The sequence below is a fragment of the Primulina huaijiensis genome, chromosome 1, assembly GCF_012295235.1.
Source record: "Primulina huaijiensis isolate GDHJ02 chromosome 1, ASM1229523v2, whole genome shotgun sequence".
Lineage (NCBI taxonomy): Eukaryota > Viridiplantae > Streptophyta > Magnoliopsida > Lamiales > Gesneriaceae > Primulina > Primulina huaijiensis.
In genome coordinates, this window is record NC_133306.1 from 26,311,019 (window position 1) to 26,380,169 (window position 69,151).

The 69,151-nt window shown below is 34.0% G+C and overlaps 11 protein-coding genes and 1 long non-coding RNA gene across 28 annotated transcripts in view; 7 read left to right on the forward strand and 5 right to left on the reverse strand.

The window, feature by feature from the left end:
• Positions 1-1,501: 1,501 nt before the first annotated feature.
• On the forward strand, positions 1,502-5,098 carry LOC140989946 (uncharacterized). The gene is made up of 4 exons (XM_073459502.1): positions 1,502-1,982; positions 2,064-3,401; positions 3,470-3,662; positions 4,410-5,098. Exons 1-4 carry the CDS (start codon positions 1,851-1,853, stop codon positions 4,991-4,993), a joined length of 2,247 nt encoding a protein of 748 aa, XP_073315603.1. The 5' UTR covers positions 1,502-1,850; the 3' UTR covers positions 4,994-5,098.
• Positions 5,099-9,467: 4,369 nt separating this feature from the next.
• On the reverse strand, positions 9,468-12,566 carry LOC140970227 (beta-carotene isomerase D27, chloroplastic). Its single transcript, XM_073431912.1, has 7 exons — positions 12,162-12,566; positions 11,799-11,938; positions 11,029-11,121; positions 10,882-10,943; positions 10,689-10,795; positions 9,892-9,984; positions 9,468-9,722 (listed from the first exon to the last, which is right to left on the reverse strand). Exons 1-7 carry the CDS (start codon positions 12,391-12,393, stop codon positions 9,682-9,684), a joined length of 768 nt encoding a protein of 255 aa, XP_073288013.1. The 5' UTR covers positions 12,394-12,566; the 3' UTR covers positions 9,468-9,681.
• Positions 12,567-13,817: 1,251 nt separating this feature from the next.
• LOC140989965 (uncharacterized) lies at positions 13,818-21,294 on the reverse strand. Its single transcript, XR_012177603.1, has 4 exons — positions 21,092-21,294; positions 15,610-15,745; positions 15,067-15,471; positions 13,818-14,744 (listed from the first exon to the last, which is right to left on the reverse strand). It is a non-coding gene; the product is annotated as an uncharacterized lncRNA (long non-coding RNA).
• A 446-nt stretch (positions 21,295-21,740) lies between these two features.
• On the forward strand, positions 21,741-24,347 carry LOC140989968 (V-type proton ATPase subunit F-like). 3 transcript variants are annotated; one of them, XM_073459562.1, is made up of 5 exons: positions 21,741-21,849; positions 22,079-22,180; positions 22,653-22,734; positions 23,373-23,455; positions 23,834-24,347. In XM_073459562.1, the coding sequence occupies exons 2-5, from the start codon at positions 22,118-22,120 to the stop codon at positions 23,996-23,998; spliced, it is 393 nt and encodes a 130-aa protein (XP_073315663.1). In that variant the 5' UTR covers positions 21,741-21,849; positions 22,079-22,117; the 3' UTR covers positions 23,999-24,347. The 3 variants fall into 3 exon arrangements, with proteins under 3 accessions (XP_073315663.1, XP_073315647.1, XP_073315655.1); XM_073459546.1 differs by having other exon boundaries at positions 21,798-21,849; positions 22,051-22,180; XM_073459554.1 differs by lacking the exon at positions 21,741-21,849 and having other exon boundaries at positions 22,005-22,180.
• Positions 24,348-26,207: 1,860 nt separating this feature from the next.
• On the reverse strand, positions 26,208-27,380 carry LOC140989984 (auxin-induced protein 22D-like). The gene is made up of 3 exons (XM_073459574.1): positions 26,988-27,380; positions 26,693-26,889; positions 26,208-26,558 (listed from the first exon to the last, which is right to left on the reverse strand). Exons 1-3 carry the CDS (start codon positions 27,218-27,220, stop codon positions 26,386-26,388), a joined length of 603 nt encoding a protein of 200 aa, XP_073315675.1. The 5' UTR covers positions 27,221-27,380; the 3' UTR covers positions 26,208-26,385.
• A 7,568-nt stretch (positions 27,381-34,948) lies between these two features.
• Positions 34,949-37,724, forward strand: LOC140989994 (auxin-responsive protein IAA14-like). Of its 3 annotated transcripts, none has more exons than XM_073459602.1 (5): positions 34,949-35,490; positions 35,846-36,078; positions 36,489-36,624; positions 36,727-36,792; positions 37,475-37,724. In XM_073459602.1, coding segments are annotated over exons 1-5 (675 nt in total). In that variant the 5' UTR covers positions 34,949-35,251; the 3' UTR covers positions 37,476-37,724. The 3 variants fall into 3 exon arrangements, with proteins under 3 accessions (XP_073315703.1, XP_073315695.1, XP_073315686.1); XM_073459594.1 differs by having other exon boundaries at positions 34,951-35,490; positions 36,507-36,624; positions 36,727-36,788; positions 37,373-37,724; XM_073459585.1 differs by having other exon boundaries at positions 34,977-35,490; positions 36,727-36,788; positions 37,373-37,724.
• A 1,698-nt stretch (positions 37,725-39,422) lies between these two features.
• On the forward strand, positions 39,423-41,849 carry LOC140990016 (U3 small nucleolar RNA-associated protein 18 homolog). 2 transcript variants are annotated; one of them, XM_073459608.1, is made up of 2 exons: positions 39,423-39,569; positions 39,912-41,849. In XM_073459608.1, exon 2 carries the CDS (start codon positions 39,940-39,942, stop codon positions 41,647-41,649), a length of 1,710 nt encoding a protein of 569 aa, XP_073315709.1. In that variant the 5' UTR covers positions 39,423-39,569; positions 39,912-39,939; the 3' UTR covers positions 41,650-41,849. The 2 variants fall into 2 exon arrangements, with proteins under 2 accessions (XP_073315709.1, XP_073315714.1); XM_073459613.1 differs by having other exon boundaries at positions 39,444-39,581.
• An 826-nt stretch (positions 41,850-42,675) lies between these two features.
• On the reverse strand, positions 42,676-48,686 carry LOC140990031 (probable galacturonosyltransferase 6). 3 transcript variants are annotated; one of them, XM_073459627.1, is made up of 10 exons: positions 48,321-48,686; positions 48,192-48,226; positions 47,687-47,728; positions 47,450-47,597; positions 47,291-47,355; positions 46,462-46,694; positions 45,453-45,810; positions 44,160-44,681; positions 43,636-43,915; positions 42,676-42,914 (listed from the first exon to the last, which is right to left on the reverse strand). In XM_073459627.1, the coding sequence occupies exons 1-9, from the start codon at positions 48,430-48,432 to the stop codon at positions 43,640-43,642; spliced, it is 1,791 nt and encodes a 596-aa protein (XP_073315728.1). In that variant the 5' UTR covers positions 48,433-48,686; the 3' UTR covers positions 42,676-42,914; positions 43,636-43,639. The 3 variants fall into 3 exon arrangements, with proteins under 3 accessions (XP_073315728.1, XP_073315735.1, XP_073315721.1); XM_073459634.1 differs by having other exon boundaries at positions 43,615-43,915; XM_073459620.1 differs by lacking the exon at positions 42,676-42,914 and having other exon boundaries at positions 43,491-43,915.
• A 5,626-nt stretch (positions 48,687-54,312) lies between these two features.
• On the forward strand, positions 54,313-60,016 carry LOC140990055 (E3 ubiquitin protein ligase DRIP2-like). 2 transcript variants are annotated; one of them, XM_073459642.1, is made up of 8 exons: positions 54,313-54,516; positions 54,658-54,905; positions 55,722-55,821; positions 56,526-56,853; positions 56,975-57,414; positions 57,519-57,572; positions 59,073-59,145; positions 59,616-60,016. In XM_073459642.1, the coding sequence occupies exons 2-8, from the start codon at positions 54,791-54,793 to the stop codon at positions 59,784-59,786; spliced, it is 1,281 nt and encodes a 426-aa protein (XP_073315743.1). In that variant the 5' UTR covers positions 54,313-54,516; positions 54,658-54,790; the 3' UTR covers positions 59,787-60,016. The 2 variants fall into 2 exon arrangements, with proteins under 2 accessions (XP_073315743.1, XP_073315748.1); XM_073459647.1 differs by having other exon boundaries at positions 54,327-54,516; positions 54,664-54,905.
• On the reverse strand, positions 59,769-61,246 carry LOC140990072 (PRA1 family protein F2-like). Its single transcript, XM_073459657.1, has one exon. It carries the CDS (start codon positions 60,930-60,932, stop codon positions 60,384-60,386), a length of 549 nt encoding a protein of 182 aa, XP_073315758.1. The 5' UTR covers positions 60,933-61,246; the 3' UTR covers positions 59,769-60,383.
• A 1,767-nt stretch (positions 61,247-63,013) lies between these two features.
• LOC140990082 (uncharacterized) lies at positions 63,014-67,120 on the forward strand. Of its 2 annotated transcripts, none has more exons than XM_073459669.1 (3): positions 63,014-65,763; positions 65,829-65,883; positions 66,435-67,120. In XM_073459669.1, exon 1 carries the CDS (start codon positions 63,102-63,104, stop codon positions 65,685-65,687), a length of 2,586 nt encoding a protein of 861 aa, XP_073315770.1. In that variant the 5' UTR covers positions 63,014-63,101; the 3' UTR covers positions 65,688-65,763; positions 65,829-65,883; positions 66,435-67,120. The 2 variants fall into 2 exon arrangements, with proteins under 2 accessions (XP_073315770.1, XP_073315763.1); XM_073459662.1 differs by having other exon boundaries at positions 66,482-67,119.
• Positions 67,121-67,428: 308 nt separating this feature from the next.
• The window catches only part of LOC140990098 (uncharacterized), a 4,675-nt gene continuing 2,952 nt past the window's right edge, over positions 67,429-69,151 (forward strand). For all 8 annotated transcript variants that reach the window (XM_073459690.1, XM_073459721.1, XM_073459697.1 and 5 more), the window contains exons 1-2: positions 67,429-67,610; positions 68,301-68,780. In XM_073459690.1, the coding sequence (XP_073315791.1) occupies positions 68,331-68,780 (450 nt within the window). In that variant the 5' untranslated portion in view covers positions 67,429-67,610; positions 68,301-68,330. The remainder of the gene's footprint in view (positions 67,611-68,300; positions 68,781-69,151) is intronic.

Below are 69,151 nucleotides of genomic sequence, written 5' to 3' on the forward strand. Positions count from 1 at the left end.
GGAGAAATATGTGAATGAAATTTGGAATTGAATTGTAAATGTAACATATATGGAAAGACTATATTTATACATAGCAATAATTAATTCGTTCATACGTAGATTATATGTTGCAAACTTCAATTGACACAACGTTTCAAAGTCCGAGAGCTCATTTCCAGATACCAAGTTTAGGGAAATATGGTGTTCAATAACTTGGCATTTATTACTCTTTCTTTCACTCAAATAGGAAAAAAACATTGTGTGGTTTTACGAGAAAGCTTTGGGTTGAATCAAACGATATTTGACATTGTTACTCTCATTTTTTATTGTGATTAAAGTCGCATGCTTTATTTGTCACGTCTATGTAATAAATATAGATAATAAAACATATTAATAAGTGGCTTTAGAAAGAGGAGAAAATTTCAATTCGAAGAAAATCAGTGTTACAAAATTAGAAGTGAAAGCATGATATTATTGTCGTTCCTAGTGAACAACTAAAGTTGCTTCGAGGTTCCAATTAGTGTATCAACATTTCTGAAAAGAACGGGGATTTAAAAAATAGTCAATGTGACCACAAATTAAGGAAAGTACGGTCACATTTTAACTATACAAAGCTTGCCAGTTGTTTGAGTTGATAATTAAAATATTATCTTGGAATAGAAATCTGAGGCTAGTTGTAAATGTGGGTAGCTGCAAGCCACGGCTATAGAAGGAAGCTGTCAATTTGAGCAATTAAGTTATCATTTAAAACCAATAAATAATTTGTCAAAAACTAAGGTAAAAGTTTCTATAATATGGTGTGATTTTGACACTCATAATATTCATACGACAGGTACATGTCGTTTTATCGGACAAATACTCGAACCTAAAACTATATCAGTACAATTTTTTTAAATTATGTGATATTCGATTGAAACAGATGTTCTCTCAGTTGTTCAAGCGATTAAATGCTTTTATATATTTGTAGATTAACCTTTTTACGGAAGACACAAGGCGAATGAGCTCAAGTGCGAAAATACCTTTTTTTCTAAGATTTCCCTTTCGGCTCAATTTATATATGTTCAAAATAGCAAAAACTATATGTTTTCTTGGTCAAATTTGGTTCAATCAAAGTTCGAGTTCGAGTTTGACTCTAAATATTCAAACATATTAATGAGCTATTTGAGTTATTACTCGAAAATAATTACTTGAAATGTTCAAAATATATTTATTCAATATATAATTAAATCATTTTAATGAAATAGTAAGCTCGTAAATTATCGAATAAAATAATTTGGATTCATGATTTTGAATACAAATCAAACGTTTTTTTCGAGCCGGCACGCGAGCGCGTCCGCACCCCTAACTGAATGAAATGTGAGAGTATATATGATAAACAATACGCACATATATACATACATATAATACACGTGCTTAGACCATTTTTATTTTAACATGTGTAGCACATATCATATGATATGTATAATTTCATGTGACCGTACATCATTGGGTGATATTATTTTTATTTATACGTGATATTTGATTAAAGACAATGTAATTAAAATACGTAGAGTTTAGTGCCCACAAACGGGGACCTGCAGGTGACAACGCTTTATTCAGGAGGAGAACAAACGTCAATTGAACCGAGGGTGACAATAGTAAAACCCTTCCACACCCATTACTCAGTCACACCTTTAAAAGAGCAGAAAGCGGGAGTTAGTTCTCAACAGATGAAAAAATAAGAAAGAAAAAAAAAAAAGCAAAAGTAGAAGAAGATAGAGAAGGAACTGAATCTGAATCCAAATTGGTGACGTTAACTTCACTTGATAAAGAGTGTGTGTGAGAGTTGGGAGACTCAAGGGTCGCCTGGAAGTGACGTCATTCATCGGCGAATGATGATGGGCTCCGGGAATGAGCAGAATCTGGAGATACATGTGCAGAAGCAAATGGGTTGCATGGCTGGCTTCTTCCACCTCTTTGATCGCCACCGCGTCTCTTCCACCAAGCGCCTCCCTTTTTCTGCTGTATGATTTTGTTCTCTGTCAAAGTTTGTCTTTAATGAAGTTTCCTTGTATGTATAGTAATATTTCGCCATTAATTTCTAGGCTTTTGGTACGATTTCGGATCCGGATTTGCCAGTTCCCGTGTCACCGGCCGTTTCTAGGGAGTTCACAATGCCAAGCCTGGAACTGGCGGAGCAGGTGGTGGCGCCGGAGGTGGTTGAGTTTCCCCCTAAATCACCTCTTTTTCTGCCTATATTCAATTTGAAAGAAGGCAATAAGTCCTCGTGGAAGTTCAACAAAGAAGCCCCGAGGCTGTCGCTCGACAGTAGAGCTACCACGGACGCGAAGGGAGGCCTCCACCCCAAAAAGATCCGAACTTCCGCCTCAATTCTGTCCACTGCGAGTCGATGCGACAGCATCGGAAGTGACATGTCCGATGGCTGCCAGAACAGGTCTCCAAGTGTCATAGCGAGGCTCATGGGTCTGGAGCCATTGCCCAATTCATCCGACTCTGAAACCGAAAAGAAGCCTGAGCTGAGGAGATCCGCCTCCGAATCGAGAGCCTCAAGATATCTGTTTCACTCTCGATTCATCACAGAGCAGCCAAGTGAATCCCTTCTCCACAATGCGCCAATGGCTGCCCATTGTGCAGATCCAAGGGACCATTTATTAAAGAATACTTGCAAGGCCGAACTGTCTAAAGCATCAAACAGGGCCAACTTCAATTCTCCATCTTCATGGAAAGCTCCGCAGCAGCAACGCAGAAGCTTCTTTGATTCACGGGACATTTTCCCAGAACCTAAACAGACTGTATCAGTCTACGGGGAGATTGAGAAGAGATTGAAGGTGAGGGGTATGGACGAGCCGTCGAAAGATTTAGAGAATTTGAAACAGATCCTCGAAGCTTTGCAACTGAAAGGGCTTCTGCACTCCAAGAATCCGAATAAAATCAGCCACCGAATCTTTGTTTACGACGAGTCACCAATCGTGGTAATGCAACCTTCGAACAGAAGAAACGTCAGTGACTATGCACGGCCAAACGGTAGAAGTCAAGCCCGTAGCAATCCCCGTAATCACGGTGTCTCCGGTGAAAATCCTCAGTCAATAAGCCCTCGCCGGAACCGCAGCGTTTGGAGCCCAACTCGAGCCGGTGAAAGCCCCAGTCCAGCGACTCGAAATGAATGCAATGCGGGTCCCCGACGGTCAAACTCCATAGTCAAACCGAAACCGTTGAGCGTTGAAACCCATAGGAAACTGAAGAATCCAGCGGACAATCGCAGAGTCTCACCCCTTAACTCCCCGAAGCTCAACACCAGAAGAACCAGACCAGATCCAATGGCCAAGATCAACAAGAAAGAGAAGATCACGACCGTTACCACTGACGAAGGCGAATCTTCATCCATCTCTGGAAGCAGCATCACTACATCAACCGATACCGAGGTAATGCACCATTAAAATCATTAATTACCGTCTGTATGGCTGTAGAATAAATTATTGATTTAATACAGAGGCCGAAGACTGTGGAATACAAAGAAGGAAGGAATTTATTGGAGAGATGTGATAAGCTGCTCCAGAGCATTGCGGAGATGAATGGAACTGATGCGCAGCCGAGTCCCGTGTCAGTTCTTGACTCGTCTCTCTACAAGGACGAACCATTCACCCCTTCACCTGTTACAGCCAGACGTAATCTTGATTTCAAAGGTTGAATTTTTATTCCCATACATATTTTTTTATCAAATTTATTTGGTCTTACTAGTTATCCGTGTTGTTAATCTAATCAAGATTTTGCAGAATATTTCTTATCGGAGTAATAATATACAAAAAAATCAGATTTAATTCATGATGCACTAAAAAAAATCTAAGATGGTTTTGTGCTTCATTAATTTATAGATAGATGTATGTAAAATAATTGCTTACGCATTCTTGATTCTTGGAATTGGGAATAAATTAGTGAAAGTCGAAGCTCGAGCCAGTGGGTATCCTAACTGTCTAGTACTTGAATATTATGGCATTACTGGATTGTGCAAGAACTTGGGTAAGTGTAGTGCTACATTTTAGCCACACTTGAATCAATTTTTGTGGATGACTTCTAAATGCTGGCGTGAATAATTGAAATATTTCTGTCCTGAAACTTTACACTATCTGATTTGGATTGTGTTTCTTGGATGTCGTAGCAAATCTGATCTCAATAAATATAATATAGTCCAATTATTTATGAATGGAGGGACACTGGTGCCCACACTTTCTTCATGTGGTCCTTGCATACTGAGGGTATGTATGTAGTTGGTTTATCATTGAACTTCAAGAGACATATTATAATATATGAAGGAAATGGATCGTCTGAATTGGAATTTGTGAACACACTTTCCAGCTATTGGAAATGACAAAGTGCCTCCTAATTCTCGTTTAACCGTCATGTTTTTATTTATGTCAAATTCATGCATGCAGACGAATCGGGCGAATTGGAGGAAGAAATATGGAGCCCAATCGCATCATCAACTCGATTGAAATGGCAAAAAGAAACACGGGGTGACTGCGATTTTATGTACATTGCAGATATCTTAAGGGCATCGGATTCCCTCTTAGAAAACTCGGACATCTTTCTGTTATTAGAAAACCAGCAATATCTTAAAGGAGAGGACACGTCCAAGGCCACCAGGCTCAAGAGAAAGCTAATCTTCGATACTACAAACGAAATTATCGAAAGAAACAGACGACTGCCTCCATGGAAGACTGTTTCTTGGACAAATTACAATGTGACAACACCTTTCCTTGACGATGTTTGGTCCGAATTTCAAAGAATTCGCAACCGCAATGCTGCTGAAGATTTGTTTGAGGTCATCTGTGGTGTGTTGAGGAAGGACTTAGCCGGGGACGAGTCAACCGGATGGGGGAGAGATCATCCGATGGAGATGTCCGAGGCTGTGTTGGACATCGAACGGCTGATATTCAAAGATTTGGTCAATGGGATGATCCAAGATCTTGCTGCATTGGCATCTTACACAAGCTCAAGGAGGAAGTTGATTTTCTGAAAAAATCCTTAATGAAATAAGTAGGGAAAATGGTATTTCTGGGTCTTTTTGCTTTATATAGTTGTTGTGTACTTTTGTTTACCTTCTTATTAATTATTATTTTTTATTTTGTCTTTTTAATTATTGAGATTCATTTCTAACGGTTAATTTCTATGCTACACCGAGAGATCTACTCTCGAGTTTTATTTTGTATAACATGATCAGCCGATCATCTTATATAAACAAGTCGAAAATGCTATTTCCATTATAGCATAAACTCACTCCTTTCACTCTTGCTAGCTGTAAGAAACTAAAAGTTGAAGATTAGTGAAGCTTTTTCTAGTGAACATCGTATAGACTGTCATGTGACTCTCTTTATCAGATACATGTCTACAAACCAACCAAGGTAAAAAGGAAAGTGGGGAAAAGTTACAAAATAAAAAATCGAAAAAAGAATATAGTAGTATGTTTGGTTATATTTTTTGAAATAAATATACTATCATCATGTGAATCGGTAGATTTAATTTCTTAATTTATATAATAATAATATTAATACTTAAAAAATATTATTTTTTATTATATGTGATGAGATGTTTTTTTTAAGCTATCGTCTGAAATTAGGGGTGAATACCGTACCGAACTACGGTACCGTATACCGTATCGTAAGATACCGGAAATTCGGTATACCGCACATTCGGTATACCGAATTTTCGATATAAAAAAGTTCATACCGGATACCGTACCGACACTGAAAATTTTGTCGGTATACCGAAAAAATGTCAGGTATACCGAAAATATTTTCGATATACCGACATTTTTTCGGTATATCGAACTTAAATTTAAAAATAATAATAAAAAAATTATTTTCGTTATATACAGAAATACCGAAAAAAAATAATTACGTACCGATACCGATACCGAAATTTTCGATACGGTATCATTATGTTCCGAAATTTTCGGTATATCGATTTTTTCGGTAATTTCGATATTTTTTCGGTACAGTATTTCGGTATTTCGATATTTCGGTAAATTTTCCTACCCCTAATCTGAATGGAGGCAAAATCTCTTCCAAATTGAGAGAAATTTATGCTAATATATTATATATTTGGAGGTGAATTAAAACAAATTTAGTCTTTTAATGGAAGTAGTAAAACTACTAAAAACAAAATAATCAAAAGAACGAGTATAGAATAAACACTAATAATGGAATTACAAATGTACTATTAGTTAAATAATTCAAAAATGATTTTTTTTCATGTTTTGAAGAACAAAAATATTCCCAAAAAGAATAAAAAAAGAGATACTATGAGATTATAAGATTCGATCATAAGCTTATACATTAGAAATAAATTAGGAGATGTTTTACGAACAAAAATATTCCCAATTTTTTTTTATTAAAGAAAAAACACATGATTTTCGGACATATCGAACCAACGGACCTTGCCAAGTTTGGAGAAGGGTTACAAATTCCAAGTGGCTCTGAAAAGTATGAGTGGTCAAACTGTAGTTTTGACCAAACGGTTGTCCGGAATGATGAACCTTATCGAGATTTTTGTAATCATTGATTCTCAGATAACAAAAGCTTCTGACTACAGTATCCAAAAGACCATCATCTACCTCAATATTCTATATTTCTCCCCCAAAAAAATGTTATATTTTTCTCAAGATATTGCCTCTAAATCCTAATTGCTTGCGAATGCTAACCAAAAAAGATTCTATGTTTCGATGTTTTTAATTTTTTAGTTGGGACTATTATTAATTGGCTAACAAAAATTTAATTTGTTATACTTTGAAAGACTTTTAAACTTTTTTCCACCATATATAATAAAATATCTATTTCTCTCTCGTAGTGTTCAAGTTGTGATTAGTGAGATCTTGATGATTGATTGAAAATAGTTCGATTTTTCATACTAACACTTTTTCGGATGAGTCTGTAGCATAGGGTTTTGTACAATATGATTTATCTGACTAATATGATTTACAGACTATTATATTAGCTTTGTGGATTTTAGCTAAGACACATCTGCGAGTTCCATTATCATAAAAAAAAATATATATGTGTGTTTCTCGGTTTCATGCGTGATGAAATAATTATATAGCAATTCTTTTTCTCAACTCTTTGAATTAGTGTTTGAGTTATCGATGTCAGTATTCAACAAAAAAATTCCACTCGAAAAATATGCAAAACTCGATTAACTTTTATTACTGAATGGTATGTTCGTACAATTTAAAGAAGATAAAAATAGTTGTGTGGATCCGCAAGATTTAAACTGGTTAATTTGGCGTGTAAACCAACTTAAATTTTAATTCCTAATTATGATTTTCTCAATTTTTAAAATAATATTGTTTTATATGATCTAAGATAAAAAAAAAAATAAAATAAAAATAAAAAATAAAATGATAATGAAAGAAAGCAGTGATCCCAAGTAGCTAGTACAATATATATCACTTATTAGAGCTGTCACAATCTTTTCTTTTGAATGCTTCTGATTTTATGTTATGGATCGCAATTAATTTCGTTTACAGATTTGTACTCAAATCACTTCGCGCGCAGTATGTTTCTCTCTATCGTGTATTCATATGTATATATATCATTCGTACGCACAACCACTGCCCTCAGATCGGGGTGAAATGAATTATTTTTTATGTCCCACATAGGGTTAAATAATGTTCTTTTTTTAAATAATATAAAATTTTCATATTTTTAATATTTAACTTGGTTTAAATAATTCTAAAATTTTATTCAGAAAAAAAGATCACATTTTAAGTAACTATAATATAATAATTATCCAGGTATAAATGGGCGACCTATAACATCAACTAGTGGCACCACCAAAATGGGACTACCATGTGAAGGAAAAACAGTACTTAGAATGGTGGGGGAAGCCATGCACCGGCGCTTTTCAGTTTAATTAATGGTGTTCCGAAATGGGACACAAGCAAGGGTTACTAATTAGCTTACTATATATCTCATTTATTCACATTATTTCTATTGCGATCGACTATGAATCGATGTCTTTTCTAATATTCATGTCAGCGTATTTAGCCGAGTCGAGTATGTTTTCAAAACTGATATCTCCACGTTAATTTGGAGTCAGACAATTAATTCCAAATTTCTACTAAATTGGATTTCTCCTATGTCAAAAATAAGCACAAAGCACCTTGAGTTTCTGTAACAAGGTGAGGCATGGCATGGGGTGCCCTTGTCATTCTTTGAGGGCGCAAGCTTATCTGTGTGTTTAGGTACTCTTTGCATTGGCACATGCATGTTTGTGCTTTTACTTTCATTCAAGGCTTCACATTTAAAACTCGAATAATTCTATTATATCTCGTGAAAGGATCTTAAAATAATTACTTTAATTTATTAACATATTCAATTATATTTAATTTTTAATTAAAAAAAAGTATATGCATATCATTTCTTATATTTTTTAAAATATAATAATGGGAGCTAAGTTTTGTACTATTTTTAATGGGAAATTTATCTGAGGTAATTTCAATTTTCACCTATTTGGCGTGAATGCTATTTATTTGTACATGCACATGGAAGAATCGAATGCCTTGGGAAAGGAAATTTAACATGAGTGAAAAATCTTCATTGGGGTATTATTATTATTACTACTACTTTGTCCCTAAAAAGGAAAAAAAAACACCTAGATTTAAAGTCATAATTTTACTAGTGTAGAATTTGTTAGATTTACAGGTCGCAGGTTTTTTTTTTTTTTAAATGGATACAAAGGGGGGTTGGGGGGGGGGGGGGTTATTTTACGTAAACTTAGTTACTACACATTTCACGCAGCCGATGAAATTTAAATGCAAAATATTAGGATCTTGGATTTTTGCCGCTGGGACAGAGGATCTGTCAAGTGCCAAGTTTGTTAAATTCGTAAGCCTATGCCTATTTCTTTTAGCTAGTACGAAATGGGCCTGGCTTTAATTGGTCATCTGACTTTTCCAAGAAACCCAAATTTACTGGGCTGACTAAAATGTCCCTCTTCTCTAATCCGACAAAAGTATACAAGTCAAATTTCAGAAATAATTAAATTCCATATTATTTGTTCTTTATTGATTAAACTCAATCAAAAAGTCCACTAAATTCTGAACACTAATTTCCCAATGTGCCTCAATAAGATAGAAGAAATTTTAATTTGGTTACTCGTAGTATAATATCTATCACTTGAAGTGGGAGGCATTACTGTGCGTGTCCAATCTTGCTGTCCTTAAACACGACAAACTAATCATGAGTCAAACCACTTCAACAGCCAAGGAATATGGCCAATTTGGTTTAAAAACAAAGGATAATGTCTATTTTGTGTTTCGGTTCGTGTAAGTATTAAGATTTGAGTTTTGATCTTGGATATGTTTGTATTTTTTGGTAACACATTCATATTTTCTGACACGTTAGTACTTCGGCAAAAAAAGACTAAAAGCGACACACAAAATAAGTAAACTCAATAACAATTTTGGCTATTTCCCTAAAAATAACGAATGCCAATTGTATTTGCTATGCTAGCTCATGGCTAATGGAAAATTTCTAACTTAATTTCAAACCCTTCAAATTCTCTCAACAAATGTTTCATTGAACATAATTGTCATATGAAGAATGAATGATTCAAAAACAATGCGAACAACAAATGTCGATCACACGAATATTTATGTTTTGTGATGGTTAATTTGGTTCGGATTACATGGCGATCGCCCCCACATTACTAGCTTGTGCAGTTCCTGTGATGTTTTCTCACTTCCTTGCCTGGATGAACACCATCACATATAAGAACAATGAGCATCACAATCCCATAAATTATAAGCTAAGATATTACGGTTTAGAAACAGTACTACTGCGCTCTTATGGAACATTTTTCGTCATTTTATATACTTTGAGTGGACAAATCTAACATTTTTAGAATAAAAAACATTACACTGCTTGAAGCACGGCTGTGTGAAAGCTGGATCACTGGACTGTGACGGAGGTTCTTGACCAAATATCATTTCACAGCTCATATCTTCAAAATCTGCCAAATTTAGTGTTTAAGTGAATATGATTTGAATCACATAAAGAAGATGGATGCAAAATTGAAGATTAAATAACTTTTGCCATAATAACTTCAACTCTCTTGATTTCGTTGCCATCGACACGTGTATATATAATACTTATATGAATACAAGACCGCAAGTTATAAGTTGCATACATGATATGTTGTTGGTATACATTAGATGATGGAGCTTTCAAATTGGCAATATTGGGTGGGTCTACTTGAAGCTTTGAGTGGCTAGTAAATGGGGGTCCTCCATTGATTTAATTTGGTAGGTCTCTGAGTTTTAGTGCATACACTGTTTATCCTCTATGGGTGTGATTCCCCTTTTCTCTGTTGTCCTCTAATGTGCTTACACAAAAAAGATCCTTTTTTCGTCACGGGCTTCTTGTCCTAGTGGCAGTCTTAGAAATGAGAGAGGTCTCGAATTCGAGACCCTGTAGACCCTAGCTCGTCCCCAATATCAAGAAAATTCTATTTTCTTGAGCACAAGCATTAACTACCCCAAATGAAAAATAAATAAATTTCATGTATAGATATTTTTCTGAAATTTTATGTTTACTGCAACAGATTAAAATGATGGGATACGATCAAACACCTATGGGAAACTGATGTGTGCGTGTGTGTGTGTGTGTGTGTGTAACGTGGAAAATAAGCACCACTAGTTATTTTAAACTGCTTACTGGGGACCATGTTGATGGGCATTCCCAGTGATTCTTTAATGAATGCTTGGGATGGCATCTTGCAAAGGTTGGTACACATTCCTACACAATTTGTCCCCTCCAAAAACCTGAGGAAAAATGGCATCACAATGAGAGCTTTATTTCAAATAATAATCCATTAGTTACACAACACAAATTATGTAACAAAAGACACCTGCATTTCGGTACATACACCACATTTCGCTCTTTTTTCCCTTGGAACTCCGACTCTTTGACCTTTCAATTAGCATAAAATGAGATTGGGAATATGTTGATTGTTTCAACAATCTATATATGATTCAATAGTTATTACTTATCATACCTCACATGGACCAACTAGCCATGAGAAGAAAATCGTTGTGAAGACGGCGAAGTATTCCCTTGCAAACTTAGACGGAGGCAGAAATGCTTTGATCTTTTCTACATAAAATAAACTATGTTTATGTTTATGTGTATATTAATTACATATGAAAATTTTAAAAATCTCAGTGCATCAAATCCAATATTTTCCATTCTGGGGTAGAATTTTTAGGAGTTCATGATATTAGTTTCCTAGTATTGGGTCCTATGGATGGGATTCATGATCTCGACACATCCGAAGACACTTGGATTTTAAATATGTTCAAGGTATTATGATTCTTGATTGTCATATGTAATATAATTAAAAATGAAAGTGACATGCAATTATTCTTTAAATAAAATCAAACTTCTAGCTAAGCCTGTCCTGCAGACCTATTTTGCTAAAATTATATATCCGAAACATGTCTTATTTGATCTTGGGTGATAAAACAACAAACTAAGTTCTTCAAATAATATTTTTGTATATCTTCATTATTTGAAGCATTTTTAGTTGTAAGGCGGACCCATCAGAGTCGGATAAATAGCTAGAGACAAAGAACAAATAAGATGATCAACAGGAGGATAATTTTCAAAATTTTTATGTACGAGATTTCACCACCTAAAATATACACTAAATTAGCTTGATTGCATCTTTGTTATGTGTTATGCAACAGATAGAAAATGATGAAATCATTCACAGTTTCTGATATATATATTATGAATAAATAAAGACCGTGGATGATGAGAACTTGCCAAGGACAGTATAGGCTTAGGGAAGGCCGTCTCAAGAGTTTGAATCACTAAGCTTCTTTGTTGGATCGGGGTGAAGCGTCGCGACGCCATTGTTGCCGCTTCAATCAGACCATCGTACCCCCTCCTCTCACTTCTCATCCCTTTTCATCAAAAAAATAAACTATCATAAGATATACACATGTTCTAGGGTGTTTTTTGTTTATGTTAATTCAAACTTAGAAGCTGTGATTAGAAGATGGAGGTGAAATAAGCATGAACCTACACGCACGCGTGCATATGTATGTAACATCTAGACACATACATGTATGTACATACATAATGCGAGTGTGCGTGTGTGTTTGAGAGAGGGTGTTGTGTGAATACCTGTGGAAGACTGTAAACTGTGAGAGAGATGGCGAATGGCGAGACGATCAAACCAGTTATCATTGTACACAGTTTTCGGTTCACGAGTGGATGAAATCGATGAGTCCACGCTGTTGTCTGTGATCTCCGAGAGAATGGAAAGAGAACGTACGTGACTGTGCATGGCGATTCTCCGGTTGATTCGAGGCGGCCTTAACAGGCTGTTGTTTATTTGAACGAGCGTTACCTCCATGACTAGGCGGCGGCACGGGTGGTGAGAGAGGTGGAATATTTGTTAGCTCATGAGGTAAAATAAACAAGAGTAAATTGAATGGTTTGTTTTGATAGGGAAGAATAGGATGGATATTTAGAGCATATAAAACAACAAAAGCTAACAAGAGGGAATATTTTGCCGAAGCTCTTCCCTTTTATGCTCTAAGCAACTGGGAATCTTTACGAGGAGACTTATTTATTTATTAATCAATATCATCGACGAAATCAATAATTATGTATGACGAAAACAAGATCAAAATATGATATTTTCGTTGTTATATAATTTAAATATGGTGAGTCATGTCTTTGTCATCCATAAGCTTGGCTCAATTGTGTATATGCCCAAATCATCCAGCAACCCATTACAAAGAACGACTATATATACAATCAATTTAATATCGAACAAGTACTTGAAAAATATTTTTCCCAACATATATAGCACACATATATACTGCCGGTAGGCATGTTCTTTCAAAATTAAAATTAAATACATAATATTTTTTTTGTTAATTGGATGCTCATCAAATATTTCCTATGTTCTGAATCGCACAATGTCCCTTGTGTAGGTAGGTTGGAAGTCGCTTTTCGATCCGGAGATGGCTGATAGCCGGGAACCTTATCATCCACGAGCTTACTGATAAAATCTGGATCAATAGTCAGCAATAACCTTTCAAATTCACGTGGGAGGAGCGGAATTCTGCCCACTGGAAACTACACCCAACGTCAGAAAATGATAAGTAGCAAAAAGGGAAACACGATGTCTCAAATACAGAATGATGATGCATCTTAGCAAAAAATAAGTGAGAATGCATCCCAAGCACTTAACATAAACTTACTGTTTCATAAGTTTCCAATGCTTTGCCATTTTCGCGTTCTCTAGATGCATGAGTTAATAGCATTTGTCAGCCATCACAAAACATAAACATTTATCTCATCAGAAATACTACAACAAGACAAGGCAATCAATCTTTTTTTTATAAGAACATGTTTATTTGATAAACTCTGTTTTTTCTTCCACGAAATTAAGGATAATTAACAGCTTGGATGTCAAATTTCAAGATCCTATTTAAATTCATATTCAAACTGTACTTTATAAAATATACTTCATTTTATCAACGTTACAATATAAATCAGGCTTGTTGTGAATTAGTTATTACCTTGTTAGAAGTGTGACAAAGATGTCATTTCGGCTGATATATTATTTGAACATATTCATACTTTCATACACTTGATCACACAATAATCGTCTTTGTATTTTTTTTTAAATTTTTTAACATATTTAATCGAAACAAAATGCCGTGTTGAAACAATTACAAAAATAGAAAAACAAAGATAGTTAAATGAGACCGAATTCAATACCACTAAAAATAACATTCGGATCCATGACAAAATTGCAATATTTCATATTGTGTGAGATTAGTCCTCTTAAACGGCGATATTGGTCAAGTTTGAACCAGCTTGATCAACGTTTACTAGCATTGATGGCCGTGTGGAAAACAGAGAGCTGTAAACTTGCCATTATTTTCCAATTTCTCCACCTTTTATACACCCTTCTACCTCGGTATCATGTGAGGAAGCTGTGGTATTTTCTGTATGCAATGAGTTTCTCAGCGAAACGGGTATGTTCGTTAGGACTTTTGTTGGTGATAGTACTGAATCTGTGTGCAAACACTCTGGGGAATGAGAATTCTCATGATTGTAGAATCAACCGGAGAGTCGGCTACGGGGGCGGAGGCGGGCATGGAAGGAGCCTCAAAGGAGGTGTGGGTGGAGCAATTGGACCAAATAGGCATGGTGATGTGGGGGGACAAGTAGGTGACAAAACCGGCGATAAAAAGGACAACGGCATCGGGTGCTTCAAGTGTTAAAGGGCGGCGTGGGCTATGATTTTGGGCAGCGCCGATGACGATCGATATCAAAAGTGCTCTCATGAGTTTTAGCAAAGTAGCTTATTTTTTTGGTCTTTCCAGTCTTTTTCTAAGCAACTATATTTCATTGTATTAATCGATATCTTTTCATGTGTGAAATTCCCTCGATATCTTTTCATGTGTGAAATTTCCCTAATTATTTTCCCACTCGTATTTATGTCGAACCAACCAACTTGTATCACCACAAATCGAATAAGAAATCGATGTAAGTTTCGTCAAACACTATTGAAAATTCATTCCAAGAATTAATCTATAGACTATAATATTAAATTTCATAAAATACTTCTTGCTCCAAAATTTTAGGTTTTTAAGAACACCAACTCGGTTCCTGATAACTCATCCGACTCGACTCAGCACAACTCAGAATTGTTCTGAGCAAAATGTAATTTCAGGAGCCGGGGGCCTAAACAAAAGATAACACACTTTAAATTGCTGTAGTGACATCGATTCAAAATAATAATAAACAAACAATGATAATAAAGAATGAAAAAATTGAGAGATTTGACTGATAAGCATGGTAAATTTTTTAAGATAAATGAAGGTGCCTGTGTGTGATCTTTACTCGCTAATAGGTAAAAAGAATGACGCATAAGGACTATCGGATAAAATTCAACAAAGTTATTACCCATCCTTCTTAAGCATTTTGTTGCTTGGTTTAAGATCAAGGACTGCTGAGAATCACAAAAAAGAAAATTGACACTTTCAAATCTTGAACAGAGAACTACCTTTTAAAGGGTTTCTGTGAGGAGGATGCAATTTAGATGCATGAGATTTGCTAAAACAACATGACGAGGGAAAGAAGAAAGAACCAAGAAAACTGAGAAACGTTGACAATTAACCACTCCTTTGAGCTGACAATGGTCGTGTCGTGCAAAAGGTCGGTAATCCTCTTGGTTTGATAGCACATTTTTTCTGCTTTACATGAAAAGTAAAATGAGGAGAAAACACAGATAATGGTGCAAGTTGTCATTCTACAACAGTCAGAAGAACACTCGAATATTATATTAGAAATATGAGGGGAAAAATATATGCTTGTTTTCCTGTTTCTGTAGATGAAGCAAGTGCAGTTGAAATGCCTCCAGTGGGTAAATCTTCGGTCTCAATTGGGGTTTCTCACGACACGCCTCTTCCTGTAAGAAACTTAGAAAGGAATAGGTAAACACAGATTCTTTTGTATACATACATGGATATAAGTTGAAACACGATCAAATGGGATCGTGAAGAACTAATAATGATGATGAACAAGAAGGTAGGATGTGACAATTTACCTTTTATCAACTCGCTCATGAACTTGAGATTGGAGGACGTATCAGATGCAATTTAATCATGTTTAAGAACATCATACCACAGGCTTCTTTGGTATTTTTGCACTCTTGACTTGCTGCTAAACTCCTTCTTTCGCACCTGAATTTCAAATTTATTCCACAAAAGGTAAGAAAGTAAGGTGTAATGGTTTATAGCTTTAAAAAAGGAACATAATTCATCACAAAATTTGAGGAAGCAGCCAATTGTTACAGGCATCCCAACACAGTCTTTCTTTTGACAGTTGACAGTTGAATATGCTCAAAAAATGGGTTGAGAAAGAACAATTTTACGTAATAAAAAAGAAGATTCGTATTATCATCGCAGTATGAGCATCACATTTTCTTTCTTATTAGATATCGTCTGGCTAAAATAGATTTCAATTAGCATCAAAGGACCATAAAAACAAAAAATTGGTAGATACATTTATTAAAAAGTGTTGATGAAACAAATGTAGATGATTGTACTTGACGTAATGTATGAACTAACCGTTGATTAATGAAAAACAAAAAAAATAATATTACGTTCAACAAGTAAAGACTAATTTAATCGATACAGATGGATGATACTCATGGACATTTTTCAAGTTGTGTCAAGTTGTTTATACTGACTCTTAACGACCACTTCTGAGTTTCCCAAAGTTGACGAACAACCCATCATAAATAAGGCAAGGACTATTGAGATGCTATACAAACTAATGAACTATAGTAGGAATGGGGTGCCAAGCAGTTACCATGTATAGCTCATAGAAATAAATTCATTCAAGACAAATACGTGTATCACAACACCTGCATTTCCTTTTTAATTTACTTGTTAGGTAATGTATATATATTTCCTCCCTTGCTTCAATAGTATATTATTTATCTGGAACACATCTTAGCCGCTAGGAAAGAAACTGCATTAAACATTTTATCAGAAAACCGTCACGAAAGCAGATTTGCATTTAGATCACATATAAAGGCTATAATCAAAGTCAATCCTATGATTCAAATGACTCTGTAGACTTAACCAAAAACATGTAATTTGTCTTTATAAGTTATATCAACTAAGCATATTTCCCGAATGTGTTATATCTGATATCTGCAATGCTCACTAACAGATAATCCAGTCCTAACATTGTCAAAATTCTATTAAATCAAATATTCCAAAAATGTCACTTTAATAACTGATAAATATTATACCACCATTCAACTCAAAAAATAATAATAATAAAAATAATTGTACCACCGGGTAGCTTTATAAATAATGGGCTAACTTCAGAATTTTGGCGCATCACACTTTGTGTAGTGCGATTTAGAAGAATAAAATTTTAACACCCAAGTATATACATGAGAGAAAGAAGGAAAAAACACTAATGCAACGTACTTTTGCCAAGTCCCTGTATTTCAAAATATACTAATATTTCGTTTTTTTTGCCGTGAAGCTTATTGAATATTGCTTAGTTTTTCAAATTTACATTTTCTGTTATTGTAAAAGCATCCAACTCAGACGTGACAAAAGCAAGGTATCCTTGATTTTGAGCGGAAACAATAAAATGAAATCGTTGATCGTGATTCTTATCGCTCTTTTTACACATCACAACATTTTTCCCAAATTGAAATTTTCATTTTCTTTCACAGGTCAGAATGATGTGCAATTATAATTGTTACCAAAATGAGAATACAGCCAGAATGATGTGTAGTTATAATTGTTACCAAAATGAGAATACATAATCATCCAGGCTTAAATGTAATAAATGCAACAGCTATATACACACACAGACCAATGAATGCAACAGCCGCCATAAGATTTCCTTCTACTAGGTTTTGCAACCCTTTTCAAAATTTGTTTGCTTGTTTATTGGTTTGTTATTCTTTTCACATTTGCAGCCAGAAAATGAGTGAAAAAGTAGCAGAAGGTAAGTATTTCAACTTCTATTGGGGAAATGAATCTGTCATTTTCTAGTTCCAACTTGATTATAATCTCCATGCCCGTAGATGTCTGTGAATTGTTCTATGATTTTTTGTGTTTTATGTATGCACATTTTGTGCACAACAAAGTCATAATTTATGATTTCGTGACATGGACTGAGCTGTTCATCAATCTTTTGAACTTTAATAAAGTTGTCTTTAACTCGTTATGCTTTTGTTTGATCTGTTAGAAATACTCAAGTCTAGGTTCATTAGAACACAAATTTGGTGAAGGTGCTTGGATAAAAAAATTTCCATTCATGGTGAAAATAAATAATTACCAAAAGAGCATAAGATTTCTTTAATACTTCAATTTATGTGTGGGGGAATTTTAAGACTTACGTGGAAATTTCATGCACTCCGAGCATGAGTTTCAACACGTGTATCTGCGTTGACATTATATTTTTCCCATATTAAAGAAATTTCTTAAGTCTCCATGCCCCACAGAAGTCTATGAATTTTGTTACGATTTTTGTGTTTTTAGGTACGCATACACATGCACAAAAAATTCTTAATTCATGGTCCCACGACAAGGACAAAGAGGCTATCAATCTTTCCAAATTTGTTAAAGTTGTCATGACGCCGTGATGTTTTTGTTTGATACGTTACAAATACTCAAGATTATATTAGATCTAGGCTTCAAGTCATTTAAGATTTTAATGAAGCATGACTTGATTAGAAACTAATTAACAGGTACCCTCTTCAGAATCTCATATCAAGTTCCATTAGAACACAAATTTAACAATAGTTGTATCATATCGAAGGTGCTTCCACTAAAATTTCGTACATTTATGGTGAAAAAACTAATTGTTAAAAGCACATGGTCTATATTTAATCCTTCAATTTCATGTGTCTGGGAATTTAAGACTAGCGTGCAACTTTCATGAAAGTAGATCAAACAAGAAAAATGGCTCTTAAGTTGCAAACTTTCCAACTCAAAATAACAGGCATGGGTTGGGGCTCTTAGTACTAACATATTACATCATGCGAGGAAATGATACCTATCAATGAAAAGAATTAGTTGACTTTCAATATTTGTAGGACATGTTCTCTGTTTGTTTTCATCCCTCTATTAATAATATTTGCCTATTATGTTTTGGGTCATATTTGCCAAATATTAACACATATACAGGGACCTCGTCACCTACCAAACTGAATCAAGCGAGTGCTGATAATCAGGTATTTTCTGACTTTAGTGATAATTTAACTATGAAGTCACAACTCACAAATGACTTTCAATTAAAAGATTTCTTTGTCACAATGCTTCAAGGGAACTGACGAAAAAATTGAATTGTAGGAGGTAAATGAAGATCCAGAGCAAAACAATAATTTGACAGTTCAACATGTCATTTTCGACGAACCAACATCCGCTCATGGTCAACCCCCATGGTAAGAAGCAATATTATTATATTTGAATCACATCAATTACTCAGACTTTAAGCTTTAAGAAAAGAACAAAAATTTTTGATTCGTATTTCATATGTAGCTCATGAATTATATTAGAGAATATACTAGGTCCAAGGACTTTGGAGACATGTTTCAGTCGGAAGGGCCAACATTAGAACTGAATTTTTCTTCCATGCTCAAGTTAAATATCGCATCAATAAACATGCACAAATATCTATGAGTCTATATCCCAACGACAATATCTGTTGCTATAATTTACTAATCCCAAATATAATAGTGCTAGCTACATTCATGTTGGTGTTTCCTACAACCCAAGCTGCATTCTTTCAATCATCATTAATGATCTCTTGATAATTGCCCTACGTATTTGCATGAATTAACAATGAATTATTCCTTCTAACTTAAGCTTAGTAGATTCAAATCTAAAAATTATATTTTCCTATCGCTTCTGAACATTCAAACATTCAAATAGGCCACATTTCCCAATTGCGATATTTATGCAGTTTACCATAGCCTCCTTAATGTATATGACATTTATTTACCATTATACACATTCATTTCACATATTTGTAAACAAGGATTGATGGGAGAGAAGGCAATAAAATAAATAAGAAGACTGCAGATTCTTCAACAAACCCTCCCCTTCCAGTAAAGGAAGAAACAACAAGTGCAAATCCAGCAAACCAAAGGAGACAAGGATATAGAGCTTTGAGAATGAGGGCGGATAACCACCCAGATGTGGAACGTGAAACTAAGGCCAAAAGAAGGAAACCCAACCAAGCCAACACAAAAAAATGATATGAAGACAAGCAACAATGGATCGATATGCCATATCTGCTACATTTCATTTCTTAAACTACATCTTGAAAATATTCAAGAGCCATAGATTCTTTGTTTAGAATTAATTATTTCCTTTCTTTGATTTGGTTTTTAGCAATGACCCATGATTTTGGTCTACAAAAACCTGCAGCCTGCAAGACGCATAAGCATCTCTCTACTTCACTATTCTATGTTGTTTCAGTTTGTTTTGTTAACTAAGATTTTAGACTTGACATTAAAATTGGATGCCATTACAGAACAAGCTTCTCAAAAGAAGTCTTGTCTAAGTTTTCAAAAAGTTCATACTTGGGTCTAAAAAAATTATTTTTCCCTTCACATGAATTATTTTATTTCAAAAGTCGATAGCTAATTTTTTTTCTCATTCTTCAGCGATTTTCTTACTAAAAACCTAGCTTTAACACCCACAACCCCTAACACGACCTTCTTTTTCACTTCTATGCTTCTGCAACATCCACTTACCCTCATCTATTGTGTTAATCATTTTGATAAGATCCAAATTTATATGATGCAATACTTTCTCAACCAATTTTGTACTCAAGGAACGAAGAAGAATTAAGGAAGGACACATAGAAGAGAAGGGAGAGCCAAAATATAATTTCAATCAACTTATAATGAATACAATATAATTGTATTTTACACCAGTCACTAATATTTCAAACTTAGATGACTAAAGAAATCCTTCCTTTATTTCATTACTCTATTTATGTAGATTGTATAACATAAAGTGGATTTTTATTAGATATTTTTTCAAGTTCTTCCAACTCTCACTCATAATGGAAGCTTTGAAATGCCATTGAGAGTTTTCTAAACAGTCAACATCTAGTAAGTATAGTTGCACTATGGAAGGCCATTCAGCAAACGGCCAAGCTTTTAGCTATTCCACTGCCATCATTTTTTCATTCCATTCCCTTTCCTTTGAAAAGGTACACAGGCAAACAAAACATGTGGAAAAACATTTACACGTTAACTATTTAGATATAAAAGTCATTGTTTTTCCAGAGAATTTCAGAATGACTGAAAATGCTTTTCTTTTTCTGATGGACCGATTTTTATCAGAACTCGGGCATTCATAAAGCTTGAATCTTAGCAGAAACAAATTTACAAAACCTCGTAATAGTTAAATTGGACAGAGTTAATGTGAAGCTATTATTTCCCACTCGAAAATTGAGGTATTTAGAAGCGTGCTAGCCACCAACAAATGTAAGAATCAACTTCAACCATACAGACATTAAACGAGTATTTCAAAACTAACCAATTATCCCCACAAGAAATTTCACCATGGCTGAGCCCTTCTTTCAGCTACAAGTCTCCATAAAAAAGTAGCAACATTCAGCTGCCAGTGACATCCAAAGAACAGGCACTTGTCAAGATGACTTACGTTTATTGTTTGCCGATTTACAACGTCATTTTCGCCGAATTATCTTCTGGGTAATGGGGACTAAATCGAGAGATTGCTTTAACTGTAAGCAATACCTAAAAAAATCGGATATAACAATCATAAGAGGATGGTTTTTCTAAATCTTTAAAAATTGTGTTTACATAAACATAAATATTTGTATATTCTGTCTTCCAAATTTAGTTTTTTTCACAAATATTATTTGGAAATACACTCTAATCCCATTGTCTTAGTCATTATCTCACGACTAAAGCGCTTATTGCATTTTGTCATCAATCTTTCTGAAACCTTCTTCTTTGATTGTTCCTTACCACAATGAAAAATACATTGAAATGATTCAAGAATGCAAAACAAAGGTGCGGATTTAAATCATAATATTATTTGTTTTCTCATATACTTTTCAAACTTTAGTCGGATAATTGTGTATTAAATTTATTTAATCAAATTGGAAGTCATGACATATGTAATGTGCTCGGCCCGAAGAAATTGGGCCGGGACCCAATCATTTGTGTTTAAAAGTCTCATTACGGCCCATTACTATAAATCAATATTCTATTTCGTTTTTTTCTTTGTTCATCCTCAACAATCCAAACTCGGTTCCACTGTTTCCAAAGGTGAGATTCTCGAACTCTAACTGATGTTTTTTTCCTAAATTTGTTTTTTTTTCTAATTTTCTTCTGATCGTTTTGGATTTGGACTCCTTATCTTCGATTTAATTGTGTAAAATTTTCAACAGATCTTTTAGGCCGATCACACTTTCGTTTTTCTGAATGTATTTTGAACTGTTCAATTCACCGGATCTTTTTCATTTGAAGGCATTCACCGGATCTTTTTCATTTGAAGGCATTGGTGATTGAATTTTGACGAATTTGTCGCGTATAAATGGCTAACAAACCTCAGATCCGCACCAGCAGCTCAGCGCTCATAGCTATGATCGCTGACGAGGTACTGGTTCCAGTTTGCTTTTCTTGCTGAACGACTTATATTTTGAATTGGACGCAATGTTAACACGTATAATTATCCAACTTGTGAATTTTTACGGTCGTTTTGTTCAGTTGTCCTCGTTGGTTAACTAAACTAAATTAGTTGCGTGAATGATAAAAGATGGTTTAGGGTGTCATTTCAAAATTCAACCTTTTTGTTTTGTCAAACTGAAATGATTGGGTGGTCTTCTGGGCTTCCTGAGCCTAATTGTGCCGAAGTTCCCTCTGATAACTGTTGATCGCTTTTCCTTTTTGCCAAAGGTTCCTTTATACCAGTGATACGAGTACCTTATAGGGATAGTATAGGTGTTACTTTACTTACTTTGCATGATTGATAAATACTTCTACCCAGGTCAGTTATATAGCTTGGTCGCAGTGGTGAATTTGTCTTGCTGGTCTCTTCGTTAATTTTATAGATATGTACGTGGATGTAGGACACAATTACTGGATTTTTACTGGCTGGAGTTGGCAATGTTGATTTAAGGCGGAAAACAAATTACCTCATAGTGGACTCAAGTAAGCAGCTTCATTCCCATTCTCCTACTTTCTTTATTATCAAAATTCTACAATTGATCCAATCAATTTACCCCGTACTTTTTCTTATTTTGTGAAATTGTTCATTTTTGATAAATGATTACAACAAAGTTTGGCTCAGTATTATTATATATATTTTTTAATTAAGGCTGAAATATGTTGTTGACATGTTGAAGATTTAAAGCTTGTGGAACTGAAAGAAGTTCTTAATGATTAAATGTCCACAAAGTGCTTTCTCTTTATTTATTTTCATATTAACATTTCGAGCCTTTTTTTATGAAAGTAACTTTCTTGTGTTTCTAGGTACACAGATTAGTCTTGTCTGGTGTGATTGCTCATCCTTGTATCAAACTTTGTTCTTTTTTCAACATACTAGATAGTGATGGTTAATGATGAAATTAACTTCTTTATTCCCAGCATGGATTTGATTGTTTCCTTACGAGAAGAAACGGTAAACAAGTTTTACTAAAATTTCTTTGAGAGTAGTACGAACAATCAAGTGTCTTGATTTGTCTGACATCTGAATATACTCATCTCACAAAAAGGAATGGTATTATTTTTGTCTTTGGGCTAGTCTATGCACATATAAGCTCATTGCTGATCCACACTACTGGTTGCAGAGACAACTGTGAAACAAATTGAAGATGCATTCAAGGAATACACGACAAGAGAAGACATTGCAATAGTATTGATCAGCCAATATGTAAGCTTTTTGCTTTTGTTAGCTATTTGCTATATTTTAGTTTCTGAAGTAAGTTCTACAACGAACGTCTTCTTACATACCGTGGCTGAAAGAAACAGTACATATCATCTGTGTGTATCTAGTTATAATACATGACTAATAAATAACCAGACATGGCCACAATTTTAGAAAGTTTTTGAAGGCTTTAAGATTTCATTTGTGCACAACTCATGATAACATTGCATTTATCCAATATTTGCACACATTTTCAGTTACACATATATCTGAAATCATTTTGGGTTTCAAACTAGTGGAGAACATTAACCCACTACCATAAAATTCTGCTTTCACACAATTTTGCATCTCGACATTCAAAAAATCTTTTGTGCTTGATTTCAGGTTGCAAATATGATAAGGTTTTTGGTAGACAGCTACAACAATCCAATTCCAGCAATACTTGAAATCCCTTCCAAGGACCATCCGTATGATCCTGCACACGACTCTGTTCTTTCAAGAGTGAAGTACCTCTTCTCTGCAGAATCAGTGGCCTCCTCGAGGTACTAAAAGTGTCGTGAAATATATGAGTTTGTGCTACTGCATCAGCCATTGAGATATCCGTATTTAAGCTGTGTACTGCGTTTTCATCTAAATCATTCCAGATACTTTTCCTTTTTTTCTTTCCTCTCTCGTTTTTGCAAAGCGGTTTTTAGCTGGAAATATAATTGGAAGACAAGCCATGGTAAACACATCTCTGTCTGAAATAAGTGTATTTTGGTGCTCTCATTAGAGTCTAGCAATTGAGAGACCGGGGAATCTAAATCTTGTACTGAATATCAGCATTCGATGAATGTGTTTTCAATAGTTGATCGAAAATGGTGGATACCATGTTGATGGGAAACACTGGAAAGATAAAGAGTGTAAAATGTCTTTGTGATGTGAAATTCAAGAAAACATATCTTCTTGTTGTACCATAATACTGAATTATCCTTAAAAAGTCGCACATTCATTACCGTAAGTAAAAAAAAAAAAAAAACTGCTAGCAAACCATTCACCACTATTAACAAATACGCCATCTTTATGTAACGGACATATTTCGACGGACAAGTTTTTTTTATGCAATGGGGTGAACCAGAGTCCCTAGCTAATTAAAACATCTAAAATATCCCGCAACCGGTGAGATTAGAACTAAAGACCATTAAGGTGTTGGGATCTCGCATTTGCTGCTAGGGCGAGAGATCATAGGCCAATGGACAAGGTTTTTAACAAAGCGTTTGTTAAATATTACCTTTTGTTGAAAGAAAAATGGCTTTGGCTTTATAACATGACATCGCACGATTTAATATTATTTATTACTTTCTGTAATTATATTTGAAATTTAAATGAGATAATGAACTCAAGTCATAGTTCCGGTTTTCACTTCACGCGGCTTGCTAATTAAGTTTGAATCAAATTATTCGAGCTGTAATTCGAACGCTAAGCCAAAACAAATTGAAGCCCAAAATAATTTATTTTTCAAGCTCCAAGTGAGCAAAGAAATTTGAGGAAAAAAAATCATATATTCAAGTCGATTTGCACCTTAGCAAACGTCGGTATCAAATATGACGTAGTGAGTTTAATTTCCCACATAATGAGGACAAATATCAAGTAGTGAGTCTAATTTCCCACATAAAGAGGACGTCCTACTACTTTTGGAAGCATAAAATACCCATTACGAGATTTTTTTAGTTGTATAATCGCATATTTTATATATATTAGAAAAATGCACGTGTGTCGCATGTAGATCACAAAAAAATATAACAAATCTTAGAAAAATGTATGTGTGTCATATGTAGGAGCACAAAGAAATATAACATATCTTACAGATGAAGTGAACACTAAACAAATTTGATTTGATCTTTCAATGAGAAACAGTACATAATCAAACAACCTCATTTGGCGAAGCAACATTTGTTTAAATATTTTCTAGTTTGATTATAACTTTATGAACCATATCTTGTTTTTTGCTTAAATTATATTGAACCATCTTCTGATTTTATCTTGAAATGTACTTGATCCTATTGTTAAAGTCAGTAATCCTTTCATTACCTTTGATCTCTAGTGTAGATTTTGCATCATCGCTCTTAATGTTAATTTTTAATATATATCAGTGTAATCCTCCTTTCTGGTGTCTCCTTGATTAATTGCTGATTTGCGTTGTCAAACTTTCGAGACCTCTGTGTTGTAATGTTCAAGGATCCCAAATGGGAATTAGGGTTCAAGAAGGTACCTGATCGAATAAATTGGGCTTTCTTTGGTTTCGGAAAATTTTATTTATTTTTTAATTTCATGAAACAAGAGTATTTGTTATATTGTGGTAAAGTATAATTTACTATTCATAATATTATAATAATCACAATATCGAAAATGTAAACATTGGATTCTTGGAGGCTGAAAATAATAAAAATGGTACGTGAACTGAATCTACGTATTTCAAAAATATATAATTCCTCAATTTTATATTTTTGTCCGGTAACTTACTTATGTTTTTCATTGACCATGTAGTCGAACAATTTATGATTTTATTCCTCCCAGTGATTTGCACTTTTTTACAATTTTAGTTTTGACGTTCTAATGAGGAAAAAAAAACATAAGAATTAAAGTTATTTTATAAACCATACAATCTTGACACTTGAATGCAATTGAACGTAGATTAAGTTCATCGAGGTCCAAAGAAGTAACAAAGGGGATACAACCTAGATTGCGACTATCAGTTATATTAATTTGTATCAGTTCAAAAAGAAAGTATATATTGTATTGTGTTTTCCAGAAGACGGTACATATTGTTTCTTGAAAGAAAACATGAGAAAGAAAATTAAAACATAAAGTTCTCTGTCAATATTTGTACATAAACTTCCCTCATATTGAAACCAAACTCAATTTCTTGAAAAACCCTTAATATTAAAGAAAATAATCTACATGCAACTCAACCCTTTAGCTTCAGATCCTCTCATGATCCTCATCCTTTTGCAGGAAGTAACAAACATTTCCCATGGAACATCTCCAACTAGCATCCAATCACCATCCTTGTCTTCATAAGTTGGTGCATATTCAGATCCATTGTATCCTTCCCTCTCTGAGTACCCACCTGAAAATATTCACCAAAAACCCATCAATATTTTATTTCACGTGTACCCAAATTCCCAAGAAGATCGAAAATAAACATTTCTTTTCGAAACATGCATTAATGTTGGGATACATGAATTGATGATGTGTACGCACCTATGGTGCACTTGAACATGTTCTCTAAAGCCTTTAACAGATCCAAGTAATTCTTGTACAATTTGAGGTCGATTTTCCTTAAATAAGGAGCCCCATCCATGCTAACTTTCACAAACATCCCGGAAGCCTCAGATTCAAGCTTCTTGAGGACATTTTTCCGGTATGACTGAACCGGCGGCCAGCCGACAACTTGTGCTCTGAAATCGCAAAATACCCACAGATCAGCACAATAGTTACGTAGATGATCAACATGATCTATATATCTTTCTTCATTAAATATGGGTGTAGAACTTACTTATGAGCTGGGGCACGATCAGATTCTTGCTTTGATTCACCATTTAGGCGGGGATCCTCCATTTCTGATGAAGATCTTTTGTTGTTAGTGTTCTTAACACAAGATGAAGATTGCTTCTCAGATTCATCGCTTCCAGGAAGACCCAATCTTAGCTCGGTAGCCTTTAGATTCAGATCATGATCATTTTCCAAAATCCCTTCCATTTCTACACAAATCCTGGTCACTTTCTTCATCTTCTTCTTGAATATACGTGTAAATACCAGATTACTGGGGAAAGAACTTGATGATCATATAGTGGCGGGCACTAATTTCTTTGCACGATTTGAGCGAAACTTTCCGTGTTTAATTAATTACGAGGACTTTTTGAAAGTTGCGTAATGGGCTTAAACGTGGCAGAAGAACACAAAGTTTTATAAGGGAGGGAGGCAGTCGCATCTGGCTGACTTATTCTCCGTGTGCATGAATTTCATGAGGCTAACCTGGTGGCCCACGCGTTGTTTGTGCTGTCCACGAGCTGATGAAAGTTGGCAAGGGCATGTGTGCGTGAGGGACACTTGCTGAGAGAGCGTGTGGTTGTGTGGGTCTTACGTGGGGACATGAATAAATGTGCACATACACATGTTGCTTAAAGGACAGGCAAGTTTTAGTCCACGTTTGTGGAAAAGGAGACAATGGTGGGACAGCCACAACCGCCTAATTTCAAAGCTGTGGTCCATGAACCAACGGTCGAGATGGGCTTATGTTTTTTGTGCTATTACTAACGTTGGATCACATTTACTGGCGAAGCAATAAATAAAATATTACAAATTACATAGTATTCAATAAAATGTGTAGCATTGGATGATGTCAAAAGCTCAAACCGATATTTTTCGCTATTATGATATTTAGTAATCACTCCATCGAAATGATTATTAATTTTTTAACAGCAATATTCCATCCAATATTTACAATAAAAATAAAAGTATTTTTTAACGTTTATCCAAACGCAACATAACTTCCGTTTTCTTTTTTCAAATAAAAGCACTTTAAAAAAATATATATATTTAAGTGATTAGTTTAAGCTACAACTTCTGTACTCAAATTCACCCTAAATATCTTATTTTATAATTAAATAAGGCATAACAAAATATAAGCTAAAATGTAAAAATTAAGGAAAAATATTATTTGACTAATTATCTATACTATGTATTAAGAATGTCCTAATAGAGACAAAATAGACACCAAATTTTTTTTCCAAATTTGCCCTTACATAATACCAATATTATATTTTTGTTTTTGTTATTTTTTTTAGAATTTAACAAATACTTTTTTTTTAATTTTGTTTTTTTTTTAAATTTCAACAATACAAATAGTAATTTAATTTCTCGATAATCGATCAAATTTCACTTTAATCTTTCAATAATTATAAAAAAATTATATACACACGTACGGCGTTCGCATATAACTAATTATACATTAAAAATTATCATGAAACGGGAAGCACACGACTCTGTTCTTGGGTCCAGGCCTTGTGAGGTGGGTCCAGGCTTTGTCGGTAGATGGGGTTTCGTATGGGCCATGCGAGTATTCATCAGTGGGCCCAAATGTCTAATATTTGATTAAATTAAGTCTGATACAAATCAAATTCCACATCGTTGAATGAATATTCATCCCCCGTTTCCTCCTACCGTCACGGCTCTGTTATCTTCTAATGTCCAAATCCATTATTTTAAAATTCATTACATGCAAAAATTGTATATCTTATAATTCAATTTATATCAATATTTTAAATTTAAGATCAAAATTTTCGATTCGAAATACAATTGTAACAATTTTTTCCTTCAGCTAAAAAAATCCTTTCAAAAAAATTATCTATAATTTCTAAGAGTAGGTCTCTTATGAGACGGTTTCAAGAATCTTTATCTATGAGACGGGTCAAGCCTATCGATATTCACAATAAAAAGTGATACTCTTAGCATAAAATGTAATATTTTTTCATGGATGACCCAAATAAGAGATCTGTCTCACAAAATACGACCCGTGAGACCGTCTCACACAAGTTTTTGTCAATTTCTAAAGTACCAACGAATTTTAAAGTTCTTATTCCTCCAAGAGCTTAAAACGAAGGTTTGCTGTCGTGATATTTTGACAAATATGTAGTTTTTACATCAATTTTTTTTATAATTGTCCAGAAATACACGAAATTTACAGTAAATAAATATATAATATTGTTGGAAATTTGAATTAAAAAGTTTAATGAAAATTATTGTTCATGAATGTGGGAGTGTCATTAGGCTCTCCACATTCTTGAATTAATTGGAAACTTTTGACTCTTTATATTCTTAAATTAATCACAAAATTGATTGACTTTTGGTGTACATTTTGAAGTTTATAAATAGTGTGTTCATTTCTTTAATATTACATACACATTCAAGATCTTATTTAAGTATTGTCTTGCCTTAATTAATATATATTTAAAAGAACACACAAATATATTTAAATATTAAAATTCATTTTATCATGAATAATTAAGTTGGCTGAATTTACGAAAACGAAATATATCTAAATAATTACTGAATCAATCAAATGTTGGGCTTTAGCGACATTGTTTAAATATATGTGTCGAATAATGTAGTTTAAATAGCAAGCACCATTGGAAATTGTGAACGTGAGCTACATACGAACCATTCACTTGCTTGTCCGATCCTCCTATCACAAAAACTCAGCATTTATTGCTAAACCCAATAATTCAACCATTATCATCTTTAAGCGAGCCACAAACAACCACGTCGTCTTTTGCCGTGAACTAGAAAGAAAGCGCAAAGGTTGTGTTTTGACATAAACATGTGAAATTAATGGATTTAAATGTATTTCTATTGTTTAGATACGTACTGTTCAAATACATCTTTCTATTTATTTAAACTACACTGCAATTACACTAATCATTATACATTTCAAATCCATAGAATATTGGAGTCATTTAAAATCCTTGTGATATGAATTTGAGTTTTCTAAATTTAACTAATTATTCAACAATTAAAATGGATTTCAAATCACTCTATTCAAATACAACACCAATATTTCATCTTTTTTCTAACAATATACTCCGTCATCAAAATTTAGAACAAGTGGTAAATAGCCGAATAATTTTGTTTTCATATACTTCCACCTTATGCCAAGATATATGAATATAGCACACCAAGAGAGATGGTCGAAGGAGAGTACGTACATTAATCAAAATATATATCATTACTGAAACTGGGAAAATAATAATAACTAAAGAGCAGGCATGGCATTACTTCATTCAACTCACATATCGGCCGGGAGGGTCACCAGTACCACCATATATTATATGAAGGGTCCGCTTATTAAAATTTGATATATCAGCTGGCTTTATTGAAACTTCATTGGGAACACTTGTGTGTGCACTGCAATTCACTCACAGGCACGCTAATATATATAGTCCTTCATACATAATTCTAGTCGACCTAACTACGATCATGGACAGTCAGGATCTAGTTTCGAAATTGTTTCGGATGTTTACGTTACGTACAACCGCGAACGAGTGCGCCCCGGAAATGACAGGGGCCTTTCCCGACCATGAAATACTGTTACGTTGATATTTCTACGCTAATTATTTGAACCGTAGCTCAGACAAAAAATAAAAATTACATGTTCAAGGAGGATAAGAAACAAAATATTTCAGGTGTAAAGAGAAGGAAGGATACATTGCACGATATTGTGAGTATCCTAGGTTCAAGGAATTGGAAACATGACAGTTGTTTCCAAAGCTGTACGTTCGTGTGAGGTAGTATTAAATGGTGATAACGAGGTATGGGCCTCGCCACACGTGGGTTTACGTTGGACTTGGACTTTTGGGGTTCAAATATGGCCCATCACAACAGCTAGAACGAGGCCCTACCCACCACCCACCATAATAAGCAGTCCACTGGCACATTTTTTTAAAATTTTAGTTATATCTAATCCATCTGATCTTATAGTTTATGTATTAAATAAGACCATTGTTAGACTTCAGGTAACTTTTAAATTACTATAATACGAACCTAAAGATGTTGACTTTCTTTTTCCTCGACAAAAGAAAGACAATCAGCCGATATGTAGGAAATCAAAGTCATTTCTAATTTTTTGTTCTCGTGCAACTCTTGAGCTTGTAGTTCAATTTTGAGATAAATAAATGATATGAAAATGTATGCAACGGGCATGTAGAAAATTGGTTTGACTCATTTAGGCCCACCGATTAAATCACATGCCTAGCAAGTACAGAACTAAGGATGTAAATGAACCAAACCGTTCGCGAGCTATTCGAAGCTCGTTTGAGTTTGTTTGTTAATCATATCAAACCAAGCCCAAGCTCGATTTTGAGCTCGAAAATTTAATCAAACCAAGCTCAAGCCTAAGGATATTCGGCTCGTGATATCGCAAACATGTTCGATAATAGGCTCGCGAGCTCGGCTCGTTTAGGTGGCTCGTAAGCTCGAGCTCGAGCTCGAGTCGTTTAGGTGGCTCGTAAGCTTGAGCTTGGCTCATTTGTTGAGTTGACAAATAAAAATATTGGTACTAATGTCAATGGAAAGAATTGAATATAAAACATGTTTGAAAAAATGATGGATTCACACCATTTAGTCACAATTACATTTTTAATCTTATTTGCATATCATTATACTAAAATGTTCTTTAAAATACAATAAATAAAATAAATTAACAGAAATACATCAACTTATTCTTTTTCCCTAAAAATTTACATAACCAAGTCATATACAAGTTGAGTAACTTTACCATTAGTTTGTGAAGGTTAATTAAAAATTTTACTTGCTAAATTGATATGTCATTTGACATTAATTAATAATTTAAGTTAATTATGTCAAATTCATTTCATAATGATGTGCTGTCTTCGATCTACTATATTTAATGAATATTCTAGATGATTTTGGTGATATCAGTATATAATGAATATTCTAGATGTATGATTTTGGAATGTTCAATAATATACTGATTTATGTTTTTTTAGCTCTTATTTGTGTCGTTTTGGTTATTTATGAATGAATTTACATTTTTATGTCTAATGTAAAATTAGTTTATAGATATATTTAATTTTTAACAAGCTCGATTCAAACTCAAACTCGAGCTCAATTCTATGCTTATCGAGCTCGAGAACGAGACGAGCTCAAGCCAGGCTTGCTAAACATGCTAAACAAGCTATTAATGAATCAAGCTCGAGCCTGGCTTGATCAACATGCTAAACGAGCTTTTAACGAACCGAGATCGAGTTTTTCTCGAGCTCAGTAATTTCAATACAAACCGAGCTCGAGCCTGATAATAGAAGTTCGAATCGAGCTCGAGCTTGAAACAGTCTTAAACAAACCAAGCTCAAGCCTGATACTATTTGATTTGGTTTGGATCGTTTACATCTCTATACAGAACCTTTGAATCTCGGCACGTCTTAATTGGGACCCATTTAATTTCCTTCAACTTTATTTTGGAACAGTATCACCATGTAATTTACGTTTTGCTAAACATAAATCTCTCTCAATACAAGCACACGTAAACGTTTTACTAGGGAAATAATCTTTTAAATAAGTTCGCACTAAAATGGATTCCAGCTATTTCACTACAACATTCTAGTGTAAGAATCTCAATAGAGATGGTACTTCTTCGATCGTGACCAAATTCTTTGAGTTGGTCTACGTAGGCACTATGTATGTGGTAAAGAAACTTATGAGATGAATAAAATAGGCACATTCGGAACTCGTCAAATGTCATGTTACATGGTGGAAGACAACTTTTCCAAATGATTCTCGGATGAATGATACGATGAAAATGGTTTTTTTTTTTTTTAAAGAACCTTTTATATCATACTTACAAATCTGATTAGAGGAAAATAGGCATGCCGTAGACTCCTCTGTGACCAAACTAGCATAGCTGATGCGAGGAGCTGATATCAATTAACTACAGAAACAATTGTTCATGCATTGATGTACTGTAAGGTACGGGGTGATACATTTGCAAGCAAGAACTAAATGCAGTGTTGATATAAAAAAATATGTATTATATCTATAAATTGGTTTACAAAATACATTTGAAATCACTATTGATATTATATGCTTAATGAATAACAAATTAAGCAAGAAAATTAAAGAAATTTGAAACGATAGCTCAGAGGGCTAAACTCAAGCTCCAAACGTGCATAAGAGACGTATGGGCACCCCTGCTCCCCAAGTGCAGTCTGGAAGACTCGCGCTGGTAAATGGCCGCCCTAGTACGCCTAAGGCTACCTGGAGTTCTCCAGGCAACAAAGTCATGGCCGCCCCAGCACCCGTCGCGCTGCCTGGAGCCTTCCAGGCAGTAAAGTGTGCGGATGGTTGCACCATTGTTCGGAAATTTGTTTCACGAAAAGTTGTGATGTGTTTTCGAGTCATCTGACATTATTTCATCTAAACGATTATTGTTGGTGATCCATACAAGTCTCTAGTCCCAATAGACACCCCCAAATGAAGAATGAACATGTCCTTTGGCTAAGGCTTCCTCAAAAGGTTAAGATCCTTAATTGCATTTGAATTAGTATAAATAATCCTTCATGCATGAGTTCATTTGATTGATCAAAAATAATTCTCCTACACTCATATTGTCTCTATGTTCTCTTCTCTAACTTGAGAGCTCTCAACATATATCTTGTTCGTCGATATCTGGAGAATCTGTATGCTGCATTCTTTAGATCTTAGTTGTTGTATCTTAGAGATGGTTGTCTTCAAACCGTAAGCTCGTTGATAGGGGCAATTTATTCTTACGGATAAAGAATACAATTCTTGTTTCAGCTACTGTTGCTGCTCATATATAATTTGGAATGATCACAAAGAATGGAGAACAAAACAAAAAAATTACAAAAATATCATTGCACTTTCTTTAGAAAAAATCTTTTCAAAAGTACATTTAAGATAATTTTGTAATTTCAAATGCATTTTATAACATAATGTATAATTCAATTTGTACACATAGCATAACCCAAAAAAATATCTCAATTGTTTAATGGAGCCCAAACATAATTGCTCCATATTTTCCCAAAATCCTCTCTTTAACTCAGTCAGAAATGAATTAAAATACATCGTTGCCACGTAAAAGAAAGCAATGCAGAAAATATTTCCAAAAATGAAAATCTTGTAAATTGTTAAGACAATTGTTGTGATTGTTACACGCATTTTTACTGTTTTACCAGTGCAAATAATCTAAACGAACTCCAGCAGTTGTCTTTTGCGAAAATTAGCTATTTGAATATCCAAATATAAGGAATCCAAATCCAAGTTCAAGAAAAAGCAAAGGTTTGGAGGTATTTGCGATAAATACCAATAATGAATCTTTTGAGACCAAGTATCAATTATTACTAGCTTAAACGTAAAAACAGATGATTAATTTTTAATATAATTTTACTGATTTTAAGTTATAAAAAATAAATTGTTGATATCAAATACCAATAATCCTAATCCATTTATTTTGGTAGTATGGGAGCATAAACATATATAACCAAATTTGATCCCTCCATATATCATACATATCAATATCCCATCATGATTTCCAAACGAAACTAAAAGCATGTAACATACATCTCTGTACTGATTCAATCTAATTACTAATCGTTTCTGACCCATTAAATCTCCTCCTCTATGTGGCGTACCTACCGTGGATCGTTGTGTTAAGGTTTTGAAGAAATAAAGAGCGAAACGGCGTACTCATGCATGAAAAATACTCTCCCTATACAGCGTTTGACATTGGGATGTATGGGTTTTACGTGAAATATATGAAGGACTCGCGCATGTTGTTATTCGTCCAGTAATAATAATAAATGCCAAGCCTATGTGAAAAGTATTTCTCCGATTCAGCATAAAATAACTTAGAAAAAGGAGGGCATGAGCCAGCAGATTCCAACAAGTAACCATGGGAAAGTAGGCTACCGTCGTGCACCATGTCCAATGCCTATTCCAGCAAGACTGAATATCTAGATTACTGACTGATGCACGTGTCATATTCCAATCGATCATGCAATCCAACCCATTCGCCTATATTAATAGCCCATTTTGCCCAGTCACGCTCTCCCCCAACTTTTCGACCACCTCCATTATTATTCATTCTCTTTTAGTGTAAACTTTTTCCCTCAACTTTCTCGCATCCAATAAAAACTCATCTCAAAAAGCAAAATCAAAAAGAGATTATGGGAAGAAAAGTGGAGTGAAATATAAGGAAAAAAATAAAGATATTGTCGGTGATTAAAAAATATGGTTGACATTATGCTATGTTATGAGGGAAAGAGCAAAATCATGGATTTTAAAGAAACTGAGCTGAGGCTAGGATTGCCTGGTGGAGAAGAGAAAAGTGGTGTTAATTATGGGAAAAGAGGGTATGGAGAAACTGTGGATTTGAAGCTCAATCTCCTCTCCGAGGAGAGTGATTTGTCGCTTGGGAAGGAAAAGAATCTGCTATCTAGGTCTAATGATCCAGTGAAGCCTCCTGCTAAGTGAGCTATTCTTAATTCATGTTTTACTTGTGTTTGTGTGAAAGGGTAATCCTTCTCAAATATATTTACTTTTTCGGAAAATATTAAACCTTTTTCCTCTATTATTAGTGCATTATACTTGGGATTCTTTCTAAAAATTTGTCGTTTACATTTTTGTGGTATGCTCAACCTGGTCTCTTCTTCATTTCTTCGTTTTAGTTCTGTTTGTCTAAAGATTACTCCTTTTCAACAAGAAAGGAAGAAATAATAGATATTCAGCGAGAGAAAATAAAAAATCGGAATCAAGAAAAAGCTAAAACCAACAAGATTAATTGTGAGAACTCAAGTACATACTCACATGATGCCAATCTTGTAGGGCCCAGGTCGTGGGATGGCCGCCAGTTCGATCGTTTCGGAAAAATATTATGGCTGTACAGAAGAACTCAGAGGACACTGAGAAGGGAACCACTGTTGCTGGCGGAGCAGCTGTTTTTGTCAAAGTAAGCATGGACGGTGCACCGTACCTCCGCAAAGTTGACTTGAAGATGTACAAGGCATATCAAGAGCTCTCTGAGGCATTGTGCAAAATGTTCAGTTCCTTCACCATCGGTAAGTTAATACTTCGTCAAGAAACACAAAATATAACATGGACTCAGGTTTTATTTTTAAGAGTTTACAACATTGATTTTTGAAAGTTTTTTGGGGTAATAGAACTTTCAAAACTTGGTTATTTAGTCGATAATATTCACACTTACTAATCAATTTAATTATTCAATATCAAACTTCACAAACTAGTGTCGGTCACATTCAAAATATAGCATCGTCTCATTTTGATCTAGAGATGAAATAGCATGACATTGCTCAAGAGGTCCCTTTTACATGAAGACTTCTGCTAGAGTTCAATCTCACGTGAAAAACTTCTAATCCGAACCTTGAACCTTATCGGGCAAAACTCGAGTAACCTGAAAAAGGACTCATGGTGATTTGCTACAAGTTTTATAACGCCATTTTTATTGAAGGCAAATGTGATTGTCTAGGAATGACGGACTTCATGAATGAGAGCAAGCTCATGGATCTTTTAAATGGTTCTGATTATGTTCCAACTTATGAAGACAAGGATGGGGACTGGATGCTTGTTGGCGACGTCCCTTGGGAGTAAGTCATCCAAATCTCACTAACTAGAAAAGAAAACTACGGCTTCATTTCATACTAGTCACAAAATTCTAGACAAAGCCTTATTTGATGCATGTCGACTAGGATGTTCGTTGGATCATGCAAGCGTGTACGCATTATGAAAGGAACAGAGGCTATAGGACTCGGTTAGTTTCTTCGAAGCTGTGCCGTTATTTTTTATCATGATTTTACCAGTTTTGAATACTTGGGACGCACAAAATTTCTAACTAAATTTCAAAACTAACAATATATTGTGGGGCTGTGATTCACACATCACCAAGCTATACCATTATCTTACATGAAAATCACCATCGGTCTCCGCTGGTCATTAAGTTACTAACTTTTTATGCAGTACAACATGTATTCTGGTGTATCACCTGTCAAATGATCAGATACAAAAATACTTAAAAACCCATTACCACAAAAATTCTTAATTAAAACGCTATTTGTGATCTTGCTATGACTAATGTAAAGATTTGTTCTGTAGAGGACTTTCTGACCAAGTGAACATGTAGAACATATCAAAAATGCAAAGCAAAAAGGCGTTAACTCTCTAGTGAAAAATATGTGACATCAATAGATATAGATAAGAACACATCCACTCGAACTACTAGTGATGATTTTATATCTCCCAACTGGCCATTTCCTGTTGTTGTCACACTCTGTACATTATCATCCAGTACAGTTGTACCAACTCAGTAGTTTGACCAAATTGATTTTTGTGCTTCAGCACCTAGAGCCGTGGAGAAATGCAAGAACAGAAACTAAGACTCAATAAATTCAACCACAACTTGCTCGTTCGATCTTTGTGTTTGTGTGGTCCAACAAGGAGAAATCAAAGGACAAAACACACGAGATAGATGGAGCAGGATGCTGGATTGTGTCTGTACTACTACATGTTTGGTTGGTTGTAATATTAATAGTTTGAAGAATTGTTAAGTATTCATTGTTTTGAACATAAACAAGTGCTCCGGTCCCATTAAGTCTTCTTGTGTGGGCTGCTAAAATCTCAATAATGTGCTCAATAATGTCAACGTCAGATACCTATCTCGTCGTATATTAAAGCGTGTGCTTTCCATTCATTCACTTGTCAATTCGTTTTTCCATATGAAAGTGTATGTAGTTATAGTACAGACTTCAATTTTTAAGAGGGTAAGAATAAAGAAACAGGATAGAAGCATCGTCAGGTGCATAATTAATATATCATTTACTCTCTGCTCAGTTTCGTTGGTTGATTGGTTTGCTGATTAATTTGCAAGGAGTTATTGGGATGAGAAGCCCAAGATCCATGACCTAACTCCAGTTGTGGCTTCGAGTTTTTCCCACGTCAATTTAATGTTATCTGAAAGTTTATCATCCAAATTCATGAACCAAGCACCACATGGGGATTCACCACATTCTTTGCAGGACCAGTCGACAAAATTATCAAAGAAAACCAAGCACGTCAAATTTGTTTCAAATATCTTTTATTTGTTTTAAATTTTAGTTATATACAAATTAGATATCCCAATTACAAATTTTGTAAAGTTGAATTTAACCAAATTTAAATAAAACAAACACCAATTGATTCATTTTCTAGACCCCTTGCACCCATTTGGCAACCGACACACAGTTAATCTTTCACAGTGAATACTATACCAACAGGTTAAATTTCAAAAGTCTTTTATCGATTTGGACAATCAACATAGTTTAAGAAGCAAAATTAATTCGGTCCATTTCCCTCTTATGTCATTTATGAGCACTCATTTCTCATCAAACGGACCAAACACCACATGCCTTCACATTAGCTTTGCAAGGGACATCCAAAACATTATCAATGAAAAACCCAACTTTTCACATGTTGGAAACTGCTATATTCAATAATTCAAAAACTACAAACTTTCGGTGTATAATTTAACAACGTTAGTGTGATTTCTTAAATTCTAAACAGTGAGAAAGGTCCTATCGAATCGATTTGAGCAGCACAACTCGAGGAAAAAATCTGCTCAATGCAGAAAGATTTCTAGTATTAGTCGACACATCTAAGTGCGATTTAGTTCAACCTGAACTCATCACTCATCACTCATCACTCATCACTCATCACTCATCACTCATCTCTTATGAGTACAGAAATACAAATCGAATTCAAAAGTATAAGCATGTGCAAATACATAAATCAATTAATAACACTGAAGACAAGCAGGTTATTGCCAAACGTCATGCATTTGGCCCGCCGACACAAGTGAATACAAACAAAACCATCACAGATTAACCGGAATTCATATCCTCCGTAAAAATAAATCATTAATTTGTAAAATAATATCACCCATGGAAATTTCTTAATCGGAATGTAATTTCCTGGCATTTTTAAGTTGGAACACTTTTTCAATTATAATAGATAAATATCAGATTTTGAAAAAATAAAATAGTGATTATTTTTGTTTCAATCATCCAAAAACAATATATTTATGCTCTGATTACAAATATTTATTTATTATATTTTTGTCCATAGGATAAAAAAAATTAGTTATATATTTGTTGATAATTATTTATCATGATATAATTTTTAAATAAAAACATATTTTTAAAAAATTCATAAAATAAATTAAATAATTTTGTAAATAAAATAGTGTATTTAATTGAATTTATTGATGATTATTAGATTTAAATTAATTTAAATCATTAATAGAATTGATTTTTTAATTTGATCTCGATTTATAAATAAATCATATATATATATTAATTCATTTTAGTAAATTATTAACCAGCTATCATTTATCAAACTTAGCATACCAAAATAATTTTATTCCTAGATAATATTTTTTCAAAACAAATTAACAATTTATTTCTCAAGCATCTAAATTTCGTCCCATCTCTCCCGCACTCCACTACATCTAAACCCTAGCTGAGAGCCGCCGCTTCTGTTCTTCTCGGCAATTTGACTTCCGGTAAGTACTTAGGTTGGTATTCATCGGTGTTAAGTTTACTATTTTGTATCCGTCGTAATCATGTATTTTAATTTGTAAAGTGGGGGCGCTTGATGTTGTAGATGATGATTTTTGAAATTTTAAAACTCGTGAGCTGAAAACGGGTTATTAGTACGTACGTGGTTGTGTTACCTAGCCCTGTTTCTTTGTTTCCTGGTATTAACTTAGAATTTTGTGTGAAAAATGTAATTTTTTTCGTTCAATCTTAATCATGAAGGTGCACAACATCGAATTATATTTATTGGAGTTATTTCGATATGTTTGCATTAGTATCTTAATGTTTGACTTTTTAATTTGACTTAGCTGGATTGGATTTGTTGTCGCAATTTTTATGATGAGTTTGATTTCTCAAAACACTATTCCCAAAGAGTCAACCAAGAAAAAGAAGAGGGATAAAGATGAGGTTACACTTGCTCAAGCAGAGGAAGAAAGGTTTGAAGGTGGTCAAGAACTTGATTTGGATGTTAAAAAGGATCAGAACAGAAAACGTGGGAGAAAGGAAAAAGATGACACAACGGAAACTGAACAGGAGAAGGAAATGAAGAAGCTGGAGAATTGTTTGTTTGGCTCCTTGTTCTCACCTCTTGAATTTGGGAAGGACGATGAAGAAGAAGGCAGAGATGGGGTCGACAATGGCTCCACATTGTTTTTTACTGACAGGTCTGCGAATAGTGTGTTGTCTGTGTATGAAGAGGATGTGGAGATGAGTAAAAGAGGTGGTGAGGGAGGAGAGGGAAACAAGCAAAGAAAACCTGTTTGGGTGGATGAAGAGGAGGAGAAAATTAGTATAGATATATCTAAAGTGAACAGATTGCGCAAACTAAGGAAGGAAGAGAATGAAAGTGTGATTTCTGGATCTGCATACATAGCAAGATTGAGAGCGCAGCATGTTAAAATGAATCCAGGTACAGACTGGGCACAACCCAATGCACAGCTGAGAGATTATAGCTCTGATGATGATTCAGATAAAGAAAGTGGGGTGGTGATGGCAAGTGGTTACGAGGATCCTGAAGATATTGATAATATCCTTAGAACAAATGGAGATCTTGTTGTAAAGAGGGGTATGAAACTATTACCTGGCCTTCTCGAGTACTCGAGACTGATAGATGCAAATGTGAAGGATCCTTCGAAAGGTCCAGTAAATTCCGTTCAGTTCCACAATAACGCACAGTTGCTGCTTGTTGGTGGATTGGATCGGAAATTAAGTTTCTTTCAAATTGATGGAAAGAAGAATGAAAAGATCCAAAGCATATTCCTTGAAGACTGTCCAATCAGAAATGCCTCTTTTTTACCTGATGGATCTCAGGTTATCATATCGGGAAGAAGAAAGTTTGCTTATAGCTTTGATTTAGTCAAAGCCAGGGTGGATAAAATAGGCCCTCTCACGGGAAGGGAGGAGAAAAGTTTGGAGTCATTTGAAGTTTCCCCTGATTCAAATATCATTGCTTTTCTTGGCCATGAAGGGTATATCTTATTAGTTTCATCCAAGACCAAGGAACTCATCGGAACCCTGAAAATGAATGGAACTGTTCGATCAGTAGCATTCACTAAAGATGGGCAGCGATTGCTCAGTTCTGGTGGTGATGGCCGGATTTACCACTGGGATATAAGAACTATGTCTTGCTTTCATATAGGTGTAGATGAAGGTTGCATAAATGGTTCAGCTCTGTGTACTTCCCCAGTTGGAAATTTGTTTGCTGCTGGTTCAGATAGTGGTATCGTTAATGTTTATGATAGAGATGAATTCTTGGGTTCGAAGAAGAAACCACTCAAAGCAATAGAGAACTTGACAACTAAGGTTGATTTTGTGAAATTTAACCCCGATGCCCAAATTCTTGCTATCAGCTCTAGAATGAAGAAGAACAGCTTGAAGCTGATTCATGTTCCATCATTCACTGCTTTCTCAAACTGGCCTCCATCAAACAGGACGTTGCAGTATCCAACCTGTATGGACTTCAGCCCGCATGGGGGTTTTATGGCATTGGGTAATGCTGCTGGAAAAGTGCTGTTGTACAAGCTGCATCACTACCACCAGGCATGATATATTTGGCGGTTGTCGATTGTCGATTGGACAAGTCCTAATTTTTGTTGGAAGGGTTTTTGCTGGTAATTTATATGAATTCCAAAAATGCTACCTCTTCGAGGTGATTATCCTTGAAATGTTTTTATTTCCATGAGTATTCAGAAAATGCAACGGTTCTTTGAAATGATAGTGTTTTTAAAGTACCGTTTGGATCGTTATATTATTTATCCATATTTTTATCCACATTTTTATTCAATCTAATCTCATGTTTGATGCACCATATTATTTATCTATCTTATCTTATATGAATCAAATCATCAATCAGTTATCTCACATCAATCAAATCATTGAATTGAAATTACAATATTAAATTTAATAAATAATAGTAATATAAATATTTTATTAATATTTTTAAAAAGACAAAACGATAATATCACGTTTTGTCAAATTTAATCAAATTAATCGATCAAATCAAACATTATATTAACTATCATTTTTATATATTTTATTATTAAAAAATATTATTTATCTCCATATTATTTGTCTCATTCCACGAACCAAACGATACCTTTACTGGTAACTGTCAGGAGGGTTGATCATGCGTGCTATGCAAAGGTGTGGATGAATCTCTCCGACACTTGTTTTTTGAATGTCTAATCACAGAAAACATCTGGAATGTTATTCGTGTATGGCTCGGGATGAAGAAGCTCATGGGTACACCGACAGCTATACTCAAGGCTTTCAGAAGCACTTGTCGAGGTAACTCCGCGCTCGCAAAAATGAGGCACACAACACTTGCGGCAACAGTTTACCATATATGAACCACCAGAAATAGGGTCATCTTCGATCAGGAGTAAATGGATATAGGAGAAACTATTAAGAAGATTCAGATTCTTGTTTTTAGGTGCGTTCACAACTCTCACGTTGCATCTCGAGTATTGATTTAGTTGATTGTTGTATGGTTATATTGTTGGTGTTTTATCTCCCAGTATACTTGTATAGTAACACTTTTTACCAAATTTTAATGAATTAGTTCATTAAAAAAAAACAAAAACATACAAGCAGCAACTTGATTGCTTCTTAACCAGGGACGTGCTCGTCCCTTCCACTCAGACACATTGGATAGACACGCCATCTCACAACCGCCCGCCCAATGATGGACCGATTCCCCAACCTTAGACCAGTCGACCTCATATGGGTTATTTGAATAGTTTGCTTAGGGTTTCGAATTCTCAACTCTTGACCTCCGAATTCTCGATAGCATGCATAGGATAAGCCTGGTCCTGTACCAAAGCAAAAAAGTGAGGGCTTAAGACCGATCTTTTGATGAAATCATACCGCCTCAAGAACTTCACATGACATCTCACCCCTATATTTGAACAGCCCTATTTATTATAAGATGTTTTAATTATGATAATTATTAAAAAGAACATAATATCATGAAACCAATACACACAAATTTTTTTGGACATCTTTTTATATCTAAATTAGTTTCAGAGTTTTTTCAGAAACTAGTCTGTTTAATAAAGTTTTAATCTTTTGAAAATAAATAAATAGAAAAGATAATGATAAATATAACATTATATTTAATTTTTTCGAACCAAATTAATAAAATTCATTGTAACTAATTATTAACTAATGAATAATTAATAGCGCGATTGCATATGAGGATCCACGTTGCACACGAGTAATTTTTCATCAGTTGCATGTACACAATATTGAGGAAGAACAGTACCACCAAATTTTGGCAAGTTGTGGCTAAAATAAATTAAACGTTAAAAATATGTTACAGCCGATAAGTGTATTTCAAACAGATTTGAGGAAGTCATTTTCTTAAAAAAAATAGTTGACCGAGTTTATTTAACCAATTTTCCCTTAAAATATATGGTTAAACAAGGAGTGGAATTTACATTAAAATTGCTTTAAAAAATGAGAAAGAAATACGTATAAAAAAATGTGACGCTTACAAAATGTATTTCATACATGAAACTTCTGATTCCCGACCTAGTTATTCGTGGATATTGCAACTTTGAAGGAAAGGATGCTCATACTTGACGTGTTTTTTCCAGAAGAGCTTGTACTTCTCAAGCCCGATATCTAACCATGGCTTCAAGTTTCCATCGTAATGTATGACCGCAGCCTGCTCTATGTCCTCCTGCCTCACATTGGAGTCGCATCCCAACCCGAGCAACTGCCATTTCTTATTTAAAGATACTGTATGTCCATAAAACGTGATCCATCCAATGGGCAAGCTTCCTGCTTTCCACAATGGCCGATCATTGCCCTGTGAAACGATGTTAATCTGTTAAACTTTGTGAACGGCGCCATTGTATTAAAGATAGAGACAGGAAGCAAGAGACCGGGTGCAGATCCAAATTTTCTAAAGATGGGGATGAGGTGGGGTACGTGAAAAGATTTTGGAGGGCTAACAATTGCAGTTTAAGAAAAAGTGCACATAAAATTTCAAAATTTCTGTCTGGTCGACTTTCTATGACATCTTCCCCTGGTAATAAGTATTATCTACTCACCAATTGAAGGTACTTGTGATAAACTTGGGTTAAACTTTGTCGTCTCCATTGTTGTAGATCGAACAAGTTCATCCCAAAGGCCCACGTGCATGTGTTGGCATCAAATCTGTTTGCTAGTATGGGGTCTGTGAAATTGATGAACATATCCATACGGCGGAATGAAGGCTCCCCTTCATCGCATGTGCGAACAGCACCGTTTACCCTGCCTCGCATTTTCATGCTCCAGAGTTTTGTTAAATCTTTTCTCACCACCACATCGTGATCAAGAAGGATGATCTTATTCAAATGAGGAAAAATATCTGGTAAATAAAATCGAAGGTGGTTCAGCTCGGAAGTGTATCGTGGATCAACAGAAGCTTCCTTCTTCGTGGTTACATCGTATTTGGTTGATAACCACTGATAACTGTCTGTGCTCTCAACATGAACGGTAGCTTTGTCGGGAGGATTTGATAAGAACCACATTGACAAAGATGGGAAGTTAAGCGAATCTGTCACTATATGAAATACTATTCTTCCGGGTTCCTGTCAAGTAAAGAAAATTTGGTTACATTATAGTATCAGATTCATATGCATGACTGAGAAGCAACATCGAGCCATTACTAATAACCGAACTCACCAATAAGCGCTGAACTACTTTGCTGTCACCATCACTTGTTTTCGTGACATTAAGGTTTTGCAGAACATTCAAATAGTATTTAAAGTATAGTGCATAAACAAAATATAAATGCTTTATATATATTTACTTTTTGCACAAAATGTATTCTAATCAAAATAGCATCAAACCTTCAATTTTTTTGAGAAAAAAAAAACTATCAAAACTATCATCATTTTTCTCAAAAATAAAAATACCTATCATCATGGTAGTCACGTTACTCGGCTTCAACTAATGAATTCCTTGACCAATGAAGTAATTAAGCAAAGGAATAATATATATAACATGGTTAGTGGTTATTTTTAAAAAATAAAGAAAATATAAAGACAGAGAAAGAATAGAAAAAACTGGATATCCTTCTTAGATTAAAAGTTATATTTCCCTGTATAAATTTACAATCAACATGCCGTTAAAGATTTAAGTCATGTTACACAGAACAATTTAAAATTAGAACAGAGAAGCATGCCCAAAACTATTAGATCTTCCAATTAGACTCTTCCCTTAATTCCAAAATTTCTCCATAACCAGAACATTCCCAATTTTTTTTCAATTAAATTTGCCCAAAGTTTTGAATGAATAATAGGAAAGAAAATGGAAACATGTGTCATCAGGAAGAAAGAGCAGCAAAGCAGACCACTTACCCTAGCCGTCGAAACAGTTGAGTTCACAACAACTGAACAAGCCAGTATATTGTCAGAGAAAACAGCGAAGTGATAAAGATCAGGATCTTGTCGTTTACGTTTGTTAGGGAACTCCCTCTCCTCGGGCTCCAAAGCATAATATTCAGCAGTCAATCTCATAGAAAGGCAGTGAAGACCTTTAGGGATGGTTCTTCCACCAAGCTCTTTAAGAAAATTTTCTTGAGTCCGCTGTGTCCTGACCTGCTCTTCAGCATTATAGGTCATAGCACGAAGCTTTTTCACCATAGCAGTGCAATCAGGGTATATACGACTAGCTTTCAACAAAGTAGAATCCATGGCTTTCATTTTCTGTAAAGCACTGAAGAAGCAGCGTTAATTTATCTTTAACCTTAATGAATTTTCATAGAACAGTAGCTTGTTATTCCACCAAGTTAAAACCTAATATATATATTTCCATGGAGTGAAATAACATAATAAAACTAACATATAATTTGGTTTATTTATCAGTATAGAAGTTGCTGTTTTGGCTTTTCTGCAAGAGCCTCGAGAGAAAGTACTAACAAGCCAAATATACTATCAATTGACTAAATATTAAAAATCTTTTCCAGGATAATAAGGGAGATCAAATCACCAAGAGTCAATTTAATGGAGATCTAGAAAAATAAGGAAATAATAGCCCTCGCCTTTAAATATGAGGTTTGAGATCTTGAAACTGGTTTAATACATGACCAACTGACTATAAGTGGATTGCCAGAAAACAACCATTCTAACACTACAACTAACGTCCAATTCTTGGAAAATGAAAGGCAAAATTTTGTTTCGTATGTTAGAACTATAAAATGTTTACCAAGCCATCCAACATCACTTACAAGTTTTGTGAACGATAGTAGTGGCTATCACACATAACAATGAATGTTGCTTGTCACTATCGCAAATCAAATTATTTCACTCAACTATAAAAAGCTCTTTTGGCATGGATGAAATGTAAAGACTGAGGAAAATGCTTTACCTTCGAGACACACGGTAATCTTTAGTGCATTGACTCATGGCTCGCTGAACATCTTTAATTCGAAGTTTCAATACTTTCGCAAAATGAGAACTGCCATTTGCCGGTGAAAAATTTAAGTACGCTTTGGCCTTAATCACCTGGTCTTTCATCTCCTTTAACTTCTCATCTAGTATCCTCCTTGGCATGTTAGGTACATCCGTGTTGTTTGGAACTGTGTCTAAATGGGACATTTCCTTTATCAAGCAAAAGAAAAACGAAGGATTATTTGTGGAACACAATGGAGCTAAAAGGAAATGAGAGAAAGAAGGAAAGGAGACACCCCTCCACCCACCCAAAAAATAAAATAAAATAAAATAACAAAATGAAAAGTTATATTACATTTCACAGATTAAAGAGAAGACTTTCTATGAACAAGCACCCCCAACGAACAATGGTTAAATAAAGAAATATGCATTGGGGTGAAGGTATGAAAGAACATGAACAAATAAAACAGCCTGATCTCATTCTTGAACTCAGGGACCTGAGGCATATAATAGATTTACTACATGGCATGATCCCAGCCATCATAAACCAGACAAAAGGAGCAGTTCAGAGGTTGATCATCAGTGCTTCTTATGTCGTAGTGAAAATGTTAGATTCACTGCCCCTTCATGATCCAACTTAAAAACAAAATTCTGGGAACTTAAAGCACATGTTATGGAACTGTAACGAGTGATACTATATGCATGCAGAGGGTATATGAAATTTTTCACGATCCATAAGTTTAAATAGAACAATGAAACAAAAAATTATGAATATCAAGGCATTTAGATCAACCAGATTATTGTACCTTAGTTCCACGCAAATCCTCCTGCTGCCTTTTCTGCGTACCATTTTTTGAATCAGATCTGGCAGCTGAAGTTGCAACAAGATCGTAGTCAAATGTGATTCAAAATTCTATGAAAAAACAATATTTAATCTTGAAAAAACACATATGAACAACACCAACCATTATTTACTGAAAAGTCAGCACCATCTGCAGAAACTCTAGATTCAACAGATCTTTTATCCTCATCAGAACTAAAACTAACTCCAGAATTTGAGGTATTATCTTTGTATACCACTAGGAGTGGTTCTTTCAAGCCTTCGCCATCCTCCTAACAACAAAATCACAATTAGGAATAATAAAAACAAAATAAACTAATACATGATATCTGTCAAACAAATTATGTATATAGTTGGTTACCTGCTCTATTACATTAAGAGTGTGAGCCTCCGCTCGGCGTTTCTGTAAAAGAAAAATATGCAGCATAAATTACTTCAGCTTTTTATATATAAAAAAAACTCACATTCAGATGCTAAAATCTTCTAAGTTTGAGACTCGTGTGTGAATTGATGCTGCATACTATTGATGAGGGAAAAGAAATAGTTAACCAAATTCAAACACTAAGTCATTTGAAAAAGTGATATCTTGATTCATAATTCTTAAAACTTTCGGAACCTTCGTCAACTGCTAGAAGAAAGTGGGAGAACAAAGTCAGAGTCTAGGCAACCGTGCTTTCAACAGAAGGAATCAAATAACATAATCCACATCAAAGCAAACAAATGCAAGATCAATTCACCAACTACTACGATAAATACTTCAACTCCACAGAGATACATATGCAAAAAAAAACCCGTCTGCGCATCAGCTAAACAAGTAATATTACTAATCAGTCAAGTTCCCATTTCCAAATAAGAGAAATTCATACAATGATTGACAAATCTTCCACGAATTCTTTGGACACTGCAACAAGAGAAGAACAGGGAAAATCACAAACCAGAATAAACCCACCAAAAAAAAAAACACACACAACACACGTGCCAAAAAAACCACTCACCTTCGTAATTAATATGCTTGAGCCTATGAGACAGTAGAAAAACAGGAACAAAAACAGAAAAACCAAGCAACGAGAGGATCAAAATCCTCGTACATCTACGAAATGCCCTCATCAGTTTCCTCCACACGATCGGGCTAATCAAAAACCACTTGCATCAGAAACCGAAAAATCATCCTACACATTTGTTTCTCAGATTCCCAAAAACAGCAACCACCAAAGATATAAAAAAAATTCCGATGAAATTAGAGTATTTCCTCGTTTATTCGCGAAAAACAACCAAATCCACGGAGAATACTTGTTTATACTGTCAACTCAAATCAAATGGGATCGAATTGGAAATAAATTTTTTGTATTAAGCGACGAAAGCGGGTAGGCGTGGAGGTGGCACGTTCATATCAAGAAAGGGAATAAATAAATTGTTAATTGATATTTATTTATTAAATGTATGATTATGTGATATGTCTATATATATTATATATAAAAAAAAATAACATATTAATTTTTGTCTATGTATGTTTTCGTCAAAATAAAAATTCTATAATAAAAATATCACGAATATCGAAATACATATACTATAATAAATTATTGAAAATATTTAATTTTATTCAATTTTTATTGATAAAAAAATCAAATGTGAATTTGAAAATATTTGAAAACATAAACGTCTTATTGTCTGCATTGATTATATTAATATTTTATTAGTTTAAATTTAAATTTAATTAATTCTTATATTAATTCAAATGTAATTTATAATTTATATACAAATTGAAATTGAATTCCATTGAAAATATAAATATTTTTAAATTTTTCCATTAATTATCTCAATTTATTTAATTTATATATGGTTTTATATTAATATGATATATTTAGTTTTTATTATAAACTATAAATAATTCAGTCTTATTTTTGCATCACATTCATACAATCAATTTTCAATCAGAATAAAAATAAAAAAAAGAGTGCAATGTTCAGTATCACCCATGAAGTGAATCATTAAAAAATATATTTAGCGTTTAAACTCTGATTAGTTCGTTGATACGATCTACATGCATATATAAATAACAGATATTTCAGTTTAAAATGTATTTTTCATTATCAATAGATTATTATTTTTTCCCATACATTTTATTTTTTGATTTAGGTGTATTATTTGGAATTTTTTTTATTTTATAGAATTCATAATATTTGAAACAAATAGAAAATAAATATGTAACTAAAAGTTAATTCTTTTTCAATTTATTTTTTAAAATTCAAATTTAAATTTGATGTTCTTTGAAAATATAAACTACATTTAAGTATATGCATTTATTATATCATTTTATTTAATTTTGATTATGATTTCGAGTTGTGTGTTACTTTTATATATTTAATTTATATTACTCTCTGTCATACTAAATAAAATATAAATTTTTTTATATAAAATTACATATTTCAACTTTGTAAAAGAGTGTCGTGGATTTTTGGTATATTACCTGCTCGTAAACTATTATTATTATTATTATTATTATTATTATTATTATTTATCTTAATATAACTTTAATATATGTATCTTAATATTCTTATTATGCATGTTAATATAACTTTAATATATGTATATTAATATAAATATTTTTAATGTATCAATAAATTAATTACATTTTTAATCAAATTATTCATCTAATAAATGAAAAAATTGAATTTTTGAAAAATATTTATTTATTGTCTAAAATTTTGATAAACAAAATAACATATGATTTTTTTTAAAAAAAATTTCTATTCTTTTTATTAATAATAGTTTCACTTAACTAAAATAAATAAGTCAATTTAACGACATAATATTGTTATCGTCATTTGAGTGTTATCTCAAATTACATAAATATTTCGATATAATAATTTTTTTATAATATATTTAAAATTTAAATATAGTCATTATATTATATTATATAAATAACTATTTAAACACTAATACTTACTAATTTTAATCATGAATTATATAAAATAATATTTCGTATATCGTACATGAGAAATATTAATTATATTAAAGTTTCATATAAAATGGAAATGACGAGGCAAATATACGAATATTAAAGTTTCAGATAAAATGGAAACAACAGGTAAATATATGAGAATTGACTCCACGGTGGTGGCATGTGATTTGTATGTCCTTTTTTGTTGCAAATTAGGTTAAAAGTAAGATTTTGATTTGATTTAAATAACTTTATCATACTTTTAATTCAATTTCTTTTGTATTTCATGCTGCACAAATATTAATGTATGATATAAAAAAATTTTGTTATGAAAGTATTTACTAATAGTAGGTCTTTTGTGATACAGTTTCACGGATATTAATAATTTGATTTGGAAATGAGATGATAAATGATGTAAAATATATGGATAACATAATTATTTATAATTTTAATTAATTGTAGACGTTGATTGATTAATAATGATGACTCGTCATTCATACCAAACGGTGCTAACTCATGTTAGACGTATGTTATTTAGATAATTGTGTGACATACTACTATGAAAATCTCGTTGAACTAATATCTCATTGTGTAATGGTTTTGAGCATTTCAGTCAATTTGTTAATACGCAAATTATGTTAATACCTCTGTGAAATTTCTCGTTGAGTTACTACCATTATGTACTAGATTTGAAAATTTTAGTCCATGTGTTATATTTTTTTGAGAATGCATACATATGGCTCATGTCAAATAAATATTTATCGACGTTTTTTCGTGTATTTCATTTTTTTATGTTCAATATATGATTAATTGACGCAATTAAATCGAAACAATCGTGGCAAAGCTTGAGAAACTTTCAAAGGGGTATTGGCACAATTTGAGTATTAACACAGAGGCTGAAATGCTCAAATTAGTTACACATAGAGTATTAACTTAACGAGAATTTCACAGGGATATTTGACACAATATCCCGTATGTTATTGGTTGTTTTATAATTGTCCGGGTAATATTTCTTGTAATTCATGTATATGATATGATTAAATACTTTTTTGATTGACTGATTTTTTAATAGAGTATAGCTTTATGTCGTCAATATATTTTTATTGTTATATATTTATAATGTGATACTTCATGACAATGTTGTGTAGTGTCAGTCTCGGTCGATATAATCTATAGCTCGATCTTTTTTATTTTTTTATTTTATTTAATTATATTTATATTTACGAGTTTACGATCTTTTTTAAACACAAATTAGAGAATTATACGTAACGAATGTCCACCTTCGAACTTCTTTCCATTTTTTAATGCATGCTCTATTACTTACTAGCTAACATGCAAGGGCGAAGTCAGAATTCAAAAATGCTCGAGGCTAGCTCTGTCTTAGATTAGACACTAATATAGATGAATATTTAATTAAAATCGAATTAACCAAAAAATTTTCGACAAACCGAACTAAGCAAACTTTACTACGAAAACCTAATTAACCAAACCGTACTTTTATTTTATTTTTTTAAAATCAAGTTTTAATGAAAAAATGCAACATAAAATAGAATTAAATAAAATTAAATTTTGTTTATCAAAAATATATATTTTTAAGTCTAGTTCTATTGTCTAGTAAAATTTTATCAGAAATTTATATTATTTATATACTAATAAATTTATTAGAAAATTTAATAATATATATAATTTTTTTTATAAAAGTTCAATTTGTTTGATTAACCGAAGTTTTATATTAAAACCTAAAACCGAATCAAATCGAACTAACCGATATTTTAAAAAACTAAATTTCGAACTTCCAAATAATTTGAACTGTTTTTAAAAATTAATCCACTTCGATCTTTTGTTGAAACCTGTATTTCGTTGACCTCTAGATTGACTGAATTGTATATGCACTTATTTTGAATCCAAACCTGAATTTTCAGATTTTTTGACTCTTATGAATCATTAATGTCAAAGACAAAAACAAGTTGATATAAGTTTTTAAAGCCAACCGTTAAAAAAATTAATATATAAATTTGGATATTGACAAACATCAAATAATAAGATGAACATTAATATAAATCAAAAAGCTCGGATACATCAATCAAACAATTATATTTAAAATTCAAATCATTGATAAATCATAAAATAACATATATATTATGATGTATATTGATATTTTGAAAATTTTGAAAGGTTATTTACTTTATTTTTCTTAAAATCAATCCTTATAAATATACACTATATCATACTAAAAATTTAAAATTCTATAAAAATTTTAATATTAATATAAATTAAATATTTATATAGTAAAATATGTAATAACTTCATATTAACTCAATTTAATATATGTATGTTAATATAAAAATGGTCTAAAAAATATATTTTAAAATCAAAGTTAATTTTAAATTTCATCTTGTATATATTAAATCTTTCAACCATTTGATCGAAATGCGACAAAAATCACATTTGATTATAGATATTTGTAGAAGACCATTTTTAAAATTCCTCATAGTTTAAATTTTTTTCCCATATTTATATCAATAAGGTAGGGCTAAAAAATAAAATAAAACTAAAAAAATAACCAAAAATTAAAACTACTAATTTTATTTATTAAAAAATAATTGGATGGGGCAGGAGCCCACCATGGGTCCTGACCCAAGAGTGACACCGCCCCCGCTAACATGTTATTTCTATATGATGTGACCATTTTTAAAGGATATATATTAATAACCATTTTTTAACCATATTTTTTGAAATCTTCATAATCCATTCTATTAATAATAATTAAATCTCGTGAACCGTTTGTATCGATCTATAGTTTGTAATTAATTACATTGGTAGAATTCATGCGTCATACATGCTGAATAAGAATTTTATTTCTTTTAATTGATTCGTTAGTCGGTGCATTTAAAATACAAATCGATCGACAATTTGATTGGTTCATTATTATTGTGCAAACACGCATATGTGTGTGTAATTCTAATATGGTAATATATAATAACAAACATGTACATATCTTGCTCAAACCAGCCCGAAAAATATTCGAAACGTGCGTAATTGTGTTCATACATCTCTAATCGTGCCATAGTTTGTTATTAATTTGGTGCACATAGATTAGTGAAATAGCTATACTTTTCTGGTAATACATTTTTTTCGTACAATGGGGGGAGAGAAGATTAAAACTTTAATATAATGACACAGGACAACAGATGAGACCAACTGAACTACGCCTCGTGTTAATACATATTTGTGATTTGAGTTTGATCGTAGCTAGTTGTTACCTAGTTTTGAGTCAGGTGGTTGGGCGTTTGTTGAGCGGTCCCAATTCTTAGTAGCCCACGAAGGGTTTGTTCACTCAATTGGATAATAATAATTCCTAAATGAACTGAACACCGAGACTATTGGATTTATGGTCAATATAAAATTATTGGATGTTAAAGAGGAAATCGACATATCTAAAATTATTATTTTAGTACATTATTATTATTTGTACTATACAATAAAAAATATAGAGAGAAAGTAAACCAACATTATTGTCAAGTAATTTATGCTCAATATAAAATTCTTGAGGAGATTCCCAAAATTTTGAACCCAGCCACGTGATTTGGAGGATAAAAATTGTCCAACAGAAATTATAAAAGTTGCCAATTTATTTGGTTTTTTTAGTCAACATGCTAAAATGAGCCCTAACTCGGAGGACACGCCTCACACCCGTCGCCCCCACGAACGATAATAATGTGCACGGGCATAGTAATAATGTTGATGTTGCACTCGTGCGATGTATTGATGTAATGTTGATGTTTGTGAAAATGTCAAAATTGAAGATGAATATGTGAACCTTAATAATGAAAATCGAAAAAACAAGCAAAATAGTATTGCAATTTTTCATAAATCTGTTGTTTACATTGTGTTATGTATGTATGTGCGATAATTTGGCTAATGAAATTAGTTTTTTTTTATTTCAATATATTTCGAATAATCCATGTGATAAAGGATTACTAGTAAATCTAATAATTAATTGATTTTACTTGGAAACTAATTACAGGAATATGGTTCCAACTAATTTGAAGATATACGAAGCCCCCCGACCCCTCTCTCTCTCTCTCTCTCTCTCTCGATTTCGAGTCTTCGACTCCAAACCCCCACACACAGACACGCACTCATACACGCAGAGGGAGAGATCGTCGACGAGACCCCATCGGCGCTAGCCCACGTTCTATTTTCCCCCAAATCTCATTTCACCAATTCCCCTTTCCTCAGATTTACAGGTCCGTATAACTATAATCCCTTTCACATCTGTGTGTGACCGTGTGTTCCTCCTAGATTTTTTGTGTGTTTATTATCCAGGTACTCGCGGTTAACTGATTTTGTGGTGTTAATCGTGGGTTTGTTATGTGGGCTTAATGCAGATGCAGATGTAGCAACAAGTAGTGGACGTAAATCTCATCCTTTCACAAGATGGCGCCAGCATGCACTGCATAAGATACGTGGGTTCAAGAGCTGTGGTTTTATATCGTTGATTTAGGTGAATTGGGTCATACGATGTCGCATCAGGTGGTGAAGGTGAGTCGGGAGGCGGTGGTGCCATGCATGACATGCCCCCTCTGCCACAAGCTCTTCCGCGACGCAACCACTATTGTAGAATGTCTCCACACGTGTGAGTGCTGCTCGATGGTGTATTTTCAATCGTGTTTTTTCTTGTATTCGTGGAAGTGTATTCCAATTTTGACTTGCTTTTTAGCGTTTTTGTGTTTCCTGATGATCTGGGTTTTGCTGGCATTTGGGATTGTCATTCAGATTGCGCGTTAATTATCAGGGTGTTTGGATTTTTTCGTGGGTAAATTGAGCTTGTTTTTATGGTTTGGTGCTTCCGAGCGAGTTTATGTCTGGTCTGAAGTGTCGCATTATGTTAACGTTTGATCGAGTTTGTCAGTGGAGAAATTTATATGCTTGTTGAGCTGAATATCTTGATGTGTTTCCTGTTCTAATGGTCTGATTCATATGTTCTAGAACATTTTAACGGTGATATTCTTGGAAATAGGAATGCCTTTAATTTACTAAATGGGGACGTTTATCTGCTTTGGTTTTGATGCACTAGCGGACCAACATAGTATCTGATTGGGGACACATGGCTTTCTATGGTCCTTTGCCTACCCCACTTGATATGATTGAAGTCTTGAACCACTGGCACTCAAGATCTTGGTAAAAATTTGGGCGGTATTAACTGTGGGTTATCAGGCAACTAATGTAATTCGTTTTTGTGACAAGCACTTTGCTGTGTTTGGAGAAAGATACAAAAATTTGCACTTAAAAAGTAATTTGTTTTTTGTGTCTCAGACTCTCAATGACATCTTTTAACCATTCCTAGTTTGGACTTTTTGTGCTTCAATAAGTTTTTATATGTTTTCTCCGCGTTGTTTATGCATTTTTCTTTTAATGTGAACTTGACGTTCTTTTTGTGAATACCATATAGTTTGCCAGAAATGCATATACAAGAAGCTGTCTGACGAAGAAATGGAATGCTGCCCCGTTTGCAATATAGATTTGGGCTGTGTTCCATTGGAGAAATTGAGGTCAGGTCTTCAAACTTATCGTTTCTTTGCCCAGTTGTGCATTATTGCCATCTATCTTTCTCACATACATGTATGTGAAGACATAAACGTGCTTAAGCACCCACAAACCTCACAAGAAATCTGTTGGTCCATTATAGTCCTTCCTCGACTAGTTAGTGAAGAATTATGCAGCACACATTGCATTCCTTCACGTGTTTAACTCATACTTTTTATTTCACTTTTATTCCCACGTCAAAATCTGACAGGTTAGAATTCATTGATAATTGTAATTTTAGGGACACATGGTTTTGTTTTCTGTGTGAAGTCATCGAAATCTGATATTTGAAATGAAAATGACGTGCTTCTTGTTGTCATGTGTACGATATGCTTCTGATGATCATACATCCAATTGACCTGGAATTATTAGCTGCTCAACAGCAGTCCCTGCCAAATTCACAGAGGAATTGGATTCGTTGTTGTGCACTTCTTTGCGGTGAAAGACTAGATAGTCCATGTCGAATGAAATAGGAACCTTGAAACCTAAACATGATAACTTCTATGTTTAGTAATGCTTGCTTGTTATCGTGAATGGATTTGTTTGTACACTTCAATAACGGCCTCATTTTTGTGTTTATTTTGGATGTGTGGCTGTGTTGTTGCTGTATAATTATCTACAAGGAACTTTTTTTTATTAAGCATGTCATTAATTTGTTCGACACTAACAGGCCGGATCATAATTTGCAAGATGTAAGGGCAAAAATATTTCCTTACAAGAGGATAAAAGTGAAGTGCCCCGAAATTGCAACTCCTATTTCATTACCTGCAAAGAGAAAGGAAAGGTCTCTCTCATCATTGGTGGTTAGCACTCCCAGAGTATCAGCACAGAGTGGAATGACTGGAAGAAGGTCAAAATTCACTGCGAGAAAAGCATCACGAGGTTCTAGTTTTACTATCGAGAAGCCAGTTAAGAAAGATGATGACTCCACCGAGGACCATCCTGAAAGCTCTAGCTCGCCAGAGACATTAAACAAACTTACTCAAAATACGAGGCAGGTATGAGATATAGTTCTGAAGCTTATGACCGTTAGTACAGCTTTCCTGCAATGGGGGTCTCGAATTCCCTGTTTTTATCGACAGATGTTGCTGTTCATTCTTACTAATATTGTTGCTGCAGAACAATGCTGCTGTGGAGCCATCAAATAACCATATTTCTGATAAGGGAAGAGAAAATGGTTCTTCACCTTGGGAAGGGAAAGCCGATATCTGGAAGCCTTTAACTTGTTTGGTGGAGGCAGCAAACAGGAGCAAATCTTCGAAGTATGGAGCCCAAGGTTCAGTTGCTAAATCATCGGCTGTGCAATCCCATGACAGTGATGGACTTCTTAATAAAGCCAAGAACAAGGAACACAGGCAGAAATTAAAAGCTCAAGATGAGAATGACTATATTCCTCCAGAATCAGAAAAGCCTAAAAAGCTGCGTAGAATTCGGCAAAAGAAGGCGCCGAATTTTGGAGAATTCAGGATTACTCCCCAGGCTCTGATTGATGCCACAAGTGCTAGATTTGAGAGAAAAAATCATCCCATTTGGTTCTCTTTGATGGCAGCTGATGAACAGTAAGCAGTTTTAGTGTAATCTTCTTACTGACCATGCTAAAATTGTTGACGTTGACTACATCTATATTTCTCTAATTATTATGATTTGCGATATATATGTTTAGGGAAGGAGATGCAGCACCTCTGCCTCAGATTTCTGCAAGTTACTTGAGAATTAAGTAAGCTTCCTGAAGCCTAATTCATCACACCTTTTAAAAATTAACAGTGTCTTTTGTATTGCTGTCTTCTTACATCTGCCGGATAAGGCATGCATTAGTTACTTATGACATTATTCACTCAATTGATACAAAACAAAGTGATTCGGCAAGTTATTCTTCCCTTTGAATCCAGCATGTCATCACCTGCGGGTTTTGTTGGAGTTCGATAGTTCGTATAATTACTTAGTAACAAAGTGATTTGACATCTTTTTTTATGCATTGGACGTTGTTACTGGTATCAGATATTACTCTTTATTGCTTTAACTGTTCATTTTAAAGCATCTCGTCTTTTGTTTTCCCCTATTTTTTTTCAAAGATCTAGTCATTCCTTGCACTCAGAGCGATAGTTTTTCAATGAACCGCACCCTTTTCACTGGGGGGTTTGTGGATAATAGGTGGTGTGGGGTGGTCTGAAATGGGTATTAATAATTATTATTTGTTGGAATTGATTTTGCTGCTGGGTTTTTGATCGCCAATTTCTTTGCATCCATTTGCGCATCCATATTTCATAAATTCCTGTAATAACCGTAGTTTGTCGTAATGTTCTTAGGAAATATTATTTTACATCCAACCTTCCTGCACCTCACATGTGATCATTTATAGATTACATTGGAACGTCATTAACACGTACTGTCAGTTTCAGCAGCTCTCTTGTGGTATAAACTTAGTGGCTGCTGACAATGAATGGTTAGAAGTTACCGCTGGACAATTTTGGATTGTGTGTATTGAATAACTCTAATTAGTGGACATAGGATGAGCTTTAGAGCTGAACAAGTCTCATCTGTAATGTAGGAAGCTTCTGCTCTCAATTGAATCACACAATAATATGTCTCAAATATAACACCTAAGTATCATGGGCGAGAGCAATCAAGTTGCATTCACCTACCCATCCTATTGTATCTCTATCACTTACGTTATTGTGTATAGCTGAATGATGTAAACCGTTTGTTTTCTTCTTGATTTTCTATCAGCTACCTTTTGGTCTTTATCCTCTGAATCAGTGGCAATTTTATTTTAAGGTTTTACATAAATATATTGGTAACTGGTTGCATTCACAAATCTGAGATGGTTTCTTACCATCCCTTTTAAAAATGTGGAAAGTCTTGAGGTTTTAGGATTTTAGTTTGTTGGATGACTTCAGAGTTTTCTGGCAGTCCCGTGAATTTTGGCTCTTGGTTAAAGATTTATTTTATTGATGCCTTCTGGCATTTGTCTACTTGGTTAGATATTCTTCGTTAACACCACCTAACTGGCCAACTTCTACACAAATAGAGGTCCTTTTTTCTTGACAAATAAATGCTTTACATTTCCATGATGTATGCTTCGATTGTTTCACAAAGTCTCGGTACACTTTCCCTGATTCAGCTGGATTACTCTAATAGAGCACACATACTGATGTTTAAAAAGTGTTCTAGTTATCATGCAAGGAATTTTCTTTTTTACCAAATCCAAATTTTGCAGGGATGGGAATATTCCGGTTTCTTCTATTCAGAAGTATCTCACGAGGAAGTTAGACCTTACCAGAGAAGACGAGGTAACTTCATTCACCCCATTTGTTACAACTTACTTCTGATACAAATCTAGCTTATATGATATCTAGTCAGTGAGCATGTTTCATTCAAAGAACTCCCTATTCAGTGAAAAGCCTGTCATTAAAAAAAGCACTTGCGGTGAAAAAATTGGCATTTAAATAAAGCTCTTGAAAAGCTTGAAGCCAGAAAATAGAAAAATTCGTACTTTGAGCTCGCGCCTACTCTTAAACAAATATAAAACTCTTTTTTATCCAAATATAAAACTGCTTCTTTTCTTTTGAAATTACACTAAAAGGTTATCCTTAATGAAACATATCAATTTTTGTAGTTCACATGTTTGTGTATCTAATCTGGTCCATATTTTAAACCATATTCATTGCACATTTATTTCGTAGTAGATGGAGTCTTTAAGGTGCCATGGTTATTTTTGCAGCAACGATACTGTATCATATTTTCTGGTAAATTATTGTAGGTTGAAATCAAATGCATGGGACAGCCAATCATCCCCACATTGACATTGAACAATCTTGTTGATCTATGGCTTCAAGCTACGTCTACCGAGAGAGTATCAGCCACTATCGGTTCGTCTGCAAAGGATTTCGTGATGGTATTGGGCTACGCTCGCAAAGTTCCTGATCCTTGAATGGCCCCCAACCCCCTTTTTCACAATGATTTTCATATGATCTGAGTTCCGTCGCCCGTGTTTTTCTTTACACCTGCCGCTATGAGTTTTTAACATTTGTGCTATATTCGTTACATTTTAAGTATTGACAGTTATTGTACTCGGCAATGAACTCCTTGGAGGATTATATCGGCTGACATTTTCGGACATCAATATCGAATTTTTATTACAATTTATACTCTTTACATCAAGATTGGTATTGTAAGCCTTAGCTTTTCTTTGTAGTAATAAAGCCTTTGGGGTCATTTTTCGTGGATACTTTTGTTCAATATAATCTGTAATCACCATCATTTCTTGACCCACAAACTTAAAAAACTTGAAAAGTAAACCACTCGCCGACACACAAATCTCGTCTTATGACAACCATACAACCATTTTTACCCAAAAAGAATCGACTCCTTAACCTAAATTTCGATTATCAAATATGAAAAACCCAAAAAAAATATATTAAAAATGAAATGGGATAATATCAGACATTTGATATGATTTTTTTGAGCAACACTGCTCGCAAATTCAACCAAAAAAAATCCTAATTCAACATGTGATTCTGCAAAAAATTCAAAACCTAGCGTTGCTACCTCCTACTACGGAGTGCAATCCGCCGTCAGCAGCAGCTTCTTCATCCAAAAACAAATCCTCTGTAATCCGAAAAGTCCCGTGCAATATTACGACAGCTGCTCCGATCAAACCCGAGACCAAAACATTCAACCAAACGTGTGTGAGAACCAAACCAACGATCGTCAAGATTCCGAGCGTAATCAACACCACGCGGTCATCCACCATCCGACCGAACACCACGATCGGCTCGTCGCGAAAGAAATAGAGGAGGAACCAGAACGCGAAGATCACTATAAAGACGATCATCGAAACGGGGTGGTACAATAAGCTAAGGAAGAGGATGAAAAGCACAATCATAGAGTAATTGACGCGGAAGTGATTGAGGTTGCGCTTCAGGCGGGAGGAGAAATCTCCGAAGCTAAACGGTATGGAGTAGGACGCCGGGTGAGCGAGGAGCTCGCGCCATGGGCGGCGCGTGGCGAAGAGAGACTGGGTGCGGGACCTGTACCGCGAGAAGGCTCCGGCTTCGGCGCCGGAGTAGGCTGACATTTCTCTGTTTATTAGAATTTGCAGATGAAACCCTAGAAGAGCACGGAAATGTAATAAGAAAAGAGGCTTGTGTAGAGTTTATACGCCGCCGTTTCTTGGTAATCTGAGCGACGCCAGCGCGACGGTCGACACCAGATAAAGACGAAGTGGGTAAAGGCCTGCGGGCTGGAAATGCCAGCTTTCGATAAATATAGATAATATGAAAAATCGCATTTAGTAAAAAAACTTAAGAGACACGATTTAGGTGGTAACTTGACGATATGAAGTTGAAGTCGTGTTACAACCATATAGATATCTTTGTCTGCACTTTGCAGAATTAGGATCTAGATTCCCATTGGGGGAATTTACAGTGTGTTTGGCAATCAGGATTTGAGAGGATTTTATGGGATTTGGATTTCAAAATCTTATTTTTACTGTTTGGCAAGGTGATTCAAAAAAAGAATTTGGATTTGTTTAAAATTTCATGGGATTTCAATGAGTATATCCAAATCCAATCAAATTTGATAAGATTTGGTGGGATTTGGATTTTAAAAACAGACAATTAATTTTTTATCCAAATCCCATCAAATTTAATAAGATTTCTAAGGGTAGCTTAGTAAAATTTTAAAATTCCAAATTCGAATCTTTTTTTCTCCAAACAAGAAATGGATTGGTAAATACCAGTTTTAAATTTTAAACCAAACACTAAATGGAATTTCAAATACTTGAATTTCCAAATCCAATACCAAATCCCAATCCAAATCCATATTTACAAAGAACCAAACACACCGTTAATCAACAAGAATCCATCTCTTTTACGGACTTGTTAACAAATCGAATTATAGCTCATTTGGACTTTATTTTTAGTAAACGATCATTTTGTAAAATCGCAAAAAATATTTTTTTTAAAGAATTATATGGAAAAAAAAATCAGCTACAAAAATACATTGTAATGTTGGATCGAGCTCATACCTTCTTCTTCTCTTGGGGGATGTTTGAAGGTTACCTTTCTTGTTAAACATTTGAGAATGATGAATTTGTTCCGTTGATAAAAGAGAAACAAATACACTATAAATTACATAATTAAATTTTTTTAAAAATTTATAAATAAATCAGGTTCTTTTGAACAAGTAATTTAAAAATATTTTTTTAAAAATTGTTATCCGAATAATAATTTTTAAAAAATAATGAGTTTTTTTTTTATGTTTTTAAAATAATAAATAAAGTCTATGCTGTAAATTTTTAAAACAAATTTTATAAAATTTTTGTAAAAATTAAATTTTTGTAAAATTTAATTTTTATAAAAATATTTTATAAGTACTTGTCTGAATTTTCGTTCAAAGGGTTTGAATTTATGAAACCAGAAACAAAGTACTATCCAAGCTATTAATCCCGATTTCAGCTTTGGTTGGAATTTAAATTGTCGGTTGTAGGGATGACAATTTTCTCCGAATCCGTTGGAAGAGTCGATATCCGACCTGAATAGAAGAGGGTATGAATGGATTTTTAGACCCGATTAAATAATTGGGTAATCGAGTAGGGGTATTTTCGGGTTCGGATATGGAGACGGGTTGGATATAATCCGACCCGACCCGAATAATCATTTAAATTAATATATATAAATATATATATGTATGTATATATGTATATATATAGTAATTATATTTATTTATATTAAAGATTAATCAGTCAATCCACCGATTTTCGAAATTTTCAATACATATAATCATAAATTTGAAAATTAAAAAAAACGATGTTTTGTATATTAAAAGAGAANAATAATTTTTCTTATTGTTCATTTAAATAATTTTTTAAATATTCATAACTTCATTGAAGCAATTTAAATTTAAAAAAATTCAATTGTATATGATAATTGGGTATTTTGGTATGGTATGAGTATCCGATAATCTGATGGGTATGAGGATGATGATGAAATTCAATACCCGACGGGTATGAGGATGGTAATGGAAAAGAATTTAATAAATAGATATGGAGATGGAGGTATGAAATCCGACTCATACTCTACCCATTGTTATCCCTAATCAGTTGTGGAACCATGTGGAGCATAAACGTGAATTAAAATAATTAAGGAAATGAAAATATGTCTACATGTAATTGATTCAGCGGGGGGCGGGTCGGTAGGGTGTGTTGCGGCCTGTGAATTGGGGGCGCAGCGTCCTTGTTCCTAAAATGAAAAGCTTCGTCTCCTCTTCTTCATCGATTCCTCAGAGATCAATTTTTTCGTTGGTTCACCTCAAATCTTTATCATCTCTACCATCATCATCATCATCTTCTTCCTCTTCTTCCAAATCCACCGTTTATCAAACACCTCTTCCGCACTTGGACTCTGTTAAGTCACATTCAACTCCAGAATCCCAGAACATGATCAAAATCCAAACTTTTCAAGCCCCCAATTTAGAGAACTCAAATTTGAGCCAGACCCAGGTCATAGAAACTCTTTTAGCACACAGGGCGGATCCCGCTTATGCTCTCAGTTATTTCAAATGGGCCGAGAAGCAGCGCGGTTTCATGCGTGGAATACCCAACCCTTTCTGTATCTTGCTTCATATACTTGTGAGTTCCCGGGGACATTATTTTGTAGCTAGGAATTTGGTGAATCGTTACTTATCTGATGGTTCTCCTACCTCATCCAATGAACTTGTGGCTCCATTGATTAATTGTGCCAAGAGTTTTGGTTTTGAACTGAACCCGCGTGTTTTTAATTACTTGTTGGATGGATACGTTAGAGCTGAGCGACTGAAAGATGCAATGGATTGTTACAATGTATTGAGTTCCAATGGTATAATGCCTGATGTCTTTGTTTTGAATAACTTTTTGAGGGCACTGGTCATGGCAAGTATGATTGATTCTGCGCGGGATTTTTTTTATGACTTGGGGTTGAAGAATTTTAGTTATGATTGTGGCACTGTGAATGTGATGATGTCTGGGTGTTTGAAAGGCGGTAAAGCAGATGAGGCTGAGAAATACTTTTTGGAGGCGAAGGATAGAGGTATTAAGCTAGACAAACGTGTCTATTCTGCTGCGATTAGAGCTGCTTGTATGAAATTAAATTCTTCCATAGCATGTGGCTTGTTAAATGAGATGGAGGAAAAGGGTCGGGTTCCTTCCGTGGGTATATTTACAAATGTTATTTGTACATGTGTAAAGCAAAGAAACATGATAGAGGCCTTGAAGTTAAAGGATAATATGATCAGAAGTGGGTATCCCCTGAATTTGGTTGTTGCCACTAGCTTGATGAAGGGGTATTATCAACAGGGTGCTTTAGAGAGTGCATTGGAATTGTTTTATAAAGTTGTTGAAGATGGACTTACCCCGAAGGAAGTCACATACACAGTCCTGATAGAAGGATGCTGTATAAACGGGAATATGGGGAAAGCGCGAGATCTATATTCCCTAATGAAATTGAATGGAAATTTTCCCACTATTTACATTGTAAATTCTCTGATTAAAGGATATGTGAGAGCTCAATTAATAGAGGAAGCACTCAAGCTATTTGATGAAGCTATTGAGGCTCGAATTGCCAATGCTTTCACTTACAATACTCTAATATCCTGGTTTTGTAAAGGAGCTAGGGTAGATGAAGCTCAGAAAATATGGGACAGAATGATTGATCAGGGATTCGAACCAACTGTCTTTTCATATAACAATATGATTCTTGGAAATTGCAAAAAGGGGAACACAATGGGAGCGGGAACCTTACTCTCTGAAATGGGGGAAAAGAATTTGAAAGCAAATGTTGTCACATACAGTGTATTGGTCAATGGGTACTTCAAGAAAGGCGAAACTGAAAAGGCTCTTGGAACGTTTGACCGCATGGTGAGCTTGGGAATCACACCCAACAATTTCATGTACAACACACTTGTCAGTGGCTTATGCAAAGCTGGCAGAACCACCGAAGCAAAAGAACAAATGAAAAAGTTTGTGGAGGTCGGTTTTAGTCCCATGTGCATGACTTACAATAGCATCATCGATGGGTTTATAAAGGAAGGTAACATAAATTCTGCTTTTGATGTTTATCTGGAGATGTCGAAAACTGGAACTGTTCCTGATGTAATCACTCATACCACTTTGATTGACGGGTTTTGCAAAAACAAAAAGGTGGGCAGTGCTTTGAAAATGCTAAATGAGATGCATGCAAAAGGTGTCAAGATGGATATAACTGCATATGGTGCCCTTATCCACGCATTTAGCAAAAGAAATGACATGAATAGTGCATCCAAACTTTTTGATGAAATGCTACAAGTGGGATTATCTCCAAATGGTGTTATTTACAACACCATGATCAGTGGCTTCAAAAACCTTCGGAATATGGAAGGAGCTCTTGGCTTCTATGAGAAAATGAAGACAGAGGGGATTGAGTGTGATTTGGAAACTTACACCACTTTGATAGATGGGCTGCTAAAGGAGAGAAATATAGTTCTTGCAACAGATTTGTATCAAGCAATGCTTGCCAAAAATATAGTGCCGGATGTTATCACATTATCGGTTCTAGTACAAGGCCTTTGTAACAAAGGACAAGTGGAAAATGCTGCCAAGATTCTCAAAGAGATGAAGAAAAAGAATGTCACGCCCAATGTACTTATTTATAACACATTAATTGCTGGATATTTTAGGGATGGAAATTTGATGGAGGCTTTTAGATTGCACGATGAAATGCTTGATAGGGGTCTCACTCCTGATGATGCAACATATGATCTTCTTGTGAGTGGAAAGTTGAAACAGAACATTGTCCCTGTCAAACCTTCATGTACATGAGCCTTCATCTTGAATTACCGATACAACAGTTTGCTGCTTAAAAGGAGAAATTTCCTTTGTAAATGCTCTCTAGATGGTAAATCCATTCATCTTATTTTTAAATTTTATTTATGTCCTCAAAGTTCCTCTGTCCTTGTGCAGTTGTGCTTTGATGGGAACTAAAGCCTCCAGAATGAGCAGGATTTACGAAGTTGAGGTACTCAACAGTTCATGTATCCTTAATCTGTTTTCACTTGCAGTTAGCTTTCACTTTGAACTAGTTACACCTCAAAGCTTTCTCAAAAATCAAGTTATATAATATATATTTAGTCTTGTCTGTTAGTAACATTCTGAATAACTCAGTTTTCGCTGAGAATTTAGTTTCTTGGAACAAAATGGGTACATGTAAAAAGGAAAATTGATGTAGCGTCATCTTGTGTCCATAAGAACCTGACACATTTCTAAAATTGGTATTATCTTCAACACCACTTTTTTTGAACATGAATTCTGCTATGCAATTCTGACCTTTACCAGCATTTTAGAAATGTGGTGCAGAATTAACGTTGGAATCTGCTACTATTATTTCTGGATTCTTTTAAATCTTTTATACCTTTTTATTTAGCTTGAAAGGTTTTGCTTGAGGCATCCGGCTCCTGAATTTTTAGTTAAAAATTGTTAGTATTTATTTCTTTTTGGCTTAATGACTGTTCCATAGTGTTTACTCTATATGCCTGCGATTTACGTCAATATCCTATCAATGGGTATTAGGAAACATACAACAAGTAAACTTTGTTGTGGAATGCTTTTCCTCGCAGGCCTGAAGGAAGAGAGAAAATTGCATTTTGTCCTATAGTTCCCTGGACTGATGTTCAAATAAGGGTGAAATCACGAACAAAGAACAATCGAGATATCGTCCATTTTATCTCTTAAAGTTCTCAAACATTTGGCGAACTTCCAGAAATCATTCTTGTTATGCAGAAGGAACCCGCCTAATGTACAGTTGCTACACTCTTCAAGATTTGAACCCATCTATGAGCAATGCTTGCTCCGATCTTCAAAAATAACAAGCTGTTGAAAAGTTAAGAGTGTGCATTCCCCTGCTGGTTGGTATTCAGAAGTTTTACTCTTCTGAATTTTGAGTATCCTCACGGCTAGCAAGCATCTACAAGCACCAGAAGCTGTTCATGTCATAAGGCCTTCTAAAAACAACCTGATTCGCACTATTAGTTTGAGTGGCACTTGGTCTTTTGGAAACCAATGGAGCGAGGAAGAATTGCTTCCAAAGTTGGGGGTATAAATTAAAACTTCAGAATATCAAGGTTGTTTTCACTATTATACGTTTCTTATAAAAAAAAATTTCAAATGTTATTTGTATAATTTGTTTTACGTGATTCTCTACATTAATAACGTTGTTTTATTTTACCATAGTTTTTTTTAGATGAATTGCTGTATAATTTTGTAACACATTATAGTAATCTTTTATGATATCTATAATTTATATTTTGTTTTTTAAATTTCCTGAATTGAATTTATATCTAAAAAATAATAATATATAATTAATGCTTTATTACTATTTTTTTTTTTTTGGACAAGTATGCTTTATTACTATTAAAAATAAGAAACTGAAGATTAGAGCATTGCTTATATATATTATATTAATGTTACGTGGCACTTCATATTTATTTTTTTATATTTGATAATTTTTGTATAAAAAATATATATTATTCTAATATAAATTAGGGATAAGATATATACATATATATAACACGCTCCATCTAATTTCCCAATTTAATTTATTATTACTTTGGCCCCAATTATAATCTACAAGAAAATAAAAACCCTAGAATATAATAAGTGAAATTCTGTTTCTATGAGCATTAAAGGAATCAAAGCTACAGCAATACGATAATCCAGATCAAAATTCGGCTTTAATTTGAAGAATAGGTAAGCAATATTCAGTTTTAGGGTTTCAGTTTCGATTATCTCATTCCAGAAATTTGATCGAAATATATTTGTTTTAATTTGGGCATTTTGATAAAAATCGGTGTTTTCCGTTATTTCTAATTTATTTACGTCTTTTTTTTTCTGAAGAAGAAGGATAGTTTTTATCAGTTTTGTTTTTTTTTTTTTGGAGAAGATATCAATAATTTTTGCAGCCTTTTAAATTGTTTTTTTTTTTTATATTGAGTTGAGTTTTAAGATATTGAATTAATGTAATTGTTGCGTTATTATATCCATCTATCGATGAACTGATTAATATCTACTAATTTTATGTGATTTGTTATTTTGAAAATTTTTCAGTAAATTAATATTTTTCAAACTGATTTGAAATAATTTTATGAAAACTATGGGTGATATCCTTGGTGGCTTGGGAATTTTTTCAAGAACCTATAGAATTTAGAATTCTACAGTGCAGATAGCAAAAAAGCCTTTTTAACTTTAGAAATCTATATCAATATGCAGCTGTGATGTTATTTAAACTTGCTTATAATATGTAGGTGGTTATGGTTTGTCCTTGGTGTTTAATCTCGTCATGTTTTTAGATGCCAATTTGTTTTTAATCTCTTTCCAACAGACATTAATATTTATCCAGTTTGATAGATTGGCATAAAATTATTTCTTTTCTTAATACAGGACATTCATATCTATCTTACATCAGTTATAATGAGATTCAGAAAAGGAGACAAAGTGGAGGTTATCAGTAAAAAAGAGGGGTCACTTTCATGGCGTCTGGCTGAGGTGCTATCATGCAATGACCGCTCTTTATGCCTTCTATATAATCCATTTCCTGGTGGGGAAAAGGAACTGATGGTGGAGACTGTATCAAGGGAGTTTGTGAGACCAGACCCTCCTCCGGTCCAAGGTTTAGAGAACTGCATCTCTGGTGACATCGTGGAGGTGTTCCATCAGTTTTCCTGGAATATCGCTGCAATTGTGAAGATTATGGGTTCCAAACGAGAAAATATGAGCAACAAGATCTATGGTGCAGCTGCCACATTTCAAAATAAATATTTAGTTAGGATAATCGGGTCTTCAAAGGAGTTGATCATCGACCAATCTAACCTAAGGTTGAGACAAACATGGCATCATGACAAATGGATTTTAATGGGAAAGGTATTTACCTTTTTTCTCATTTTAATATGATTGGTGCTATTCAATTTTTTTCTACTGAGTGTAAATCTTGATTAGGTGGATGGGCTCATGTTAGGGCATAAAATTCTCTCTGTTACTGATTTCTTTGACTATTGTTTTTTTTGTTGCATTTTTTGGTTCCTTATTAAATTGTCTTGTCTCCGAATGCTATTACTTGATCTTGTTGCTACCTTCCTGGTCATTCAAGATTTCTGCTTTAGCCTCGAAAGGAGTAAGTGCTACCCATTTGACTGGAATTTGGAATGCAACTACTGAAATTGTGGATAACTTATCTCTCACACCAAAGTCCATGTTATATAATTTCTGTAGAAGTATTTATTCTGAAGTTGTAT

Coding starts and splice junctions, on each gene's coding strand:
- LOC140989946 (XM_073459502.1), top strand. CDS start 1,851: ATGATGATGGGCTCCGGGAATGAGCAGAATCTGGAGATACATGTGCAG. Junction 3,402..3,469: donor CTACATCAACCGATACCGAG/GTAATGCACCAT, acceptor GATTTAATACAG/AGGCCGAAGACTGTGGAATA. Junction 3,663..4,409: donor ACGTAATCTTGATTTCAAAG/GTTGAATTTTTA, acceptor TCATGCATGCAG/ACGAATCGGGCGAATTGGAG.
- LOC140990082 (XM_073459669.1), top strand. CDS start 63,102: ATGAAAAGCTTCGTCTCCTCTTCTTCATCGATTCCTCAGAGATCAATT.
- LOC140970227 (XM_073431912.1), bottom strand. CDS start 12,393: ATGGAGGTAACGCTCGTTCAAATAAACAACAGCCTGTTAAGGCCGCCT. Junction 10,796..10,881: donor GTGTATGTACCGAAATGCAG/GTGTCTTTTGTT, acceptor ATTTTTCCTCAG/GTTTTTGGAGGGGACAAATT. Junction 9,985..10,688: donor GCCCATCAACATGGTCCCCA/GTAAGCAGTTTA, acceptor TAAATTTGGCAG/ATTTTGAAGATATGAGCTGT.
- LOC140990016 (XM_073459608.1), top strand. CDS start 39,940: ATGATGAGTTTGATTTCTCAAAACACTATTCCCAAAGAGTCAACCAAG.
- LOC140990072 (XM_073459657.1), bottom strand. CDS start 60,932: ATGTCAGCCTACTCCGGCGCCGAAGCCGGAGCCTTCTCGCGGTACAGG.
- LOC140989994 (XM_073459585.1), top strand. CDS start 35,252: ATGGTTGACATTATGCTATGTTATGAGGGAAAGAGCAAAATCATGGAT. Junction 36,079..36,488: donor GTTCAGTTCCTTCACCATCG/GTAAGTTAATAC, acceptor TTTTTATTGAAG/GCAAATGTGATTGTCTAGGA. Junction 36,789..37,372: donor AACAGAGGCTATAGGACTCG/GTTAGTTTCTTC, acceptor TTTGTGCTTCAG/CACCTAGAGCCGTGGAGAAA.
- LOC140990031 (XM_073459627.1), bottom strand. CDS start 48,432: ATGAGGGCATTTCGTAGATGTACGAGGATTTTGATCCTCTCGTTGCTT. Junction 45,811..46,461: donor GATTACCGTGTGTCTCGAAG/GTAAAGCATTTT, acceptor CTGCTTCTTCAG/TGCTTTACAGAAAATGAAAG. Junction 44,682..45,452: donor CAACTGTTTCGACGGCTAGG/GTAAGTGGTCTG, acceptor TTTACTTGACAG/GAACCCGGAAGAATAGTATT.
- LOC140989984 (XM_073459574.1), bottom strand. CDS start 27,220: ATGAAGAAAGTGACCAGGATTTGTGTAGAAATGGAAGGGATTTTGGAA. Junction 26,890..26,987: donor GATCGTGCCCCAGCTCATAA/GTAAGTTCTACA, acceptor TTGCGATTTCAG/AGCACAAGTTGTCGGCTGGC. Junction 26,559..26,692: donor CATGTTCAAGTGCACCATAG/GTGCGTACACAT, acceptor GAATATTTTCAG/GTGGGTACTCAGAGAGGGAA.
- LOC140990055 (XM_073459642.1), top strand. CDS start 54,791: ATGTCGCATCAGGTGGTGAAGGTGAGTCGGGAGGCGGTGGTGCCATGC. Junction 57,573..59,072: donor GCAAGTTACTTGAGAATTAA/GTAAGCTTCCTG, acceptor CAAATTTTGCAG/GGATGGGAATATTCCGGTTT. Junction 59,146..59,615: donor ACCTTACCAGAGAAGACGAG/GTAACTTCATTC, acceptor AAATTATTGTAG/GTTGAAATCAAATGCATGGG.
- LOC140989968 (XM_073459562.1), top strand. CDS start 22,118: ATGGCTAACAAACCTCAGATCCGCACCAGCAGCTCAGCGCTCATAGCT. Junction 22,181..22,652: donor TAGCTATGATCGCTGACGAG/GTACTGGTTCCA, acceptor ACGTGGATGTAG/GACACAATTACTGGATTTTT. Junction 23,456..23,833: donor TAGTATTGATCAGCCAATAT/GTAAGCTTTTTG, acceptor GCTTGATTTCAG/GTTGCAAATATGATAAGGTT.